We start from the raw sequence: 72,089 nt of genomic DNA on the forward strand, positions 1-72,089 counted from the left end.
ATCTGGAGTGTGTGTGTGTGTGTGTGTGTGAGTGTGTCCAGACGCAGGTCCTTCATCAGATCTGGATCCGGCGGATTGCGGTAAACCTCGGTTATAAACAGAGAGACTAATATTAGCGTAGACGCCATTCTTCTTATGATATAACGAATACATCAGGATTTAAGGGAAGTGTTCCCGGTTCCGGCTGACCTAATCTATGCAGCCTAACATTGAATTTTATAATGTATACGATGTTTAATAGGGAGCCAATGCAGTGTTGACAGAGCCGGGCTAATATGGTCATACTTCCTGGTTCTGGTAAGAACTCGAGCGGCTGCGTTTTGGACCAGCTGGAGTTTGTTTATTAAGCGTGCAGGGCAACCACCCAGTAGAGCATTACAGTAATCTAGCCTTAATGTCATGAACGCAAGAACTAATTCGCCTTTGGCTAAGCCACACCCTATAATGTAGATTGACCAATCACAGCGCAGCCAAGAACGAGCTCCCACAGAGGTCCGACACTTTTTCACAGCGCTCCATTGACTTTAACACAGTGTTTCTCCTTGATATTGTTAGTCCCAGCCTCCGTCTCGATTAGTAGGATATACGGTGGTTCATTTTTTGACTGTGACCGGTATAGGGACGTCCCGCGTGACGTCACGCCATTTGGAGCAGCCATCTTGACGGAAAAGAAAATGCTAAACCGCCGGTGATAAAACAGCTCGTCGCGAAATATTCCTATCATGCCCGAGCGATGCTGTGCATTTGGATGCGATCAGATACGTGATAATACAAAAGGAATATCTTTATACCGTATCCAGAGCCGTCGCAAGGGCTGTGCGAACTGTGCAACCGCACAGGGCCTCGCGCCACTAGGGGGCCTCGCAATCCTGCTGTGTTTTTTTTCTCCCCCCAACAAATTAAGGTTTTCTTTCATAGGGCTGTAATCTCCCAGTCGATTGGTCCATTTATTGGTCGATACGTTCTGGATTTTATTATTTTTTGACGTGTTAATTTCATCAGGTGGAAAGCACTAATTGCTAATGGGGTGTTTTCAGAACACACCTGATTCACAGGTAACAGCCTGTCTTCAGAACACCCCCCTTGTTTTCACTTTTTTGGATTAGCCCAAGCCACTGGAGACAGATTGAAGAAAGTACTAGAAGACATTGGTATGGAGGTTTGCTGAATATTAATTTAATTGCGAGCGTTGTAATTGTGCTGTATATGTTTTGAGCAAGTAAAAAAAAATTAAGTTAATGATCTCCATATGGGTGATTATCCGCTTATCATTATTTAATATACCCTGGAACTAAATTTACACTCTATTCAACAGATTTCAATGTAATACCTTTTAAACATTTGAAAAATATATTCGTGTCTCACTGAAATGATAGTGTCTGTCAGTTATTATAAAATTATGACAAAAACAATTGTCTAAATTATGTTGCATATTCCTCAACAGGTATGTGCTGATATCACTAATTGACATAGTATTTTCGGAAATCATAGGCTTTATTGCGCAGGTGCACGTGATGCAACGCCGACAGAGTGTGTAATTTCAGTACCAAATAATTAGGTCAAAACCGATTTAATATACTGCAAATAGCCTATTAGTTTTTTATGTTTATTTATAATTCATTTAAGTGGACAAGGCTAACAAGTAGCAGTAGGCTGCGCAGCCAATTCTTCTAGCGTTCAGAGCCTGGGAGGGGCCTCGCATTTCAAGTTCGCACAGGGCCTCGCACCCATAGACTGTAAAAAATATGGACAAAGCGTCTGTGACGTCACCCATAGACTTTCTGAAGAACGGTTTTGAGGCTGCTTATGGGGGGTATGGGCGGTGCCATCTTGGAAAATCGTACGATATTTCAAATACAAATGTTCAGAAAGGATACAGAGGTGGTATGATGTGTTGTGTCAGATCATGGCCGAGACGTCAAATTTCAGGAATTCCACTCGGCGCAGCCCGTTATCAGCTGTCAATCACGCGCTTATTTGTCATACATTATATATCTGAATACGATCTAAACTACCGAGTTAGAAAAAAATTCACCCCCCTCACAGTTGTCAGGCACTCGGAACCTATCGAAAAATACAATAAAAGTCCATGGGACCAACCTGTAAAAACATGAATTTATGCTGTGAAAACTGACATTTTAACATGCGGGTCTATGGAGATTTGCTCCCTTCTGGGACCTCCCTCTAGCGGATTTTCGATGTATTGCAGTTTCTCGCACTTCCGGGTAAGCTTCATTTTTCAGATTAGAATGTTGCCGCTTGCTCGCACCCCACCTGCGACGGCACTGACCGTATCCCAAAAGAAACAAAACGGAGAAAAGTGGTTGGCGGCAATAAACAGGCAAAACGCATTGGCCTACATGCATTCCTAGATCACTTAATTCGTTAGGCGTATTATCACATTACATTCTTTCGTTTTCAAATAGCAAAAGCTGATCTTGTATTTTATTTGACACTTCTTATAAATCGTTAGAAACACAGGTTGAGACAACAGTCGCAATGACAGTTTATCATAAAGTGACAGTCAGTGATAAGTCTAAAAAAGTATATAAGCGTAGGCTATTAATTCGTTTTTCTTGGATCAAACTAGATTAAACAAACTAATTAAAGATACACTTAATTAGGGTGACCAACAGTCCTGTTTTCACGTCCTGGCTGTTTTTTATAAAGTGATGAAAATGTCCTGGTTTTCAAAAAATTGCTTGGAAAGGATGAGGAAGAAAAACAGTATAAAGAGGAAGAAAACTAAAGATATAAATATATTTTGTTAGTTCGTTTTTGTAAATTTTTGAGAGCTATTTTTGTTCAATTTGGAGGTACTTCTTTTAGTTATTTATCATTTATATATTTATTTTTCTAATACAGAAGAGACATTATTTCTATCATTATTTCATTGATATTTTGAAAGCTGTCAAAATAAAACATGTTGAGTAACCTCTGAGAAGCCTATCTGAATTTGTGTCTTGTAATAGGCTATAACAATTTTCTATCCATACAGAGGAGGCCACTTTAAATGTATTAAGGCATCTTTGAGTAAATTACGAGTATCATTTGAGTATCTGTTTGCCGGGCCGATGTTTTGGTAATCAAAATATGGTCACCCTACACTTAATCTTGTTGGTGATTTTGTTTTGTGTTTTCCCCTGTAAACTCAGTTTAAAAATTATTACAGGTACTATAATTTGGTGATAAAAATACATTGACCAACCTTTGCGTGATGATTGAAAAATCATTTTCTTTTAATGAAGCTCCGGTGTAGCGTGATGGAAGTGAATGAGGCAGCTGTAATGCCACCGAACTCAATGTCAGGAAGTTCTTCTACACATTTAATGCCTGTAAAAAGAACTTGTAGAGCTTCATATGGATATATGATTCCTAATTCGTTTATCTTCCTCTTGTATATTTATTTTTATGATGCTAATAATAAATGCGATGACATGAAGTGGTGGGGGAAAAATCGATTCGGTTCAGTATCGAGATATTTTGCACCATGATTTTGCGCATGCAATTATATCAATACTGTAGCGCAAAGTATTGCAATATTTAGGCTAATTATAATATTAGTATAATATATATTACCCACGGCAATGGATCTACGAGTAGCCGACGGATGTATTCCGTCAAAATGGCTGACACGCGCGGCTAGGGGTCACGTGACTGGGAGATCCCTATATGCTTTTGTTTTGCCTCTTTGGATGCCTTGCTGTTGCTTGCGTTTCGCCTGTATGTCGTGAATATAGCCTTCGAAAGTACATCGCAGCCACTTTGCCTACTTCTATCAGACACTTTATTTGCTGCTGTATAAAAGTTTGATACAATTTCAGCAGGAAGAGCTGTCACAGCAGAAGCCATGTTGATACCAGAGCCCAGATGAAGTTTGTTTGTCGGACGTAGCAACAGTAACTAAGGGGAGCGGGGCTTAGCCAAAGGCGAATTGTTCCGCATTTTTCAATGAGAGCATTTGGGTAATTTAGATATACTATTAAGATGGAAGAATGGGGTTTTACAGATACTAGACACGTGACTTTCAAATGAAAGATTGCTATCAAAGAGCACACACACACACACACAGTTTCCTAACCGACGACAAAGACTTGACAAACAGCCATCAAGTGTTAGACAGTATTCTAGGTTATTATGTGTATCGCAAGTTACCATGGCGATGAACACCGCTAAAAACCAATCCACCTGGAGCCTGAAAGGGTTAGCTCAACCTAATCTCGAACTTACCTGGGTAGCAACAGGCCACAAGTCTATTAGCATTCATCAGTGGGAGACGAGCAGAACTCAAGGCTCAAAGGAATAGAGTTAATTCTCTTTCTCATCCGATTCTCAAACCACGAACACAACAGCGTCAGTCGTTCGAACGCATCCCACGGGTGATTGCAGAGCAAGACTGGGCGAGATTGATAGAACAATTCGAAATTAACTCAAGATTTGTTTATCAAAAACCAACAACACATACATTTGATTTCCATGAACTGTATGAGAACACACTCACTTTAAGTCAAATGCAAAATATATATATATATATATATATATATATATATATATATATATATATATATATATATATATATATATATATAAAAACCTTGCAGCAAAAATGGGCATCAGTTGAAACATTTTTAAAATCAACACACTATCAATAACATTTCGTAAAGTTAATGTCACGGATTATGACTGAACAATGAAATCAATTCAAGGAGACTCGAGGTTGATGGCGAAACCTTTATTAATCCACAAAGCACGAGTTTAGCGCTTGCCACCGACGCGAGGAGCGTTGACCTTCATGGGCTTGGCGATCTTCTGCTTCGGGGCGTTCTTAGCGGGGGCCTGGAAACAAGAGCGGCACGTTACTGACCGCATGCAGGACTTACAGGAGTGAGTCAGGGTTAGAGATAAAGTGTAGGACTATAAATGACACTGAGCACCCATTAAGAGAGTACTAGGTGTAGACACAGTCCCTCTGCTCTATGCCACCTTATGACACAGAAGCGACAGAATCAGTCACACTGCAACGCCTCAAGGGGCAAAAGATAATCCCACAGGAACAGGGTTATCCCAGTCTAACAGGAGAATAGCTGAAGAAAGCCAGATCTAACCTTGGTGCTCTGAGCCGACGGCTTCTTCGTCACTTGCTTCGCCTTCTTCGCCTCTTTAGCAGCCCTGAAACATCAGATCCAGATTACAGTTAGCAGACTAACACTCGGTTTCGGCCAGTCACAGCCCTGCGTGAGAAAGAGCTCGTTTTATAAACTCACGGGCGGCAGATCGCACTGTAAACACGCCATCTCTTCAATGTCCTGTGTACTTCCGTGTGACTGTGCTGCGCGACTCTTATCAATCGCTAGCGCATGCGAGTCAGTTCAGGACAATCATTAATAATCTGTTCACACTGGAATGTAATATTGGCAATGTGAATCAACAGCTGGATCCAAAATATCAGATCTGAGCCGTTAATCTGGATTGGCACTAAAGCTCGCAGTGTGAACGCCTTCGAGATCTGAAGTCTAGAGTCAAAAACAATAACAGTAACTTATAGAGTCATGCATAACCACACAATGAAACGATGTCTGAGTCCGTAACCACAAAATCAACTTGCAACAAATTATATTTAAAACATCTTTAGGGTAAATTTGAAGCATTTAGTTCATTGCAACAAAAAAGCTTAGCGGCGCGGCCGGTTCCATCCGGCCATCATCACACACACAGGGTTCCTGCACACTTTTGAAAGTCAAATTTAAGGCTTTTTAAGACCTTTTTAAGACCTTAAGAAATCAAAATTAATACCGTACATTAGGGCTGTGCAGTATTGACAAATATATCTTGATATTTTCAACGTTTTGTTGATAATAATTAGATGATATTTTACTGATTGTGTTTTTGTGCTGGTGCCATGGCTGGTTTAGGTCTGTTGTTGACAGCTGACTCACGAAGATATTCATATTTTTCATATTCTATGCAGTGGTCAGTTCACAGCAGTGACAGAAATTAATATTTTGATTAAGGGGCAATATTTGCCACCTTAAATTGATTTTTTCAGGGGCATTTTCACCTATATATGGACATTTTTTCTAAACTTATTTTAGAGTTATGCATCACCTTTAATGTCAAATACTATCATTCAAATTAAATTATACAGTAATTATACAATAATACTTAATTATATAATAATCATACAGTACCACTGTTACCAGTCAAATTAAATCATTCAATCAAAATCCATCTTTGCAGTGCAGAGGTGACAGAAGCGGCATCAGAAGTGGCATTAATTTATTTACACTCCATTTACAACTGCATAAATAAAGCTATGAGATATATATTTTTAAATCACTATTTAAATATGAAATGATTTCTAATTTTAACATTTTATTTAAAGGGTACTTTAAATATGAAACCGCAGCGGCAAATCACTGTCTTAATAAGTGAGTTGAGGGAGTCATTCATTCAACCGATTCGTTCAAACGGCTGATTCATTCGGGAAAGCAGCAAGTGATTCGTTCAAACGGCTGATTCATTCGGGAAAGCAGCAAGTGATTCGTTCAAACGCGGATTTCAGTCAAGAAATCATCGCTGTGTTGCATTGAGACTCTGCTACGGTTTCATTTTGAAATTATAGTCGGCGAAATAAAGGGAAAACAAACAATATTAACAATATTGTGTCTAAAAAGTAGTTTCAATGTTAACTTATTGTTAATTTAACTGTTGTATAACATAAATATCACACTTGGAATTGTGCACGGGAAAACGGCACTCTTTCTGTTGTGATATAAGAACATAATATGATATAAATATAAGACAAAAACTAACTTGGGGACATAACAGTTACACTGCACACATCACGCAGTGAAAGCACGAGAGACAAATGCGATGTCAGCTCGCAGTGCCTCGTACATTGTTAAAACAATGATTACAATATCATAATAGACAATACACATGATCGCACACCATACGCACATAAAGAATGAACTTACACCTGAACTGACATTTACGAGCTTTCTTCTCCTCTCCTCTCGCGTGCAGGAGACAGTTATGCTGCCGCGACTCGCGAGTGACGCGAAATGTCACGTGAACTAGCAAATCCACAAAGATAGAATAATAAATAAATAAAAATACGTACGCTAATTAGATGGTTTTAATTTGGAAAGCTTTTAGATATGTCTAAGTCAAAGTGTCATCTAAAATTTAAGACCTTTCATAAGTAAAAATAAGACTTAAGACTTTTTATGGTCTTAAATTTTAAAAATCTAATTTAAGACTTTAAGACTTTTTAAGGATCCACGGGAACCCTGTCCACACCTGTGGCTCCCTCGCATCGCTTCTCAATACTGATGCAAACCGTTCAGTTCTGTTAGAGAACACTGCGATTAGAGGAACCTCGTCTCCTGAACGAGCGAGTCGGATCTCGTTTATCACGAGCGTGACGAGCTGACTGACGACACGGAAGATTTTCACATCGAAATCTAAAAACCGCCTATTTGGCAATATTTTAGATTTAAACCCAATGCTTATGGTTATGGGGAACGTGTAAATCTGTCAAATTCGTCTGATGAAGGTGGCAGTATTCGGAGGATAACTCTCACACACACACACACACACACACACACACACACACACACACACACACACACACACACACACACACACACAAGACGCGTCTAAGTTTTGTTAATAAAAGTTCTAGTTGGGTGTGTTTTTCATCAAGAATAATAATGAACCCACCACTCAAGCAAATGACGTCCCCGAATTGCCACTAATTCAAAAGCAAAATGCGTCGTCACATCCTCACCGCACATCCCCATTCCCCACACCTCAAGCTAATCAAGGGCTTCTGGACCAAAGTGTTGGTTTGAAAATTAATTTTGACCTGTCAATCATACAGCACATGTTTGTACAATGAACTGCAAATCTGCAGTCAAACCAGTTTAGGTTAAACCATGACGAGTGTGAATGCAGCGCACGGGCCGGTCACCTGATCGCTTGCTCTCTCTGCGCTTTACGCACTTCCGGCTTCTGGTTCCTCTTGGCCAGGATCTCGGCCAGAGACGCACCGGTGATCGCCCGCTGGAACTTCACCGCGCGCCGCGTGCGCTTCTTAGACACCTCTTCCTGACGGGGCAAACACACACACACACACATTAGACACCTCTTCCTGACGGGGCAAACACACACACACACACATTAGACACCTCTTCCTGACGGGGCAAACACACACACACACACACATTAGACACCCGTTCCTGACGGGGCAAACCCACACACACACATTAGACACCTCTTCCTGACGGGGCAAACACACACACACACACACACATTAGACACCTCTTCCTGACGGGGCAAACACACACACACACACATTAGACACCTCTTCCTGACGGGGCAAACACACACACACACACACATTAGACACCTCTTCCTGACGGGGCAAACACACACACACACACATTAGACACCTCTTCCTGACGGGGCAAACACACACACACACACACATTAGACACCTCTTCCTGACGGGGCAAACACACACACACACATTAGACACCTCTTCCTGACGGGGCAAACACACACACACACACATTAGACACCTCTTCCTGACGGGGCAAACACACACACACACACATTAGACACCTCTTCCTGACGGGGCAAACACACACACACACACATTAGACACCTCTTCCTGACGGGGCAAACACACACACACACACATTAGACACCTCTTCCTGACGGGGCAAACACACACACGAACATTAGACACCTCTTCCTGACGGGGCAAACACACACACACACACATTAGACACCTCTTCCTGACGGGGCAAACACACACACACACACACACACATTAGACACCTCTTCCTGACGGGGCAAACACACACACACACACATTAGACACCCGTTCCTGACGGGGCAAACCCACACACACACACACACACATTAGACACCTCTTCCTGACGGGGCAAACAAACACACACACACACACACACACACATTAGACACCTCTTCCTCACGGGGCAAACAAACACACACACACACACACACACATTAGACACCTCTTCCTGACGGGGCAAACAAACACACACACACACACACATTAGACACCTCTTCCTCACGGGGCAAACAAACACACCCACACACACACACACATTAGACACCTCTTCCTCACGGGGCAAACAAACACACACACACACACACACATTAGACACCTCTTCCTGACGGGGCAAACACACACACACACACACACATTAGACACCTCTTCCTGACGGGGCAAACACACACACACACACACACACACATTAGACACCTCTTCCTGACGGGGCAAACACACACACACACACACATTAGACACCTCTTCCTGACGGGGCAAACACACACACACACACATGAACATTAGACACCCGTTCCTGACGGGGCAAACACACACACACACACATGAACATTAGACACCTCTTCCTCACGGGGCAAACACACACACACACATGAACATTAGACACCCTTTCCTGACGGGGCAAACACACACACACACACACACACATGAACATTAGACACCTCTTCCTCACGGGGCAAACACACACACACACATGAACATTAGACACCTCTTCCTGACGGGGCAAACACACACACACACACACACACATGAACATTAGACACCTCTTCCTCACGGGGCAAACACACACACACACATGAACATTAGACACCTCTTCCTGACGGGGCAAACACACACACATGAACATTAGACACCCGTTCCTGACGGGGCAAACACACACACACACACACACACACATGAACATTAGACACCTCTTCCTCACGGGGCAAACACACACACACACACGAACATTAGACACCCTTTCCTGACGGGGCAAACACACACACACACACACACACATGAACATTAGACACCTCTTCCTCACGGGGCAAACACACACACACACACACATGAACATTAGACACCTCTTCCTGACGGGGCAAACACACACACACACACGAACATTAGACACCCTTTCCTGACGGGGCAAACACACACACACACACACACACACATGAACATTAGACACCCTTTCCTGACGGGGCACACACACACACACACACACATGAACATTAGACACCTCTTCCTGACGGGGCAAACACACACACACACGAACATTAGACACCCTTTCCTGACGGGGCAAACACACACACACACACACACACATGAACATTAGACACCCTTTCCTGACGGGGCACACACACACACACACATGAACATTAGACACCTCTTCCTGACGGGGCAAACACACACACACACGAACATTAGACACCCTTTCCTGACGGGGCAAACACACACACACACGAACATTAGACACCCTTTCCTGACGGGGCAAACACACACACACACACACACACACATGAACATTAGACACCTCTTCCTCACGGGGCAAACACACACACACACACACACATGAACACTAGACACCCTTTCCTGACGGGGCAAACACACACACACACACACGAACATTAGACACCTCTTCCTCACGGGGCAAACACACACACACACATGAACATTAGACACCCTTTCCTGACGGGGCAAACACACACACACACACACATGAACATTAGACACCTCTTCCTGACGGGGCAAACACACACACACACGAACATTAGACACCCTTTCCTGACGGGGCAAACACACACACACACACACACACATGAACATTAGACACCTCTTCCTGACGGGGCAAACACACACACACACGAACATTAGACACCCTTTCCTGACGGGGCACACACACACACACACACACATGAACATTAGACACCTCTTCCTGACGGGGCAAACACACACACACACACACACACACACACACACACACACACACACACATGAACATTAGACACCTCTTCCTCACGGGGCAAACAAACACACACACACACATTAGACACCCTTTCCTGACGGGGCAAACACACACACACACACACGAACATTAGACACCTCTTCCTGACGGGGCAAACACACACACATGAACATTAGACACCCGTTCCTGACGGGGCAAACACACACACACATGAACATTAGACACCCTTTCCTGACGGGGCAAACACACACACACACACACACATGAACATTAGACACCTCTTCCTCACGGGGCACACACACACACACACACACACGAACATTAGACACCTCTTCCTGACGGGGCACACACACACACACACACACACATGAACATTAGACACCTCTTCCTCACGGGGCACACACACACACACACACACACGAACATTAGACACCTCTTCCTCACGGGGCACACACACACACACACACACACGAACATTAGACACCTCTTCCTGACGGGGCAAACAAACACACACACACACACACACACACACACACACGAACATTAGACACCTCTTCCTCACGGGGCAAACAAACACACACACACACACACACACACATGAACATTAGACACCTCTTCCTGACGGGGCAAACACACACACACACACACATGAACATTAGACACCTCTTCCTGACGGGGCAAACACACACACACACACACATGAACATTAGACACCTCTTCCTCACGGGGCAAACACACACACACACATGAACATTAGACACCTCTTCCTGACGGGGCACACATACACACACACACACATGAACATTAGACACCTCTTCCTGACGGGGCAAACACACACACACACACACATGAACATTAGACACCTCTTCCTCACGGGGCAAACACACACACACACATGAACATTAGACACCTCTTCCTGACGGGGCACACACACACACACACACACACACACACACACACATGAACATTAGACACCTCTTCCTGACGGGGCAAACAAACACACACACACACACACACACACACACACACACGAACATTAGACACCTCTTCCTCACGGGGCAAACAAACACACACACACACACACACACACACGAACATTAGACACCTCTTCCTGACGGGGAAAACACACACACACACATGAACATTAGACACCTCTTCCTCACGGGGCAAACAAACACACACACACACACACACACACACACACACACACACACACGAACATTAGACACCTCTTCCTGACGGGGAAAACACACACACACACATGAACATTAGACACCTCTTCCTGACGGGGAAAACACACACACACACACACACATGAACATTAGACACCTCTTCCTCACGGGGCAAACAAACACACACACACACACACACACACACACACACATACACATGAACATTAGACACCTCTTCCTGACGGGGCAAACACACACACACACACACATGAACATTAGACACCTCTTCCTGACGGGGAAAACACACACACACACACACATGAACATTAGACACCTCTTCCTCACGGGGCAAACACACACACACACACACACACACACACACATACACATGAACATTAGACACCTCTTCCTGACGGGGCAAACACACACACACACACACACATGAACATTAGACACCTCTTCCTCACGGGGCAAACAAACACACACACACACACACACACACATACACATGAACATTAGACACCTCTTCCTGACGGGGCAAACACACACACACACACACATGAACATTAGACACCTCTTCCTGACGGGGAAAACACACACACACACACACATGAACATTAGACACCTCTTCCTCACGGGGCAAACAAACACACACACACACACACACACACACACACATACACATGAACATTAGACACCTCTTCCTCACGGGGCAAACAAACACACACACACACACACACACATACACATGAACATTAGACACCTCTTCCTGACGGGGAAAACACACACACACATACACATGAACATTAGACACCTCTTCCTCACGGGGCAAACACACACACACACACACACACACATACACATGAACATTAGACACCTCTTCCTGACGGGGCAAACACACACACACACACACATGAACATTAGACACCTCTTCCTCACGGGGCAAACAAACACACACACACACACATACACATGAACATTAGACACCTCTTCCTGACGGGGCAAACACACACACACGAACATTACACACCCGTTCCTGACGGGGCAAACACACACACACACACACACACACACACACGAACATTAGACACCTCTTCCTGACGGGGGGGGGGGCACACACACAGGCTCACTATTGGCCGACGCTGGTCATGTGTGTGATGCTGGCCAATAGGGAGCCGACGTTCTGACGCAGAAGCGGCTCTACACGGCTCTACACTTTGGGTTCATTGCCACTGTTGCCTTGGCTTTTGGCTTGCTTAGTTGGGGACATTTAATATTCAATAATATTATTGATCTGCCTTAAGGTGGACGTAGACGCAATTTTCTTCTAGAAACAAACTTCTAGTATTATTTTCCTGTTATCACTGTGAAGCTGCTTTGATAAAATCTGTATTATAAAAAGCGCTGTATAAATAAAGGTGACTTGACTTGACAGCCACCCGTCAAAATAAAGCTTAGGTTTAACTTACTTAACTTAACTTACTTAAATTACCCTTGTACACAGGGCTTGACATTAACTTTTTTGCTCACTAGCCAATGTGGCTAGTGGTTTTCCAAAGTTACTAGCCACACAGCATTTTTACTAGCCACATTTTTGTTGTTGTGAAATTACCTGATTAAAGTTGACTATGGCGTGCTAAAATTTACTTGAACTAGATTTACAACCCTTTTAAATGTAAAACCACTGTACACACGCAAATCAAGACTAGGTATAACAATACAGGTCATTATCATTAGCTCTGATAAGGTTGTGTGTAAAGCTCCTTTAAAGCTCCTATAAAACCATGTATTAAGATGAAGACATAGCTTCTTATTGCATAATAAAAGTGGTGCATGGATGTAGAAGATTAATAAAAAAATATAAAAAACTAAACTGAAAAAACCTTTAGCATTAGAAACACTGTCTGTTTAAATATCAGAATCAGAATTACTTTATTGAGCCCCGATGGGAAATTCGTTGTTACAAGTTGCGTTTTCTGTGTCTTTGCACAGCAGAAACGTGTCTGACTGGTGTCTGACTGGTGTCTGCTGGTAACGTACATGGAGGGCTATCTCGGGATTCGGGCGTTGCAGCATAGACGGCAAAATAGGCTATAAGAATATTTCGTTCTGTATTGACAGGTGCAATATTTGATTTTTTAAAAATTATATCTGCATTTGCCAAAACCTATGGACTTTCAAACATAAAAATGCCATTTATTAATATGTGTTCGTGTCAACATGACATATTTTCCTATTCTATTTAGCCTGGAAACTTTTCCAACAGGCTTGCGTGTCGCGTGAGAAATAGGCGTCGGTTTTTTTTCTAGCATGCACGCGTTTTCGGCGCGGCTCGAGACGCGCGTCACGCAGGCAGTGTGCAAGTTCTAACCTGTTAACATGGGAGCCGAAATAAAAACGGACACACCACGCAGCGGAGACGCGCACGCCACGCAGCCAGTGCGCTTCAGATGCCTTTTGAAAAGACTACAATTATTCAACCCGCCAAAGTGGCTAGTTGAAGTGACTGTGTTACCCGCCACGAGCAAAATCCACCCGCATTTGGCGGGTTGGCGGGTGTTTATGTCAAGCCCTGCTTGTACAGTATAATCTACATCTTAATGTGACTACTAAATACTACTAATACATTAAAACTAATTTCCTCAATGTTATAATTTTAACAGTAAACCTCTGCTGTGGGCTTAAAGGGCTCGTTTAATTTTCATTTTAATAAAAGAAATTAATGTTTTATGCCTTCATTTGATTAAGAGAAAAATTTGAATAAACACAAAAAATTCATTCATAGGGCCCTATTATTGTACACAAATTAAAGTTCCTTTTATTAATTCAATTAAAATATTTCAAAAAAACATTAAGAATGTAATTTTTGTTAAACTGTTACTAAATTGCTGTTAAATTGAAAATGTTTCATGATATTAATTACACATGCTTTTTGATTAATACAATTTTAATTTAACCATCCAGAAAAAATCTAAAGAAAAAACGGAGTAACTCAGTTTAAACGAGTTATCTTGTGCCGTGTAACGGTTCAGCGCTCTTCATATTAATGTTCCAGCATCTGCTATAATAACATCTGCTCATATAATTGGCATCAACAGAAGTATCGTTCAGGAACCCGTGTCGAAGTCATGGTATCAGTATCATAATGATTTTAACGACAGTTACACAGACACAGGTTGGGGATATCGGGTTGGGCGACTCTACGGAGAGCTGGCGGGGTCAAACTCACAGACTGGCCCTTCTTGTGTTTGCGCCGGTACAGAACGGTCCAGTTGATCTGTCTGGGGTTCCTCTTGGACAGGAACGCAGACTCACATTTAGCATTCAGGAACTGGAAGACCTGCAGAAAAGAGGTTTACAGGAGCATGACCTCACTAATACTGAGACCTGACGTCACATGCATTCAGTTCAGGCACAGACCATAACTATTAATAACAGACGATATTTCCCACAGCATTAAGAACCTTCTCTTATTTAGGTTTTTAGTCCTGAAGCCTGTTCAATCCAACTCACACACACGGTTTCTCTCACTCACACTCACAGTTACTAACTTAAGTTACCCAATCATTACCTCTGGCTAGCACTTAAGCTAACTAACCGGCCAGTACTAATCTGAATAAACAAACTGCAGACTGCCGGACTTACATACATGTTCACATCACAAGATGCCAAAAGTCACTCATCGATCAACACTGAATAAAATCTAATTCTCGTAGTTTGTGCTTTTACCTTTCCATCGATCCTGGCGTAGCGCCGGCCATGACCGGGATAGATTTTGTATCCACTAAAACTGCACAGCTCGACCCTGCAGATCAGAAATAAAGAGTTATTACAGATTAAACATGTTAACTGTTAACCCATGAACCTTTTTAAATGCGATTTTACACGATAACCTTTAGGATGTTAAAGGATGAACACAGACTGTACTCACTTCATGGCGGCGTTTCAGATAGGGAAGAGGAAAAGGAATTGTGGGTAAGCGGTTTATAAAGGAGCTTATTTCACAAATGCAAACTATTTTTTTTAAGTAAACATACATTTGATATATAATTACAACCAGCTAGCTTATAAAATTACTTAAAATTATTATTATTTCCAGATTCGTTTATCCAATGAAATAGAGTATCGGTTGCCTGGCTGACTCAAGCGGGAAGTATGGCGGCGAGTGACGAGCAGATCCGCGATCCCGGGGAGCAAATGGATAATTACCAAGGTATACGAAATTAAAAAAGATTAATCGGTACTGTTGATTAGATAGATATTATATTGTATTTCCATTGTACATGCCGTACGTGTTTAACATGCAGCGTGTGGCGCTCGTGACGAATGGACGTCTGATCGGTTTCTGTCATAATGTGCAGAAATCTGAAATCTGCTGTTTTTACACTGACAGGATTTCATCCACATATCTGATGTTTATAACACATCTGATAGGATGGGGTTTATTTAAATTATTTGCACTGGATGTAGCGTTTTTTTGTCGATTATTTCTGTCGACATCAGCTTCAGATTTCAGTTATCTCTTTAATCAATAAACTTGATATTAATAACCCTCTGAAGATTTTATTTGACCTTTACATTGAAACTGTGTTGTTAGAACAGATGGAGTTTCACTGTTTTGTTCTGTGATTATTAAGGTCCGGGTTTATTAGACCTTTCTAAGCAGAATCTCCACAAACTGGATCCGAAGTTGTTCAGTGGAGAGTCTCACACTCTTATTCTGGACCAGAACCACATCATCAAGCTGGAGCACCTGGAGCGCACTGAGGCCCTTCAGCAGGTGTGTGTGTTTACACTAGCCCTCCAGCCCGTGGGTCAGGTGTGTGTGTGTGTGTTTGACCTCCTGTGTGTGTGTGTGTGTGTGTTCACAGCTGTCTGTGGCCTCCAACCGGCTGGTGCGCATGATGGGCGTCTCGAAGCTCAATAACTTACGCGTTCTCAACCTCCCAAACAACAGCATCGGATACATCGAGGGCCTGAAGGACCTGCCGCTCCTCCAGTGGCTCAATCTGGCCGGAAACAACATTAAGGTACTTTGTTAGTTAGATAGTTCGTTTTCAGACTACCAGTGATAGAAAATGAGGCTGAATCTTCGTGTCCTCGTCAGAATCAGAATGAGTGTGTTTGTGCAGGTCATCGAGCAGCTGCACAGCTGTGTTTCTCTTCAGCATCTGGATCTGTCAGACAATAACATCTCTCACATAGGAGACCTCACCAAGCTCTCAGCGCTGAAGGTATTAGCCATGTGTCGAGAGATGAGTCTCATGTAATGCGTGAAGAGAATGTTTCTGCTAAGACTGATGTGTCCCCGTCTCAGACTCTTCTTCTGCATGGAAACATCATCACGACTCTACGCTGCGTTCCTGCTCACCTTCCCTCGAGCCTCACGGTGCTGTCGCTGGCAGAGAACGAGATCCGAGACCTCGCTGAGGTATACACACACACACACACTGCTGTACACCACACACACTACTGTACACCACACACACTACTGTACACAACACACACTACTACACACCACACACACGCACGGTTGTGTGTGGATTGCAGGTGTTGTATAGCCTGGGTTAGTGTGTGTGTGTGTGGATTGCAGGTGTCGTATTTAGCGCCGCTACACACCCTGGAGCAGCTCTCCATCGCCAGTAACCCGTGTGTGATGCCCACGCCAGCTCTGCCCGCCTGTGACTACCGCCCGTACGTGGTCAGCTGGTGTCTGCAGCTCCGGGTGCTGGACGGGTTCAGCGTCTCACAGAAAGAAGGGCAAGTTTTCCACTAATAGAGTTACAGTCTGTGTTTGAATCTGGCTTTTACTGTTGCAATACACAGCATTTTGAACAGACGCTAGTGTCTGTCACACATCATTCTGCATTAAATCACAGATCATCAACAGCCAGTGTGAGGAGATTCAGGGGTGTCCAGTCCTGGGCCGGGCGCTCCATCGCCTCCATGTTCATTCTGTACGTCTCACTTATTAAACACACTTGATTCAGATCATCAGCTCAATGAGGAAAGAGCTCTGTGATCTGAACTGTGTCACATACGAAAGAGCGCTCGAGCATCAGGACCAGGACTTATAAACACTCATAAACACACACATGATCCAGCAGTTCCAGTAGTGTACATTATGCTGAATGTTTATATGTGAATAAAAGCCTAAATTAAGTCTGTTCATCATATAAAGCGATCGAGTCTCTTCAGAAAATGTGCTTAATTCATGTTGATTAGTTTTACGATCTCTTTATGAACAGTGGTAGTTGCGCAGACTGTCAATGGAGCGACAGAAAGCTCTCAGATTTCATTAAAAATATCTTTATTTGAGTCTGAAGATGAATGAAAGGGTTAGGGTTTGAAATAGGGATGCTTCGATCCACCTTTTTTGTTTACGATACCGATTCCGATACCTGAAATTCAGTATTGGCCGATACTGAGTACCGATCCGATACAAAGGTAAAATGTTAAAAGTACTGAATTACTTAATAAGCTGTATGCAACCACAGTATTATGTTGTTCAATATTCATATTTTTTTCAGTTCTATTAAAAGTAATTTTACATCATGGCATCTTATTACATTTAAATTTACAGTCACAGACTAGGCTTAAAAAAAAAATTTGTTTGGTTCCGGTTTCCGACCGACCCTGTCAATTTATGTGCGACCCAAATTTATTTTATGAGCTTGGGGAAGAAATAATAAAAATTAAATAAATACACAAATAAAAAACTTTGAGGCGAACTATAATTTACGTTTTTGTACAGCACGCGATGCAAGATGCCATCTGTTGTCCTCCAGCAAAACAAACGAGGCAGCTACATGGTCGTTCACACATCGTTCGTCAAACTGAACTATAATACATATAGGCTACAAGTTTTTTTTGTTTTTTTTTGTCATTAAGGACACTTTTATTCATATACGCACACATACAAATGCATGCATTCATAGGCACGCACACACCACATGATGAGTTACAGAGTAACCTCCATCCGCCTCCCAAGTTTCATTAAAAATCATCCCAAATCCCAATACCCTCTTCTGCTGTCTACCACTTCTTTCGCCATGTATTTGTTCGTTTCTTTTATTACTTTATGCAATCCAAAACACTCTAACCTGCCGCGCTTCGTATCTCCAGAGCCCGTCTAACTTGTCCGCTTGTCCGCGACAAATGGATTTTTGAAGGACAAGTAAAAGAGAATTTTACTTGCCCGAACGGACAAGTAGCCTGATTAGAACATCAATAACAAACAAACAAATAACTAGGGAATCACTAAACCGAGAGAATGATTTTATTACATTTATTGTAAGTTGTGATCGATTGTGGATAATAAATGCATTAGCCTGCTGACGGTGAGGTGCGCTGTTGACGCTCGCGCAGCCTCTCGAGGAGAAATCTACACACATGAGCGCAGCACACATACACACACTCAGTTAACAACATACTGCCTATAAACAAATCTAAATGTGGAGTTTCTATATTTTAACATATGTGTTAAGCAGCCTCAATTATTTTTCCTGAATACCATATCACAATTGAAAATGTGACATTGATTTCCTACAACAGTTCAATAAACAGTTACAATTAAGTCACTTACATTTTAGATGAAATATTGGCTGTTTTTGTTCTGTTTCTGCAGCGAAAATAGTTCCAAACAAAAATCACAGCAGAACCACGGCGCATCTCACAGGAACACTCAACCTGTTTTCATTACTGAATGATTCAGCATTTTGACCGAATCGGTTGAGTCAAAGATTCAATGACCCATTCATAAACATCCGTCTCATTCTTGAATGAATCAACCGTTTAAACGAATCGTTTGAATTAATGAATCAATGACTCACTCATTAATACGGCCGCCTGCCGCCACCTATTGGCAGTTTAGTGTTATGTTTATAAGTAGCCTAGTATACTTCTTTCCGATGTTTCTTATTTGTACATTTAAATCAATTTCATAACATTATTTTATGCAATTGTAATTTTTCAGTGTAAATTATTTAATTTGATCAGCCCTACTTAGGGTAACAGTATGCTTCATCTTTCATTTTAAATTCCTAAATTTGATCAATAAATTCAATTATTTAGAATAAGACGACACTATAGGGCATTTAATAAGATTGGGGGAGGGGATGCCCTTCAAAGGTGCAGATATTACAATATGCCAATTTAAATATCAAAGCTGATTGAACACTGATGAGAACATTGCTTCAGAATAAATAAATTAAAAAAATTTAAAAAATCCGGACAAGCAACTTTTTTACTCTGACAAGTGAATGACAGATTTACTTGTTCGGAGGGCAAGCACATGAAAAGGCTTAAGGTCGAGCCCTGAATAATTTCCTACCTATCCATTGCTGCTGCCACTAAAAAAAAAAAAAAAAAAAAAAAAAAAAAAAAAAAAAAAAAATCCCTACCGACCCATGACCTCAACTGCCAACAAACCGGAACCAAACTTTTTTTTTTTTTATGCCCTAGTATACATGTCACAGTGTGAGAAAGAACATGTAAAACAAAGAAAATAATAAATGCAGCTGAATAACTAAGTCTCAAAAATTACTTTAGTCATTTACTGCATACTTATCTTTCACGGAGGAGCGGAAGCATTAAAGGAGGAGCTACGACGCTGAAGGACGAGAGAGGAACAGCAGGCCTGATGTTATGTTGTGTTTTGTTTGTGGCCAGCAGTCGTCCGCGAGGGGCTGCTGGCTGGGTCACATATAGCGCTAGGGCGGTTGCGCTCCGGAGGCGTCTGTTGGTTCTTGTCACGTGACCTACGGTGCTCTTGCAGCATTCTGGAAAGTTGAGATGTTTTTATCTCGATGGGGCGCGGACGTGCTTGGAAAAGCGCATACATTTGAAATACCGAACTTGAGCGCGCAAAAGACGTGATATGCGAACAGGCCCTTATACTTTCATTTTTGAATGCGTTTTATTTATTAAAATGTTTGAATGTTCGCCGGTTCCCGCCTCCTTCCCATAACATCTGAACTGCGTTACAGCTACACATATGGCATCTGAAGATATATTTATTTATTACATGGCTTGGTTGAGTTCTAATGTAGAATGTGGTCTGTTATTTCTTGATAACAGACCGCATGGCGCTGCTAAGAAATCTCTGTAAATGCTTCATTAAATTTGTAGTATAATTCGAAGTTTTATCACCACCCCTCGGAACATTTACTTGGCAAATACTGCAAACCACGTTGGAACTTGTTGGCATAACTATTGTGAAATACCTTCAAATCACAGATGTTTTGGCTTGCTCCATGCTGTTGGCTGTTCACGTTGCTAGCGTATGATGTCACACACTGCGCACAGCACAGCGGCGGCGCGAAAGCTTTTAATCGCCGGCATCTCCATAAACTTTTATATCACCTAGCAGATCGGGGCAATTGTTGCCGATACCCGATCTAGAATTTTATTCAGTATCGACCCCGATACCAGATACAAATATCGGATCGGAGCATCCCTAGTTTGAAACGACATGAGGGAGAGTAATTAATGACAGAACTTTCATCTTCGGGTGAACTAACCTTTGAGACAGCGTTACTCATGACAACATTCCTCAATGTTTGCAGGCTGAAAGGAGAATGGCTGTACAGTCAGGGCAAAGGTCGAGTGTTTCGGCCCGGTCAGCACGGGCTGCTGGTCCAGTACCTGTCCAACACCTGTCCCGTAACAGCCACATCTGCATTACAGTCCGCGGAGGACGCCAAACTCGAGAAAATCCTCAACAAGCAAAGGTAGCATCCAAAACACTGCATGCAATCCACAGCAAACCTGATCTTCAGTGTGTGTGTGTGTGTGTGTGTGTCTGCAGACAGCATCAGAAACAGCTGCAGAAAACACATCTCTGCGGTTCCCAGAACCCCTCTCGGCCCACACATCTACCCGTGCATCAGTGTCGGGACCACAGGAGCCGAGATGAGGATGATGATGAGGATGATGATGAGGATGATGATGATGATGTCATTCCTCAGACAGGTAAGATCGGTCACAGACACAGGAATACACTAAACGGTTGTGCCACTTTTCACAGTGGTGTATCAGCGCAGATCTCTCTTCTTCACCAGCCCCATAGATATAAACACTAGATGTCGCCTTGGCTACGGCAGTTCATTGGAACGAATGCGTCAATAGAGCCGCCATCTTGAAACAGGGGAACCCCTCATCAGCGTCAATGTAGGAAAAGGTCTAACGGAAATAAAATCACCATAAATCGTCATGAATGTGATTTTCTAGTTGTTTTGGTTCGTTCCAACGGTCAGACATGTATTTATTATAGAGCCCAGAGAAATTTTAAAAAAAGTACAAAATTTCACAATCTTGTGAAATGTAATCCCTTGCTGTCTGGTTTTTAGATTTCGTTAGTGTAAACATCCATACGCAGCACAAAAGTCCGGCATCATCCATGAATTCAGCGTTACCTAGCTACTTCCAATGACAAGACCCCTGTTCCAAGATGGCGGCGGTTTTGACGCATGTTTAGAACCCCAAGGCGACGTCTAGTGTTTATATCTATGCACCAGCCCCTGCAATCCAGTTTAGCAGATCCGTTTCCACACAGCCATGTTAATCAGAATCAGAATCAGACTGAGCTTCATTTGCCAAGTTTGTTGTTTTCACACACAAGAAGTTGATCTTGGTGACAGCAGAAGAAAGTACAGACCTAGTGCAGACAAACATAGGAATTACACAGTAGAAATGAAATATAACAATAATATAAGAAACAAAAATAATGCGATATCATACAGTAGTAGAAATATATAGAAAAAAAAATAAATAAACATTTGTATAATAGTTTAAATGAATGTACAGATATGTTATTTACAAGTGTACAGTTATGGTAGATAAAGGGTTTCATCGCCCTGCGGTTTCATCTTCATTACACTTAATCACTACACGCGTTACACTTAATCACTACACGCGTTACACTTAATCACACTTAATCACTACACGCGTTACACTTAATCACTACACGCGTTACACTTAATCACTACACGCGTTACACTTAATCACTACACGCGTTACACTTAATCACTACACGCGTTACACTTAATCACACTTAATCACTACACGCGTTACACTTAATCACTACACGCGTTACACTTAATCACTACACGCGTTACACTTAATCACTACACGCGTTACACTTAATCACACTTAATCACTACACGCGTTACACTTAATCACACTTAATCACTACACGCGTTACACTTAATCACTACACGCGTTACACTTAATCACTACACGCGTTACACTTAATCACTACACGCGTTACACTTAATCACACTTAATCACTACACGCGTTACACTTAATCACTACACGCGTTACACTTAATCACTACACGCGTTACACTTAATCACTACACGCGTTACACTTAATCACACTTAATCACTACACGCGTTACACTTAATCACTACACGCGTTACACTTAATCACACTTAATCACTACACGCGTTACACTTAATCACTACACGCGTTACACTTAATCACTACACGCGTTACACTTAATCACTACACGCGTTACACTTAATCACACTTAATCACTACACGCGTTACACTTAATCACTACACGCGTTACACTTAATCACTACACGCGTTACACTTAATCACTACACGCGTTACACTTAATCACTACACGCGTTACACTTAATCACTACACGCGTTACACTTAATCACTACACGCGTTACACTTAATCACTACACGCGTTACACTTAATCACACTTAATCACTACACGCGTTACACTTAATCACTACACGCGTTACACTTAATCACACTTAATCACTACACGCGTTACACTTAATCACTACACGCGTTACACTTAATCACTACACGCGTTACACTTAATCACACTTAATCACTACACGCGTTACATTTAATCACACTTAATCACTACACGCGTTACACTTAATCACACTTAATCACTACACGCGTTACACTTAATCACACTTAATCACTACACGCGTTACATTTAATCACTACACGCGTTACACTTAATCACACTTAATCACTACACGCGTTACACTTAATCACACTTAATCACTACACGCGTTACACTTAATCACACTTAATCACTACACGCGTTACACTTAATCACTACACGCGTTACACTTAATCACACTTAATCACTACACGCGTTACACTTAATCACACTTAATCACTACACGCGTTACACTTAATCACTACACGCGTTACACTTAATCACTACACGCGTTACACTTAATCACTACACGCGTTACACTTAATCACACTTAATCACTACACGCGTTACACTTAATCACTACACGCGTTACACTTAATCACACTTAATCACTACACGCGTTACACTTAATCACTACACGCGTTACACTTAATCACTACACGCGTTACACTTAATCACACTTAATCACTACACGCGTTACATTTAATCACACTTAATCACTACACGCGTTACACTTAATCACACTTAATCACTACACGCGTTACACTTAATCACACTTAATCACTACACGCGTTACACTTAATCACACTTAATCACTACACGCGTTACATTTAATCACTACACGCGTTACACTTAATCACACTTAATCACTACACGCGTTACACTTAATCACACTTAATCACTACACGCGTTACACTTAATCACTACACGCGTTACACTTAATCACTACACACGTTACACTTAATCACTACACGCGTTACACTTAATCACAGTTAATCACTACACGCGTTACACTTAATCACACTTAATCACTACACGCGTTACACTTAATCACACTTAATCACTACACGCGTTACATTTAATCACACTTAATCACTACACGCGTTACACTTAATCACACGTAATCACTACACGCGTTACATTTAATCACTACACGCGTTACACTTAATCACACTTAATCACTACACGCGTTACACTTAATCACACTTAATCACTACACGCGTTACACTTAATCACTACACGCGTTACACTTAATCACTACACACGTTACACTTAATCACACTTAATCACTACACGCGTTACATTTAATCACTACACGCGTTACACTTAATCACACTTAATCACTACACGCGTTACACTTAATCACACTTAATCACTACACGCGTTACACTTAATCACTACACGCGTTACACTTAATCACTACACGCGTTACACTTAATCACACTTAATCACTACACGCGTTACACTTAATCACTACACGCGTTACACTTAATCACACTTAATCACTACACGCGTTACATTTAATCACACTTAATCACTACACGCGTTACACTTAATCACACTTAATCACTACACGCGTTACACTTAATCACTACACGCGTTACACTTAATCACTACACGCGTTACACTTAATCACACTTAATCACTACACGCGTTACACTTAATCACACTTAATCACTACACGCGTTACACTTAATCACTACACGCGTTACACTTAATCACTACACGCGTTACACTTAATCACACTTAATCACTACACGCGTTACAGTTAATCACTACACGCGTTACACTTAATCACACTTAATCACTACACGCGTTACAGTTAATCACTACACGCGTTACACTTAATCACACTTAATCACTACACGCGTTACACTTAATCACACTTAATCACTACACGCGTTACACTTAATCACTACACGCGTTACACTTAATCACACTTAATCACTACACGCGTTACACTTAATCACACTTAATCACTACACGCGTTACACTTAATCACTACACGCGTTACACTTAATCACTACACGCGTTACACTTAATCACTACACGCGTTACACTTAATCACTACACGCGTTACACTTAATCACACTTAATCACTACACGCGTTACACTTAATCACTACACGCGTTACACTTAATCACACTTAATCACTACACGCGTTACACTTAATCACTACACGCGTTACACTTAATCACTACACGCGTTACACTTAATCACTACACGCGTTACACTTAATCACACTTAATCACTACACGCGTTACACTTAATCACACTTAATCACTACACGCGTTACACTTAATCACTACACGCGTTACACTTAATCACTACACGCGTTACACTTAATCACTACACGCGTTACACTTAATCACACTTAATCACTACACGCGTTACACTTAATCACTACACGCGTTACACTTAATCACTACACGCGTTACACTTAATCACACTTAATCACTACACGCGTTACACTTAATCACTACACGCGTTACACTTAATCACTACACGCGTTACACTTAATCACTACACGCGTTACACTTAATCACTACACGCGTTACACTTAATCACACTTAATCACTACACGCGTTACACTTAATCACACTTAATCACTACACGCGTTACACTTAATCACTACACGCGTTACACTTAATCACACTTAATCACTACACGCGTTACAGTTAATCACACTTAATCACTACACGCGTTACAGTTAATAACTACACGCGTTACACTTAATCACACTTAATCACTACACGCGTTACAGTTAATCACATTTAATCACTACACGCGTTACAGTTAATCACACTTAATCACTACACGCGTTACAGTTAATCACACTTAATCACTACACGCGTTACAGTTAATCACTACACGCGTTACACTTAATCACACTTAATCACTACACGCGTTACAGTTAATCACATTTAATCACTACACGCGTTACAGTTAATCACACTTAATCACTACACGCGTTACACTTAATCACTACACGCGTTACACTTAATCACACTTAATCACTACACGCGTTACACTTAATCACTACACGCGTTACACTTAATCACTACACGCGTTACACTTAATCACACTTAATCACTACACGCGTTACACTTAATCACTACACGCGTTACACTTAATCACTACACGCGTTACACTTAATCACTACACGCGTTACACTTAATCACTACACGCGTTACACTTAATCACACTTAATCACTACACGCGTTACACTTAATCACACTTAATCACTACACGCGTTACACTTAATCACTACACGCGTTACACTTAATCACTACACGCGTTACACTTAATCACACTTAATCACTACACGCGTTACAGTTAATCACACTTAATCACTACACGCGTTACAGTTAATAACTACACGCGTTACACTTAATCACACTTAATCACTACACGCGTTACAGTTAATCACATTTAATCACTACACGCGTTACAGTTAATCACACTTAATCACTACACGCGTTACAGTTAATCACTACACGCGTTACACTTAATCACACTTAATCACTACACGCGTTACAGTTAATCACACTTAATCACTACACGCGTTACACTTAATCACTACACGCGTTACACTTAATCACTACACGCGTTACACTTAATCACACTTAATCACTACACGCGTTACAGTTAATCACTACACGCGTTACAGTTAATCACACTTAATCACTACACGCGTTACAGTTAATCACACTTAATCACTACACGCGTTACAGTTAATCACACTTAATCACTACACGCGTTACACTTAATCACTACACGCGTTACACTTAATCACTACACGCGTTACACTTAATCACACTTAATCACTACACGCGTTACAGTTAATCACTACACGCGTTACAGTTAATCACACTTAATCACTACACGCGTTACAGTTAATCACACTTAATCACTACACGCGTTACAGTTAATCACACTTAATCACTACACGCGTTACAGTTAATCACTACACGCGTTACACTTAATCACACTTAATCACTACACGCGTTACAGTTAATCACATTTAATCACTACACGCGTTACAGTTAATCACACTTAATCACTACACGCGTTACAGTTAATCACTACACGCGTTACACTTCAACACGGTAGAAACAAGCGGGCCAGACTCTCGTCAACATTACCTAACTGTGACAGGGAAACTGCTTGGCTAACTAACGATCACTCCTGACACTGCGCATCTAAAAGAGACACTTTTAAACAATCATGAATTTTTAAGTTAAATGAGACAAAATGATCTCTGTCATTTTCCCGGTGCCAGTTGACATCAGTGCTAGTTTCATGGGCATGCTTGCGTTATTGACTGATCTACATGATTCTTTTTGTGATCTAGGTGCTTAATATGCATGAAAACACTGGGCTTTCGGGACCACAGTTCATTCTCAGTGCATCTCTCTTCAGTGTCTTTTCTCCTGTCGTGATTCTTCCTCCATTATTATTGCAGATGTGGTTCCAGGTGTTCAGATGAACTCGTGGATGTGCGCCGAGTCTTCTACACCTGTCGTCTCTGCGGCCCGGCTTCCACTCGCTGATGAGGACCGGATGATTGTGGAGGACGTGATGGATGAAGAGATGCATCATGGGAGTCTGCTGTCCTCTGAATCTGCCTTCTTACCCTTTAACCCTGTGGTCCATCATCCAGAGTCAGCTCCTGATAGTGGGGAGGAGGAGTTTGAGGATTCCCTGGCTCCTCCCACATCTGCTCAGCTCCACCCACCGGGTGAGGAGTCAGGGGGCGGAGCTATCCTCGCCTCTCACACACATGGATCGGGTGGTTTGGAGCACCTCAGTCACACAGACGCACAGTTTAACGGGGATGCCGTGTTCCAGAACGGGCCTGTGGAGGATTGTGGGAAGACTGTGGAGGACTGTGGGAGGACTGGGACTGGGACTGGGATGCAGTGTAAAGCACATGACGCCGCTGTGAGGATCCAGGCCTGGTGGAGGGGTCACCACACACGCCACTGTCACACACAGGCCAGAGAAGTGCGAGCCGAGATACGCCTGCGCAGAATGCAGGACCACATCGTCCACCTGACCGCAGAACTGGACAGGTGAAACTCTTGCAATTGTTTGACATTTGTGTTTAATGGTGAAAAGTCATCAAGACTTTGTTAGAAAGATTCACTGAATAAAGACTAAAGGAAAGATTTGAAAAGTTTTATCTGTGTTTATCTGTATTTCTGTGATTCGCTGATTAGTTCAAACACTAAAACGGCTTCAACTATAACGTAAGCTTAAACAGTGTAAAGTATTTCCCAGTAACTATAATGCTTTGCAGGGTGCGCAAGCAACAAGAAGAAGACCGACTGCAGAGACGTGTGCAAGAAGAAGCGGTGAAGTTCCTGTGGAAGCAGGTCAGTGTCATGATGGAGACTCGCGTTATCTCAGTCATCTGGGGAATAAACGATGACCAAGAGAATCTGGCCAGAATATGTGAAGTATCGTCACCGATTTAGGTCACATTTGACCTGACAGGGTTAGAGATCAGAGAAACTACTGGACGTGTCAGAACTTGAAACGGAAGAGGACGCATAATGTTAAAGCTAAATATATTAGCTAGTCCATAGAAAATATACATTTATAAATAAATATTGTCAGAGTGTTTGTCTTGGCTGTTTTCTTTAAGGAAGCTTTAATCTGGTCTAAAAGGAAGGCAGTAACTATTTAAACTCAGAACAGTATGTCATGTTGTGTGATAAGTGGGATAATGTACAGTAATCTGTTCATTAGGGGTGTCCCCGACTAAGGATTTTCATATTCGAATCAGATTCGTCAAGTCCTGCCTATAGTCGACTAATAGTCGAATCATGTGTGTGGTGTTGGGGAGGGGGCGGGGCTTTAACATTTTAAAGCCGCGATCTACAGAACATCACACAAAGATATAGAAGAAAATGTATAAAAACATTTTGGATCAATAAAACTAAGAAATAACATAAATAACTGCAGAAAGGCCACACTGCATAGGATTTGCATTTCACATGCAAATCAAATTAAATCGGCTGAATTGCCTGTACGAGCATGCTCTAAGTAAGCCTACAGCGCAACATCGATGCACTGAAAAATAATCAACAATTAAGAACACAATATACATTTATAATAAATAAAAATACAAAACGAAATAAGTCAGAATCAAGTCACAAGAAGCAGAACAAATGTGTGCAAAATGCCTAAAGTGCAGGGGAACAAATATTCAAAACACAAGTCACAAATAGTTAAATTAGATCACCCTGAGTGATCAATTAATAAAATAAAAATAAAGAAATTATTAAAATAACGAAAGTATGGCCCAGGATTGTCAACTTTGTCTTTTTAACTGCTGAAACAACAATAAACGCTTGAATAAATAAAGGATTTTTAGCTAAACGTGTTCACAGTATCCAAAAATCAAATTAGAACCGGCTGAAATGTTTTGAAATCACTTGTAGCTACCCATACCTGATCGAAAAAACAAAATCCAGTCTTTCACTCGGCCTGTGTCCGTTTGAGTCTTTTCAAATTGTGTGCGCGGATAAAATACATTCTAACGCTTAACGTGAAAAACGTTTAACGGCTTTGTCCTAAAACTGTTATATTAAAAGATCAAATTCTGTACACACCTTATTAATAAAGCATAGTACTATATAGCCTACAGAAAAGCAGATGAGCCCAGAATATGAACGCAACGCGTTTTATTATAGGCTACGTTAAGCATTTTCCTCCCATAGAAAACCGTTAAAGAAAGAGCTTTACGTGACTTTCTATAGGAGAAACGCGTTGCGTTCATATTCTGGGTTCATCTGCTTATCTGCACATAGAATGGTTTCTTAAGGTGTGTAGCCTACTGTGTACACATTAAGCACGTAAAAGTGCCATTTAAGCGTTTTAAAAGCTTTTTTCACGTTAAGCGTTTTAGAATGTCCCGAGGAAAACCAACCTGTTAACGTTGGCCGGCAGAAGTGCGATCATGGTTTTCCTGATGCGAAATCCAGCCTTGGAGAATATCCTTTCTGATGGTGTGCATCTTTAGATTTTCTTATCCCAGACATTTTTAAAGATTTAAATCCCTGCCGACAAGACGCTCCTCTGTCGGTCACGGATCGAAAGTGAAACTTAAATCTGTCACGGGGTGTTTGGATTTATTCACGCTGCATGCACGTTACAAAATATTTATTAAAAGCTTCTTTCTTTGCACATTTTTATTGACAGCATTATCATAATAGGCTGTATATTAACGTATTGACAGAAAACCAGTAGTTCTATGTGAAATCAGACATTGAGCACACTCATATAGCCAAAATGACATAATCCTCATTAATAACACATCTGCGAAGATTCGACCGTGAGATTGGTAGTCGAATCAGGCTCCTCCTATCGAAGCATCGAATCTTCGACTATTCGGGGTCACCCCTACTGTTCATTATTGTAAAGTAAACCTTAAAGTCCTAATTACCCTGGGCTTATTTTGTGATCATCTGCCCTTTCAGGATCTTGAGAAAAGACTTGACTTAAAGGTGCAGTGTGTTATTTCTCAAAGTCGTTGCTGAACATTGTTGATATTTGAAATCGACCCAAAGAAACACACCCCTCTCTACATGGCTCCGCCTCCAAAGCTCAATCCTCCAATCATAACCTCTGCTCTGAGTCTCGAACCCCGATCACTGCCAGTGAGGCGGCTGCACTAACAAGGACCCTAAACAGTAAACACCTCGTTCTCCAGCACGACTCTCACTAGCTTACACACGAGTGGATGTCTGTTTATCTTAGCAGAAGCACAACAAAATAGTGCTTCACGAAAAATAAACCGAAGATGATAAACGAACGACAAGCACAAAAACAACATACATACACAAGAGTTGGTTGTTAGTTGCCAGCAACACAGCTGCACCAGACACACACTGACACTCAAACCCAGTGTTACTCAGTGTTCTTCAGTGTAACCCAGTGTTACCCAGTGTTCTTCAGTGTAGCCCAGTGTTACCCAGTGTTCTTCAGTGTAACCCAGTGTTACTCAGTGTTCTTCAGTGTAACCCAGTGTTACCCAGTGTTCTTCAGTGTAGCCCAGTGTTACTCAGTGTTCTTCAGTGTAACCCAGTGTTACCCAGTGTTCTTCAGTGTAGCCCAGTGTTACTCAGTGTTCTTCAGTGTAGCCCAGTGTTACCCAGTGTTCTTCAGTGTAGCCCAGTGTTACCCAGTGTTCTTCAGTGTTACCCAGTGTTACTCAGTGTTCTTCAGTGTACCCCAGTGTTACCCAGTGTTCTTCAGTGTAGCCCAGTGTTACTCAGTTAGGGCCCTATGATTTCCGCGATTACGGAATCGCGGACGGAATTACGGAATTGGCAAATTAACGCGGAATCTAGTGTTAACGCGGAATTTTGTGGAATTTTACATATTTGGATTGAAATTCTGTTTTTGTGTGGGAGAAGAACGTATGTCTGGTGAAAATGCAGACCGGGGGAAGCAAATCTGGGCGACACAACCCCTCCCGTCATTTCAGCTCCAATGACGGCATCAAAACAATGAAAGCATGGCGAAGCGGCTCTCCACGACTCTGCTTTCGTCGGCGAAAAAGTTAAGAAACTCGACGCTATAAGCCCTCAGTACCGAGCCGAGCAGTTTGCACGTGACTTTTATGCAGTGTTTCCCACACATAGACTAATTCGCGGCCACAAAATCAACTCCGGCCGCCACATATTCCGTTTCGTCTCTCTAACACTCACGCGTCTCTCTCACATACACACACGCGCACACACACACACACACACACACACACACACACCGCGTCTGTCTATGAGGCGCCGGACTGGACAAAAGCGAAGCGAACTCCGCGAGCGACACTGGGCGAGAGAGAGACAGAGTGTGACTTTTATTTAAACTAATATAATTTATTTTACTGGACAGTTTAAAGCTCATAACCATATTTTGTTGTTACTTGAAGAGTGCAGTGTCATGTTGCATCATGCAGTATTTGTCCTGAAAAGGCTACTGAGTAAATGTCTGTAATTTAAGGTCATTCCTATTTTATTTGTATACATTTTAATCATTAACTTTAAAAGCACACTCTTTTTATGACTAAAATAACAGTAAAGGGTAAAAAAAAATGAATTCCCAAAAATTTAAACGGAAAAAACGGAATTTGGGAAAAAATAAAACGGAATTTGGGAAAAAATAAAACGGATTTCATAGGGCCCTACTCAGTGTTCTTCAGTGTAGCCCAGTGTTACCCAGTGTTCTTCAGTGTTACCCAGTGTTACTCAGTGTTCTTCAGTGTAGCCCAGTGTTACCCAGTGTTCTTCAGTGTAGCCCAGTGTTACCCAGTGTTCTTCAGTGTAGCCCAGTGTTACCCAGTGTTCTTCAGTGTAACCCAGTGTTACTCAGTGTTCTTCAGTGTAGCCCAGTGTTACTCAGTGTTCTTCAGTGTAGCCCAGTGTTACTCAGTGTTCTTCAGTGTAGCCCAGTGTTACTCAGTGTTCTTCAGTGTAACCCAGTGTTACTCAGTGTTCTTCAGTGTAACCCAGTGTTACTCAGTGTTCTTCAGTGTAGCCCAGTGTTACTCAGTGTTCTTCAGTGTAACCCAGTGTTACTCAGTGTTCTTCAGTGTAGCCCAGTGTTACTCAGTGTTCTTCAGTGTAGCCCAGTGTTACCCAGTGTTCTTCAGTGTAGCCCAGTGTTACCCAGTGTTCTTCAGTGTAGCCCAGTGTTACCCAGTGTTCTTCAGTGTTACCCAGTGTTACTCAGTGTTCTTCAGTGTAGCCCAGTGTTACCCAGTGTTCTTCAGTGTAGCCCAGTGTTACTCAGTGTTCTTCAGTGTAGCCCAGTGTTACCCAGTGTTCTTCAGTGTAACCCAGTGTTACCCAGTGTTCTTCAGTGTAGCCCAGTGTTACCCAGTGTTCTTCAGTGTAGCCCAGTGTTACCCAGTGTTCTTCAGTGTTACCCAGTGTTACTCAGTGTTCTTCAGTGTACCCCAGTGTTACCCAGTGTTCTTCAGTGTAGCCCAGTGTTACCCAGTGTTACTCAGTGTAACCCAGTGTTACCCAGTGTTCTTCAGTGTTACCCAGTGTTACTCAGTGTTCTTCAGTGTAACCCAGTGTTACCCAGTGTTCTTCAGTGTAGCCCAGTGTTACTCAGTGTTCTTCAGTGTAACCCAGTGTTACTCAGTGTTCTTCAGTGTAACCCAGTGTTACCCAGTGTTACTCAGTGTTCTTCAGTGTAACCCAGTGTTACTCAGTGTTCTTCAGTGTAGCCCAGTGTTACCCAGTGTTACTCAGTGTTCTTCAGTGTAACCCAGTGTTACTCAGTGTTCTTCAGTGTAGCCCAGTGTTACTCAGTGTTACTCAGTGTTCTTCAGTGTAGCCCAGGGTTACTCAGTGTTCTTCAGTGTAGCCCAGTGTTACTCAGTGTTCTTCAGTGTAGCCCAGTGTTACTCAGTGTTCTTCAGTGTAGCCCAGTGTTACTCAGTGTTACTCAGTGTTCTTCAGTGTAGCCCAGTGTTACCCAGTGTTACTCAGTGTTCTTCAGTGTAACCCAGTGTTACTCAGTGTTCTTCAGTGTAGCCCAGTGTTACTCAGTGTTCTTCAGTGTAGCCCAGTGTTACTCAGTGTTCTTCAGTGTAGCCCAGTGTTACTCAGTGTTCTTCAGTGTAGCCCAGTGTTACTCAGTGTTCTTCAGTGTAGCCCAGTGTTACTCAGTGTTCTTCAGTGTAACCCAGTGTTACTCAGTGTTCTTCAGTGTAACCCAGTGTTACTCAGTGTTCTTCAGTGTAGCCCAGTGTTACTCAGTGTTCTTCAGTGTAGCCCAGTGTTACCCAGTGTTACTCAGTGTTCTTCAGTGTTACCCAGTGTTAATCAGTGTTCTTCAGTGTAGCCCAGTGTTACTCAGTGTTCTTCAGTGTAGCCCAGTGTTACCCAGTGTTCTTCAGTGTAGCCCAGTGTTACTCAGTGTTCTTCAGGGTAGCCCAGTGTTACTCAGTGTTCTTCAGTGTAACCCAGTGTTACTCAGTGTTCTTCAGTGTTACCCAGTGTTAATCAGTGTTCTTCAGTGTAGCCCAGTGTTACTCAGTGTTCTTCAGTGTAGCCCAGTGTTACCCAGTGTTACTCAGTGTTCTTCAGTGTTACCCAGTGTTAATCACTGTTCTTCAGTGTAGCCCAGTGTTACTCAGTGTTCTTCAGTGTAGCCCAGTGTTAATCAGTGTTCTTCAGTGTAGCCCAGTGTTACCCAGTGTTCTTCAGTGTAGCCCAGTGTTACTCAGTGTTCTTCAGTGTAACCCAGTGTTACTCAGTGTTCTTCAGTGTAACCCAGTGTTACCCAGTGTTCTTCAGTGTAACCCAGTGTTACTCAGTGTTCTTCAGTGTAACCCAGTGTTACCCAGTGTTCTTCAGTGTAACCCAGTGTTCTTCAGTGTAACCCAGTGTTACTCAGTGTTCTTCAGTGTAGCCCAGTGTTACCCAGTGTTCTTCAGTGTAACCCAGTGTTACTCAGTGTTCTTCAGTGTAGCCCAGTGTTACTCAGTGTTACTCAGTGTTCTTCAGTGTAGCCCAGTGTTACCCAGTGTTACTCAGTGTTCTTCAGTGTTACCCAGTGTTACTCAGTGTTCTTCAGTGTAGCCCAGTGTTACCCAGTGTTCTTCAGTGTAACCCAGTGTTACTCAGTGTTCTTCAGTGTAGCCCAGTGTTACTCAGTGTTCTTCAGTGTAGCCCAGGGTTACTCAGTGTTCTTCAGTGTAGCCCAGGGTTACTCAGTGTTCTTCAGTGTAGCCCAGTGTTACTCAGTGTTCTTCAGTGTAGCCCAGTGTTACTCAGTGTTCTTCAGTGTAGCCCAGTTTTACTCAGTGTTACTCAGTGTTCTTCAGTGTAGCCCAGTGTTACTCAGTGTTCTTCAGTGTAGCCCAGTGTTACCCAGTGTTACTCAGTGTTCTTCAGTGTAACCCAGTGTTACTCAGTGTTCTTCAGTGTAGCCCAGTGTTACTCAGTGTTCTTCAGTGTAGCCCAGTGTTACTCAGTGTTCTTCAGTGTAGCCCAGTGTTACCCAGTGTTCTTCAGTGTAGCCCAGTGTTACTCAGTGTTCTTCAGTGTAGCCCAGTGTTACTCAGTGTTCTTCAGTGTAACCCAGTGTTACTCAGTGTTCTTCAGTGTAGCCCAGTGTTACTCAGTGTTCTTCAGTGTAGCCCAGTGTTACCCAGTGTTACTCAGTGTTCTTCAGTGTAGCCCAGTGTTACCCAGTGTTACTCAGTGTTCTTCAGTGTTACCCAGTGTTACTCAGTGTTCTTCAGTGTAGCCCAGTGTTACCCAGTGTTCTTTAGTGTAACCCAGTGTTACTCAGTGTTCTTCAGTGTAGCCCAGTGTTACTCAGTGTTACCCAGTGTTCTTCAGTGTAGCCCAGTGTTACTCAGTGTTCTTCAGTGTAGCCCAGTGTTACTCAGTGTTCTTCAGTGTAGCCCAGTGTTACCCAGTGTTCTTCAGTGTAACCCAGTGTTACTCAGTGTTCTTCAGTGTAGCCCAGTGTTACCCAGTGTTCTTCAGTGTAACCCAGTGTTCTTCAGTGTAGCCCAGTGTAACCCAGTGTTACTCAGTGTTCTTCAGTGTAACCCAGTGTTACTCAGTGTTCTTCAGTGTAACCCAGTGTAACCCAGTGTTCTTCAGTGTAACCCAGTGTTACTCAGTGTTCTTCAGTGTAACCCAGTGTTCTTCAGTGTAACCCAGTGTTACTCAGTGTTTTTCAGTGTAGCCCAGTGTTACTCAGTGTTCTTCAGTGTAGCCCAGTGTTACCCAGTGTTCTTCAGTGTTCTTCAGTGTAGCCCAGTGTTACTCAGTGTTACTCAGTGTTCTTCAGTGTAGCCCAGTGTTCCCCAGTGTTCCCCAGTGTTCCCCAGTGTTCCCCAGTGTTACCCAGTGTTACCCAGTGTTACCCAGTGTTCTTCAGTGTTACCCAGTGTTACTCAGTGTTCTTCAGTGTTACCCAGTGTTACTCAGTGTTCTTCAGTGTTACCCAGTGTTACTCAGTGTTCTTCAGTGTAGCCCAGTGTTACCCAGTGTTACCCAGTGTTACTCAGTGTTCTTCAGTGTTACCCAGTGTTACTCAGTGTTCTTCAGTGTAGCCCAGTGTTACTCAGTGTTACTCAGTGTTCTTCAGTGTAGCCCAGTGTTACTCAGTGTTCTTCAGTGTAGCCCAGTGTTACCCAGTGTTACTCAGTGTTCTTCAGTGTAACCCAGTGTTACTCAGTGTTCTTCAGTGTAGCCCAGTGTTACTCAGTGTTCTTCAGTGTAGCCCAGTGTTACTCAGTGTTCTTCAGTGTAGCCCAGTGTTACCCAGTGTTCTTCAGTGTAGCCCAGTGTTACTCAGTGTTCTTCAGTGTAGCCCAGTGTTACTCAGTGTTCTTCAGTGTAACCCAGTGTTCTTCAGTGTAGCCCAGTGTTACTCAGTGTTCTTCAGTGTAGCCCAGTGTTACCCAGTGTTACTCAGTGTTCTTCAGTGTAGCCCAGTGTTACCCAGTGTTACTCAGTGTTCTTCAGTGTTACCCAGTGTTACTCAGTGTTCTTCAGTGTAGCCCAGTGTTACCCAGTGTTCTTTAGTGTAACCCAGTGTTACTCAGTGTTCTTCAGTGTAGCCCAGTGTTACTCAGTGTTACCCAGTGTTCTTCAGTGTAGCCCAGTGTTACTCAGTGTTCTTCAGTGTAGCCCAGTGTTACTCAGTGTTCTTCAGTGTAGCCCAGTGTTACCCAGTGTTCTTCAGTGTAACCCAGTGTTACTCAGTGTTCTTCAGTGTAGCCCAGTGTTACCCAGTGTTCTTCAGTGTAACCCAGTGTTCTTCAGTGTAGCCCAGTGTAACCCAGTGTTACTCAGTGTTCTTCAGTGTAACCCAGTGTTCTTCAGTGTAACCCAGTGTAACCCAGTGTTCTTCAGTGTAACCCAGTGTTACTCAGTGTTCTTCAGTGTAACCCAGTGTTCTTCAGTGTAACCCAGTGTTACTCAGTGTTCTTCAGTGTAGCCCAGTGTTACTCAGTGTTCTTCAGTGTAGCCCAGTGTTACCCAGTGTTACTCAGTGTTCTTCAGTGTAGCCCAGTGTTACTCAGTGTTACTCAGTGTTCTTCAGTGTAGCCCAGTGTTACCCAGTGTTACTCAGTGTTCTTCAGTGTAGCCCAGTGTTCCCCAGTGTTCCCCAGTGTTCCCCAGTGTTCCCCAGTGTTACCCAGTGTTACCCAGTGTTCTTCAGTGTAGCCCAGTGTTACTCAGTGTTCTTCAGTGTTACCCAGTGTTACTCAGTGTTCTTCAGTGTAGCCCAGTGTTACTCAGTGTTCTTCAGTGTAGCCCAGTGTTACTCAGTGTTCTTCAGTGTAACCCAGTGTTACCCAGTGTTCTTCAGTGTAGCCCAGTGTTACCCAGTGTTCTTCAGTGTAGCCCAGTGTTACTCAGTGTTCTTCAGTGTAGCCCAGTGTTACTCAGTGTTCTTCAGTGTAGCCCAGTGTTACTCAGTGTTCTTCAGTGTAGCCCAGTGTTACTCAGTGTTCTTCAGTGTAGCCCAGTGTAACTCAGTGTTCTTCAGTGTAGCCCAGTGTTACTCAGTGTTACTCAGTGTTCTTCAGTGTAGCCCAGTGTAACTCAGTGTTCTTCAGTGTAGCCCAGTGTAACTCAGTGTTCTTCAGTGTAGCCCAGTGTTACCCAGTGTTACTCAGTGTTCTTCAGTGTAGCCCAGTGTTACTCAGTGTTCTTCAGTGTAGCCCAGTGTTACTCAGTGTTCTTCAGTGTAGCCCAGTGTTACTCAGTGTTCTTCAGTGTAGCCCAGTGTTACCCAGTGTTCTTCAGTGTAGCCCAGTGTTACTCAGTGTTCTTCAGTGTAGCCCAGTGTTACTCAGTGTTCTTCAGTGTAGCCCAGTGTTACTCAGTGTTCTTCAGTGTAGCCCAGTGTTACCCAGTGTTACTCAGTGTTTTTCAGTGTTACCCAGTGTTACTCAGTGTTCTTCAGTGTAGCCCAGTGTTACTCAGTGTTCTTCAGTGTAGCCCAGTGTTACTCAGTGTTCTTCAGTGTAGCCCAGTGTTACTCAGTGTTCTTCAGTGTAGCCCAGTGTTACCCAGTGTTACTCAGTGTTACCCAGTGTTACTCAGTGTTCTTCAGGGTAGCCCAGTGTTACTCAGTGTTCCCCAGTGTTACCCAGTGTTACTCAGTGTTCTTCAGTGTAGCCCAGTGTTACCCAGTGTTACTCAGTGTTCTTCAGTGTTACCCAGTGTTACTCAGTGTTCTTCAGTGTAGCCCAGTGTTACTCAGTGTTCTTCAGTGTAGCCCAGTGTTACTCAGTGTTCTTCAGTGTAGCCCAGTGTTACCCAGTGTTACTCAGTGTTACCCAGTGTTACTCAGTGTTCTTCAGGGTAGCCCAGTGTTACTCAGTGTTCCCCAGTGTTACTCAGTGTTACCCAGTGTTCTTCAGTGTAGCCCAGTGTTACTCAGTGTTCTTCAGTGTAGCCCAGTGTTACTCAGTGTTCTTCAGTGTAGCCCAGTGTTACCCAGTGTTCTTCAGTGTAACCCAGTGTTACTCAGTGTTCTTCAGTGTAGCCCAGTGTTACCCAGTGTTCTTCAGTGTAACCCAGTGTTCTTCAGTGTAGCCCAGTGTAACCCAGTGTTACTCAGTGTTCTTCAGTGTAACCCAGTGTTACTCAGTGTTCTTCAGTGTAACCCAGTGTAACCCAGTGTTCTTCAGTGTAACCCAGTGTTACTCAGTGTTCTTCAGTGTAACCCAGTGTTCTTCAGTGTAACCCAGTGTTACTCAGTGTTCTTCAGTGTAGCCCAGTGTTACTCAGTGTTCTTCAGTGTAGCCCAGTGTTACCCAGTGTTACTCAGTGTTCTTCAGTGTAGCCCAGTGTTACTCAGTGTTACTCAGTGTTCTTCAGTGTAGCCCAGTGTTACCCAGTGTTACTCAGTGTTCTTCAGTGTAGCCCAGTGTTCCCCAGTGTTCCCCAGTGTTCCCCAGTGTTCCCCAGTGTTACCCAGTGTTACCCAGTGTTACCCAGTGTTACCCAGTGTTCTTCAGTGTAGCCCAGTGTTACTCAGTGTTCTTCAGTGTTACCCAGTGTTACTCAGTGTTCTTCAGTGTAGCCCAGTGTTACTCAGTGTTCTTCAGTGTAACCCAGTGTTACCCAGTGTTCTTCAGTGTAGCCCAGTGTTACCCAGTGTTCTTCAGTGTAGCCCAGTGTTACTCAGTGTTCTTCAGTGTAGCCCAGTGTTACTCAGTGTTCTTCAGTGTAGCCCAGTGTTACTCAGTGTTCTTCAGTGTAGCCCAGTGTTACTCAGTGTTCTTCAGTGTAGCCCAGTGTAACTCAGTGTTCTTCAGTGTAGCCCAGTGTTACTCAGTGTTCTTCAGTGTAGCCCAGTGTTACCCAGTGTTACTCAGTGTTCTTCAGTGTAGCCCAGTGTTACTCAGTGTTCTTCAGTGTAGCCCAGTGTTACTCAGTGTTCTTCAGTGTAGCCCAGTGTTACTCAGTGTTCTTCAGTGTAGCCCAGTGTTACCCAGTGTTCTTCAGTGTAGCCCAGTGTTACTCAGTGTTCTTCAGTGTAGCCCAGTGTTACTCAGTGTTCTTCAGTGTAGCCAGTGTTACTCAGTGTTCTTCAGTGTAGCCCAGTGTTACCCAGTGTTACTCAGTGTTTTTCAGTGTTACCCAGTGTTACTCAGTGTTCTTCAGTGTAGCCCAGTGTTACTCAGTGTTCTTCAGTGTAGCCCAGTGTTACTCAGTGTTCTTCAGTGTAGCCCAGTGTTACTCAGTGTTCTTCAGTGTAGCCCAGTGTTACCCAGTGTTACTCAGTGTTACCCAGTGTTACTCAGTGTTCTTCAGGGTAGCCCAGTGTTACTCAGTGTTCCCCAGTGTTACCCAGTGTTACTCAGTGTTCTTCAGTGTAGCCCAGTGTTACCCAGTGTTACTCAGTGTTCTTCAGTGTTACCCAGTGTTACTCAGTGTTCTTCAGTGTAGCCCAGTGTTACTCAGTGTTCTTCAGTGTAGCCCAGTGTTACTCAGTGTTCTTCAGTGTAGCCCAGTGTTACCCAGTGTTACTCAGTGTTACCCAGTGTTACTCAGTGTTCTTCAGGGTAGCCCAGTGTTACTCAGTGTTCCCCAGTGTTACCCAGTGTTACTCAGTGTTCTTCAGTGTAGCCCAGTGTTACTCTGAGTAACACTGAGTAACACTGAAGAACACTGAGTAACACTGGGCTACACTGAAGAACACTGAGTAACACTGGGTAACACTGGGGAACACTGAGTAACACTGGGCTACACTGAAGAACACTGAGTAACACTGGGTAACACTGGGCTACACTGAAGAACACTGAGTAACACTGAGTAACACTGAAGAACACTGTGTTCTTCAGTGTAGCCCAGTGTTACTCAGTGTTCCCCAGTGTTACTCAGTGTTACTCACGTGTAAAGCGAATCAAAGAAACCTCTCGTCTGTTTTCAGGCCTTCCCGCTTTGCTTTCTTCAGCGCTGCAAAGCTGTTCCAATATTAATCCGTGTCCTAAAGCTCTTTCCTGATTAATCTGAGAATCGCATCCATTTCGAACCGAGGTTGCTGGTCCGTACGGATCAACTATGATCCCTGTCCTTGACATCGCGATATCAAATATATTGTGCAGCCCTCGAGACGAAACTAACAAATCTCTACCGATGGACAAATTTCTACCGTGTATATATATCGACCCACCCTTAGTCGTAGGGATAATAAGGGGTTTTGTTTTCATTTTTTGCAAAATACACTTTATGGCAGATAATGAATATTTCTGACTGTGTTTATCTAACAGCTTCAGGTTGTGCTGGAGTGGCAGTCGTCTTTGAACGAGAGCTCTGCATTCAATCCCAGCATTCCTGCTGTCGGTCCCGTCAGCACTGAGATCTCCATCCCGGAGTCCGGTTTCCATTCCCTCAGAGAGAGACAGGGAGCGCCAGACACCAGCCGGATCAGGGCCGGATCCCTTGCGCCTGTTCTCAGCCGGATCTCAGCCGGACCCCCAGCGCCAGACACCAGCCGGATCTCACCCGGATCCCCAGCGCCAGACACCAGCCGAATCCATGCTGGATCCCCAGCACCGGACACCAGCCGGAACTCAGCCGGACCCCCAGCGCCAGACACCAGCCGGATCTCACCCGGATCCCCAGCGCCAGACACCAGCCGAATCCATGCTGGATCCCCAGCACCGGACACCAGCCGGAACTCAGTCGGATCCCCAGCACCGGACACCAGCCGGAACTCAGCCGGATCCCCAGCGCCAGACACCAGCCGGAACTCAGCCGGATCCCCAGCGCCAGACACCAGCCGGAACTCAGCCGGATCCCCAGCACCGGACACCAGCCGGAACTCAGCCGGATCCCCAGCACCGGACACCAGCCGGAACTCAGCCGGATCCCCAGCACCGGACACCAGCCGGAACTCAGCCGGATCCCCAGCACCGGACACCAGCCGGAACTCAGCCGGATCCCCAGCACCGGACACCAGCCGGAACTCAGCCGGATCCCCAGCGCCAGACACCAGCCGGAACTCAGCCGGATCCCCAGCACCGGACACCAGCCGGAACTCAGCCGGATCCCCAGCACCGGACACCAGCTGGAACTCAGCCGGATCCCCAGCACCGGACACCAGCCGGAACTCAGCCGGATCCCCAGCACCGGACACCAGCCGGAACTCAGCCGGATCCCCAGCACCGGACACCAGCCGGAACTCAGCCGGATCCCCAGCACCGGACACCAGCCGGAACTCAGCCGGATCCCCGTATCTCTCGCTCAGGTCGGGGACTCTGGCCGCTGGAGACAGTCTGTTACAGCAGTATCTCTCATCCGTACAGCGACTGCAGGAGGAGGAGGAGGGAGACACAACATCTGATCTCTCCCCTCAGGGAAAACAGGAGCGCTTGTCCTGACCAGAGCTGGACGTTTGGGCATCACAGGACACCAGACTGATGAGACCCCATGCCTTCGTGGATGAAGCTTTAGCTTTTCTTGACGATCATCACTTGACTTCAATAGACATGTCTTTTATTTCCATATTACATTATTGTCATCCGTCAAACACTCCGATTGAACGAGGTTGTGTGTTTAACTCAACAATGACTTTATTATGACTGGCCACTGCTGCCTTTCTTCTCTCTAACAGTGAGAACATGCATTTACACAGTTGGAATATCAGTATAAAGCTTTCTGTCAGAAGTCATTGACATACTTCACATATTCACTTACCCAGAGTGCCGAGCTCTTTCAGTCCACTTACCAGTCGACTGGTTTCCTTATTAAACGTAAAGTCTGGACGACACAACCAGAAATAGCCTTGAACTGTAGAGGAGCATGTGGCTGTGTGGAATAAATGTGAATTTATTTGATAGTTTGAACCTGTTGAGAGTTTAATAGCCTTTATCATAAATATTAGTATGTGTGCTTCTGGATATTTACCGTATGTGCTGCAACAGCTGTTCTGTGTGGCATATGCAACAAGTGTTAATTTATTTCACATTTTTATTCTTTTTTTCTATGTCATATATTAAACAAAACCTTTTTGAAAATAAAGTTTTACTTTCCTTCACCATTGTGGTCATTGTCCTGCACCAAAAAGTTCAACAATCACCTAATTGATTAATAACATCACAGACGTTACAGTGAATAAACCCGCTGTGAACACTGCTGCCTCTACAAGACCAGCTCTATGATTCTACACTTTTCTCCCGTGGCTGATGCAGAGGTCAGAGGTCACACACTCTCCATCTCTAACCTGATCCTGATCCTTCTGGCGGGTGAATATCTGACAGGCTGCGGGTCCTATGGGCCACTAGCACTAACACCAATAGCACTAGCACTAACACCACTAGCGCAAGCACTAACACCACTAGCACTAACACTACTAACACTATCACCACTAGCGCAAGCACTAACACCACTAGCACTAACCCCACTAGCACTAACACTACTAACACTATCACCACTAGCGCAAGCACTAACACTACTAGCACTAACACTACTAACACTATCACCACTAGCACTAACACTACTAACACTATCACCACTAGCGCAAGCACTAACACCACTAGCACTAACACCACTAGCGCAAGCACTAACACTACTAGCACTAACACTACTAACACTAACACTACTAGCACTAACACTACTAACACTAACACCACTAGCACTAACACTACTAACACTATCACCACTAGCGCAAGCACTAACACCACTAGCACTAACACCACTAGCACTAACACTACTAACACTATCACCACTAGCGCAAGCACTAACACTACTAGCACTAACACTAACACTACTAGCACTAACACTACTAACACTATCACCACTAGCACTAACACTACTAGCACTAACACTACTAACACTATCACCACTAGCACTAACACTACTAACACTATCACCACTAGCACTAACACTACTAACACTAACACCACTAGCACTAACACTACTAACACTAACACCACTAGCACAAGCACTAACACCACTAGCACTAACACTAACACCACTAGCACTAACACTACTAACACTAACACCACTAGCACTAGCACTAACACTACTAGCACAAGCCCTAACACCACTAGCACTAACACCACTAGGTGGAGCTCTTTAACTACAGGGATCATATGAGTTTGTTCTTGTGCTTCATTTGACATGAATAACCTGTTCTTCCTTTTGTGCTGTTTCTTTATATTTTATGTCATATAGACTAACCTCATTCATTCGCTCGTTCATTCATTTACATTGTCTTGAATTGTAGATGTGGATTATCTGGTTCAGTACACTTCTAAACGGTGTTGTTGGATTGATTTGGATCAGTCAATAACAGTAACCAAACTGTTCAGTTTATGAAGATCCTGATGATCTGTTCCCTACGGTGACGCATTGCTGCCACAAATTATTTTTCCACTCAATTATGTTGTTAAAACTACATATTTTTCTCGTAATAACGAGATGTAATGTCATTAACATAACGTAGTCATGTACAAAATACAAAAATGTACAAAAACCCTAACCTAACCCTTTATCCACATAAAATGTATATAGCCTATCATGCCTTTATCATACTTCTACATTCAAAAAGCTGAAGCAATAGCAGCCCCCAATGGACATTCATGTTAAAAGATCAAATTCTGCACACACCTTATTAATAAAGCATGTGTAGCCTACAGAATAGCAGATGAGCCCAGAATACGAGCATTGCGTTTAATTACACATTAAGCGTTTTCCTCCCATAGAAACCCTTATTACAAAGAAAAGTCTTAAAGGGATACTCCACCCAAAAATGAAAATCCTGTCATCATTTACTCACCCTCAAGTTGTTGCAAACCTGTATGAGTTTTATTCTTCTGCTGAACACAAAGGAAGATATTTTGAAGAACGACTGGAACTTTGGCAGTATTTTTTTTCTACTATGGAAGTCAATGGTGCCAAAGTTCCAATCGTGTGGAGCGCGCTCTGCCTGACGCGAGTGTGGAGCGCGCACTGCCTGACGCGCTGACGCGAGTGTGGAGCGCGCACTGCCTGACGCGCTGACGCGAGTGTGGAGCGCGCACTGCCTGACGCGAGTGTGGAGCGCGCTCTGCCTGACGCGAGTGTGGAGCGCGCACTGCCTGACGCGAGTGTGGAGCGCGCACTGCCTGACGCGAGTGTGGAGCGCGCTCTGCCTGACGCGAGTGTGGAGCGCGCTCTGCCTGACGCGAGTGTGGAGCGCGCACTGCCTGACGCCAGTGTGGAGCGCGCTCTGCCTGACGCGAGTGTGGAGCGCGCACTGCCTGACGCCAGTGTGGAGCGCGCACTGCCTGACGCGAGCGTAGAGCGCGCGCTGCCTGACGCGAGCGCGGAGCCCGCGCTGCCTGACGCGAGTGTGGAGCGCGCTCTGCCTGACGCGAGTGTGGAGCGCGCACTGCCTGACGCGAGTGTGGAGCCCGCACTGCCTGACGCCAGTGTGGAGCGCGCACTGCCTGACGCGAGTGTGGAGCCCGCACTGCCTGACGCGAGTGTGGAGCGCGCTCTGCCTGACGCGAGTGTGGAGCGCGCTCTGCCTGACGCGAGTGTGGAGCGCGCTCTGCCTGACGCGAGCGTGGAGCGCGTACTGCCTGACGCGAGCGTGGAGCGCGCTCTGCCTGACGCGAGCGTGGAGCGCGCTCTGCCTGACGCGAGCGTGGAGCGCGCTCTGCCTGACGCGAGCGTGGAGCCCGCACTGCCTGACGCGAGCGTGGAGCGCGCTCTGCCTGACGCGAGTGTGGGGCGCGCTCTGCCTGACGCGATTGTGGAGCGCGCTCTGCCTGACGCGAGTGTGGAGCGCGCTCTGCCTGACGCGAGTGTGGAGCGCGCTCTGCCTGACGCAATTGTGGAGCCCGCACTGCCTGACGCGAGTGTGGAGCGCGCTCTGCCTGACGCGAGTGTGGAGCGCGCTCTGCCTGACGCGATTGTGGAGCCCGCACTGCCTGACGCGAGCGTGGAGCGCGCACTGCCTGACGCGAGCGTGGAGCGCGCACTGCCTGACGCGAGCGTGGAGCGCGCACTGCCTGACGCGAGCGTGGAGCGCGCGCTGCCTGACGCGAGCGTGGAGCGCGCGCTGCCTGACGCGAGCGTGGAGCGCGCGCTGCCTGACGCGAGCGTGGAGCGCGCGCTGCCTGACGCGAGCGTAGAGCGCGCGCTGCCTGACGCGAGCGCGGAGCCCGCGCTGCCTGACGCGAGCGCGGAGCCCGCGCTGCCTGACGCGAGTGTGGAGCGCGCTCTGCCTGACGGGAGTGTGGAGCGCGCTCTGCCTGACGCGAGTGTGGAGCGCGCACTGCCTGACGCGTGTGTGGAGCGCGCACTGCCTGACGCGAGTGTGGAGCGCGCTCTGCCTGACGGGAGTGTGGAGCGCGTACTGCCTGACGCGAGTGTGGAGCGCGCACTGCCTGACGCGAGTGTGGAGCGTTCCTCAAGTTTAGCGCTATGGGCGTGGTTTTGAGCCAGCGGCCAGTCTAGAACAGAGGACCTGCGAGAGACTTCCCCCCGTCTCCATATGCTCTACTTCTATTGGATAGTCGCGTCGGGTTCAACGGAATTAATTTGCATAAAGATGGGCATCGGCCAGCTTTTTGACGCGCAGCATTTTTCCAAATGAAGGGCGCGTTAAAGTCACGTGACGTCACCCATAGGAATAAAGCGGAGCGCGGCGCGACAGAAGTATCGCACGGACAAGTGGATCCGCACCCTGACGCGGAGGCGCCGGCGCGATCACTCGCAGTTTCCTATCAACTGTGGAAACAACTTAACTTAATCAACATCATTTCTGGTCAAACAAAAAACAATAATACATCGTTCGTAAACTCACAATAACAAGAAAACATTGTGCTTTAGTAAAAGAAAAGAAAACGAACAGGACGCGCTTCATGGTCTCTGTGAACTGGAGCGCGTCTCAAAGATGAACTGAACAGCAGCGTTAGACTCTCAGACATGAGAAATAGAGCTATAAAGCTGGAAATGCCCACCAATGGAAAAAGTCGCATCGAAAGCAAGTACGGTTCCGTCTGATTATGTAACCCTGTCCGTGTGAAGGTGCGTTTCTCTCTCACGGAGATTCTGCAGCCGACACTGATTCAGAAAACACTAGTTTATCTTTACTCAAAAATCTTTAGTCTATATATGGCAACTCTAATCAATAGCCTCCATTTAATACTTGACATTATTAAATTAGGAATTAGTATCCAGCTCTTTACATTAAATTAGTTGAGTTAGCATAATTAGTTAATGAACTAATAAAATAATAAAATAGAGTTTGAATTAAGATGCTAACCATATATTTCTATATAGCATTGCTTATTCCGCCACAGGTGACAATCCGTTATACATGTGAAGATTGTAGGCTGTATCTTGAAGATTTGTGTATTATATTGTATCTTCTGTTATAAAGATGAAGATTGACATTTCGTTAATAAAAAAAAAAATAAGAACACAATGTTTTAAAAAAAATAAACAACTTAGGATTTGTTCTGTTAGATGTATTTTGACTAATTTTTTGTTTAATTAAATCTCTAGGTAATGAAGATGTAGCCTATTAACAAAAATAAATCTTATATATTAATATTTTATATATTAAAAAACGTATAGGCCTATGTAACATATATTTTAGAAAAGGGCCTCACTGATTAATTTTGCCTGGGCCAGTCAGTGTTCGCCTCGGATCGGGGGCTGCTATTGCTTCAGCTTTTTGAACGTAGAAGTATGATAAAGGCATGATAGGCTAGATACATTTTATGTGGATAAAGGCATATTTTGTACATGACTACGTCATTTTAAGGCCAAGAAAATATGTAATTTTAACGGCATAATATGTGGTAATAATGAGATGTTATTTCGTTAAAACGACATAGCCCAATCATCTCTCATAATGTTGTTTTAATTATATTTTAATTACATAAATGATTTTGAATGCTGGTGCGTGTGATCCAGAGCCGTTGTGTAATCCTGAAGTATTAATTAAGGCGTGTCCTGACGTCACGGCGCACGTCACGAGCTAATAAGTTCTCCAGTCAGTGTCGCGTCGCATCATTCAGATCAAACGCTCAGACGCGCGTCACAGCAAGAGAACATGATAATTGACAGAGTTTCTGAGGAATTCTCGTGTCTTCTGGACCGGGACACCGATGTTATGACCAGCCCGGTCCACCTGTGGTCGTTCTACGGTTGTTCTTCTCCCACAGAACCGAACCTGTCTGCCGGGTCCCCGAACTCGGACTCGGACCCGGACCCGGACCAGAGCTGGAGCGATGCGGGAAGCCCGCGGAACTCCGCCAACGGTAGGAAATAACAAATCACTATGTAATACTTATAATTAAAACGAAAAATTTAATTTAATTTAATTTAGCGAACCGAATGGGAGTCAAGAAAACAATGTGTTGGTGAATAAAACTATTGCGTAAACTGCTTAGACAAGTCAAACAAGTTAGTCATTTAATGTGTTTTTCCCACAAGACTGATCATAACTTTTTTTTTAAATCCATATACATAAAAAGGTCGATTTTTCTCATTTAAATCTGAAAAGTATAACTGATTACCACTTGACTAACTGCTTGTTGGTCAAACTATTATTTAAGTTTGTGCAACTAGACTGTCAAAAGTATGTTATTCAGTGTTTCAGAGGACAGTAATTAAAGGGATTAAAGTAAATGATGTTTAATTGTAGAAGAGCGTAAACGGAGTCACTATCAAGGTGTTCGAGTGAAGAACACAGTCAAAGAGCTGATCCTGCAGAAGCGCCATCACGACATCCAGGTGCTTATTACAACACATTATTTCATGTTTTATGACGGGGTTTATAAATCCACAGTGCTGTATTTCGTATTGTATTATTAATGGACATAATTATTTGCTTATTCACAGACTCAGCAATATCAATATGAAAGTGAATATCCAGGTAACTACATCACTGTATGCAGTTATGAGTTCTAATAGTACAAGGAAGTTGTTTGTCAAAAATGGCTGGAAAATTAATTTCCTGTTTTTTGTAGCCGTGACTCATTTGCTGCAGGGAACGAAGAGGCGAGCGGAGAGTCCGGCGCACTATCTGGCGAAACGAGTCGCAGACGGAAACATTCGGGTGCGTCTAATATTCAGTGTCTCATCTTTCTGTGATTCTAATGGAAAAAGATCTGTGTGTGTTTTGTTCTTCTGTCTTATACAGTTTAATAAGAATCTTAGCGTAGAGTATAGGTAATTCGAAATCAATTTTATTTAAATTAGTTTTGAAACTTCTCAAATCCGAAGCAAGAGACGATCTAGTGACGATTGGTCTTGTGTGGTGATGAACCCTTACAGGCCTACAATCAGCCCTCAGTGTGTGTGTGTGTGTGTGTGTGTGTGTGTTAGTGCTGATGTAGTTCCCTGTTCACATCCACATGATCCTGTAACTGTTGAACTCTTGCTGTGTGTTTCTCTCAGTCTGCATGTGTTCGCGGTGAGAACCCGCTCTTCGACGCTGAGATGCTGCAGGACATCGGCGAGGTGCTGTCCATCGAGTCCGTGAGCGTGAGCGGATGCCCAGTGCGTGTGTGTCGTGAGTCTCTCTCTGGAGCTGAGAGTGTGTGTCGTGAGTCTCTCTCTGGAGCTGAGAGTGTGTGTGCTCCAGCTCGGGGTCCGGAGTCTCTTCTGGGCCTGTTCACTGAAGCTGAGAGTGTGTGTCGTGAGTCTCTTCTGCCCCTGTACACTAGCTGCTCTTACACACACTCCATCCCAGCGCACACACACCATGTGACCCCAGCCGTCCCAGTGTCCTTCTTCCAGTGGCAGATCGAGCAGGAGGAGCAGAAACTGGCGGCTCTCAGTCCGGTGGAGCTCAGCACTCGAGACGGAGACGGAGACACGTGAGTCTTCAGATCATTACTGATATTGGAGTTGGAGAATCACAGGCTGAGAATCATAGAGAATCGTGATCTGTGATCATAGAATCAGTGATTGTGTCTGATTCGCAGGTTCTTGCACATCGCAGTGGCTCAGGGCAGGAGAGCTCTGGCTTACGTCCTCGCCAGGAAAATGGCCGCCATTGACATGCTGGACATGAAGGAACACAACCAGCAGGTACAGCCCCGAGAAATCACTCCCTTAACCGATGGGATTACCTGTGAATACACACCTGTGGACACACCCTGTTGTTACTGTTACTCATCTGATCTCATGCTTCCTCCAATCAGAGCGCGTTCCAGGTCAGTGTTGCTGCAGATCAGCACCTGATCGCACAAGACCTGCTTTCTCTCGGCGCTGAGATCAACACCCTGGACTCCTGGGGCCGGTCCCCGTTACACGTGTGTGCTGAGAAGGGCCACGCCCCCACACTGCAGGTACTCCTTTAACTCCGCCCCCACACTGCAGGTACTCCTGTTACTCCGCCCCCACACTGCAGGTACTCCTGTAACTCCGCCCCCACACTGCAGGTACTCCTGTTACTCCGCCCCCACACTGCAGGTACTCCTGTTACTCCGCCCCCACACTGCAGGTACTCCTGTTACTCCGCCCCCACACTGCAGGTACTCCTGTTACTCCGTCCCCACACTGCAGGTACTCCTGTTACTCCGCCCCCACACTGCAGGTACTCCTGTAACTCCGCCCCCACACTGCAGGTACTCCTGTTACTCCGCCCCCACACTGCAGGTACTCCTGTTACTCCGCCCCCACACCGCAGGTACTCCTGTTACTCCGCCCCCACACCGCAGGTACTCCTGTTACTCCGCCCCCACACTGCAGGTACTCCTGTTACTCCGCCCCCACACTGCAGGTACTCCTGTTACTCCGCCCCCACACTGCAGGTACTCCTGTTACTCCGCCCCCACACTGCAGGTACTCCTGTTACTCCGTCCCCACACTGCAGGTACTCCTGTTACTCCGCCCCCACACTGCAGGTACTCCTGTTACTCCGCCCCCACACCGCAGGTACTCCTGTTACTCCGCCCCCACACCGCAGGTACTCCTGTTACTCCGCCCCCACACTGCAGGTACTCCTGTTACTCCGCCCCCACACTGCAGGTACTCCTGTTACTCCGCCCCCACACTGCAGGTACTCCTGTTACTCCGCCCCCACACTGCAGGTACTCCTGTTACTCCGCCCCCACACTGCAGGTACTCCTGTTACTCCGCCCCCACACCGCAGGTACTCCTGTTACTCCGCCCCCACACCGCAGGTACTCCTGTTACTCCGCCCCCACACTGCAGGTACTCCTGTTACTCCGCCCCCACACTGCAGGTACTCCTGTTACTCCGCCCCCACACTGCAGGTACTCCTGTTACTCCGCCCCCACACTGCAGGTACTCCTGTTACTCCGCCCCCACACTGCAGGTACTCCTGTTACTCCGCCCCCACACTGCAGGTACTCCTGTTACTCCGCCCCCACACTGCAGGTACTCCTGTTACTCCGCCCCCACACCGCAGGTACTCCTGTTACTCCGCCCCCACACTGCAGGTACTCCTGTTACTCCGCCCCCACACTGCAGGTACTCCTGTTACTCCGCCCCCACACTGCAGGTACTCCTGTTACTCCGCCCCCACACTGCAGGTACTCCTGTTACTCCGCCCCCACACTGCAGGTACTCCTGTTACTCCGCCCCCACACTGCAGGTACTCCTGTTACTCCGCCCCCACACCGCAGGTACTCCTGTTACTCCGCCCCCACACTGCAGGTACTCCTGTCACTCCGCCCCCACACTGCAGGTACTCCTGTTACTCCGCCCCCACACTGCAGGTACTCCTGTTACTCCGCCCCCACACCGCAGGTACTCCTGTAACTCAAAAAAAATTTTATTAGTAAATAATCAGCAGGTCAGTACACTTAAATCAAATCTCGACATATATATGGTTTCATTTCCCACACACACTGAAGGACACATGACGCCCGCTGTATTTTTATTTTCATCCCGATATGAATGCATGAACTTCATCTCCAAAGCAACTCGAAGTCGCATTTTACCATTTCACTTGAGAAAAACTATCGTCATCTCATAAACACACTGGAACTCAAAGGTCTTCATGGCAACCCATCAAAATAAATGTTCTGTTTAACTTGAAATTGTGACAGAAATATATTACTGTTTTAGAATTTATCTAATCTCAATGTGCTAATAATACTCACACTGATAATAACAAATTATAATTTAAACTTATTTTTGTGCAGCACTTTGTTTGACAAAAGGGTTAGTTTAATTTCATGATTAAAAGAAAAATTAAATGTATATTTTATGCCTTAATTTGATTGGCATAAAAAATTAAATTAAATACACAAAAAAAACTTTTCTTAGAAATTACATTTTATTTTTAAATTAATAAATTGTTGTTATGAATTCAATTGATAAGACATGCTTTTTGCAATATTTGTGACAAGATCATTGCTGTCAAGTCCGGTAACACAACAAATCTGATGAAGCACTTGACAGCGCAGAATAAACTTACGAGCAGAAAGTTGTTCCGTCTTCGACTGCAGGAGGAACTGGAGCACGCGCTCCAACAGTAAACAGTACTGCTAAAACAGTAATATGTTTCTGTCACAATTTCAAGTTAAACAGAACATTCATTTTGATGGGTTGCCATGAAGACCTTTGAGTTCCAGTGTGTTTATGAGATGACGATAGTTTTTCTCAAGTGAAATGGTAAAATCGCATTATGATTCATTAAATAAATAGATCAGAATGTCAGGGCTTTACTGAGTCACATGTGAACACAACAACAATAGGCAGCATATTTCCCCGAACCTGTAGCTCCTGTCCATAACAACAATCAGACCGTCTTCCTGTTTCCGGCGTGACGATCGAGTCTGTCCCAAAAATACCTCTCAATGCGCCCTCGCGGACTCGCGCTAAGGGCCCTATAGGTCTGCACTACATGACGTCACCGAAGTGTCCACAAGTCCGGAGTGTGCCATTTGGGACAGGGCCTATCTAATCCAAATGAAAAGTGATTTGCTTTCACTATACTGCGGAAATGAGATCGTCAACTTCATCTCTGCAGCCGACACCGACTCAGAAAACACTAGTTTATTAATAAACAATTAAAATGTCTTCTTGCTTTTTTTACTTTCATAATCATTAGGCTACTTTTGCCAGTGGTTTGCAAAGCTGTATGTGCGTTATATCCCTCCTAAACATTAAAATTGAGTCCAAAAAAAAAGCCGAAAAAATAATAAAATGGATTTCTTAGGGCTCTACAACACTTAATAATAAACCTGTGGATTCAGCAGGACTGAATCTGTTCAAAAGCGAAGCTTCACATCAGATGAATTAAAACTAAACTTCTCATAGTTTTACCATGCTAACTGTTAGCCCACTATTAGCACGCTTATGGTCTAATAAATTTAAATAGATAAATGCTCCTTTACGAATTGACCTCACTAGTCGAACTCGTTAATTGACAAGTCAGTTGTTGAATTCACTCATCCTGGCCCAACCTAACCTACACTCGTGAAGAATGACAGTGTTTCCTTGTTAGCCTGCGCATGCGTCAGTTAGCTGGTGTCATTATCTCATCTATCAACAGTCCTGGTCTATCATTCAATCTTGATGCTCTGTGTTTATTTAACCAGGCGCTCGCTAACTTCCTCATAACATGCTTGAATAATATGCATTTCCTCAAAAAAGCGCCATGCAGTCCAGTGGAAAATTCCCCTCGAGCGGCAGCACAACAATGCCTTTGATAAGAGCCCAAACCAACATGCCTGTGTTTCTGCCAGCCAAGAAGTGTTGACGGGTCGTGACACGCAACCGTCTCTGCAGTCGTTACCCGTCACGCTACTGTAGCATTCATGCAGAACGCCTCCCTTCTCCCAGAATGCAGTGCATGTTCAGACCTGTTTACTCTGTTGTCTTGTGAGTTGTGACTAGCGTGAGTAAGAAACTCGCTGTTTCCCTCAGGCCATCCAGAGAAGCGTGCAGACTAGCGGGAGAGCGCTCGATGTGGAGGTGGTCAACTACGACGGTCAGTGAACTCTTCATCTGTCCTGGTTAACAGTGTTTACTCCCCAGCACATAAAACGGGCTCTAACCTCGTGTGTGTGTGTGTCTGTAGGCCTCACTCCTCTGCACGTGGCGGTGCTGTCCCACAATGCAGCAGTGCAGGAGCAGTGTGTGTCTCAGAGTCCGGCTCTGCAGCAGAAGAGGAAGATGCTCAGCGAGTGCATCGGCACACTGATGCTCATGGGCGCCTCGCTGGAGGCCAAGGTAAACACGCTACAGTCACGCCTCCGTCACGCCTCTGTCACACTACAGTCACGCCTCCGTCACGCTTCTGTCACGCCTCCGTCACACTACAGTCACGCCTCCGTCACGCTTCTGTCACGCCTCCGTCACACTACAGTCATGCCTCTGTCACGCTACAGTCATGCCTCCGTCACACTACAGTCACGCCTCCGTCACGCTTCTGTCACGCCTCCGTCACACTACAGTCACGCCTCCGTCACGCTTCTGTCACGCCTCCGTCACACTACAGTCATGCCTCTGTCACGCTACAGTCATGCCTCCGTCACACTACAGTCACGCCTCCGTCACGCTTCTGTCACGCCTCCGTCACACTACAGTCACGCCTCCGTCACGCTTCTGTCACGCCTCCGTCACACTACAGTCATGCCTCTGTCACGCTACAGTCATGCCTCCGTCACACTACAGTCACGCCTCCGTCACGCTTCTGTCACGCCTCCGTCACACTACAGTCACGCCTCCGTCACGCTTCTGTCACGCCTCCGTCACACTACAGTCATGCCTCTGTCACGCTACAGTCATGCCTCCGTCACGCTACAGTCACACTACAGTCACGCTACAGTCACGCCTCTGTCACGCTACAGTCACGCCTCTGTCACGCCTCTGTCACACTACAGTCACGCCTCCGTCACACTACAGTCACGCCTCCGTCACGCTTCTGTCACGCCTCCGTCACACTACAGTCACGCCTCCGTCACGCTTCTGTCACGCCTCCGTCACACTACAGTCATGCCTCTGTCACGCTACAGTCACGCTACAGTCACGCTACAGTCACGCCTCCGTCACGCTACAGTCACGCCTCCGTCACGCTACAGTCATGCTTCTGTAATGCTACAGTCACGCCTCCGTCACGCTACAGTCACGCCTCCGTCACGCTTCTGTCATGCACTAGTCACACCTCCGTCACACTACAGTCACGCCTCCGTCACGCTTCTGTCACGCCTCCGTCACACTACAGTCACGCCTCTGTCACACTACAGTCACGCCTCCGTCACGCCTCTGTCACACTACAGTCACGCCTCCGTCACGCCTCTGTCACACTACAGACGCCTCCGTCACGCTTCTGTCACGCCTGCGTCACACTACAGTCACGCCTCCGTCACGCTTCTGTCACGCCTCTGTCACACTACAGTCACGCCTCCGTCACGCTTCTGTCACGCCTCCGTCACGCTTCTGTCACGCCTCCGTCACACTACAGTCACGCTACAGTTATGACTCCGTCACGCCTCCGTCACACTACAGTCACGCCTCCGTCACACTACAGTCACGCCTCCGTCACGCTTCTGTCACGCCTCCGTCACGCTTCTGTCACGCCTCCGTCACACTACAGTCACGCCTCCGTCACGCTTCTGTCACGCCTCCGTCACACTACAGTCACGCCTCCGTCACCTTCTGTCACGCCTCCGTCACACTAAAGTCATGCCTCGTCACACTACAGTCACGCTACAGTCACGCCTCCGTCATGCTACAGTCACGCTTCTGTCACGCCTCCGTCACACTACAGTCACGCCTCGTCACACTACAGTCACGCCTCAGTCACGCTACAGTCACGCCTCCGTCACGCTACAGTCACGCCTCAGTCACGCTACAGTCACGCTACAGTCATGCTACAGTCACGCCTCCGTCACGCTACAGTCACGCTTCTGTCACGCCTCCGTCACACTACAGTCACGCCTCGTCACACTACAGTCACGCTACAGTCACGCCTCCGTCACGCTACAGTCACGCCTCAGTCACGCTACAGTCACGCCTCAGTCACGCTACAGTCACGCCTCCGTCACGCTACAGTCACGCTACAGTCACGCCTCCGTCACGCTACAGTCATGCTTCTGTAATGCTACAGTCACGCCTCCGTCACGCTACAGTCACGCCTCCGTCACGCTTCTGTCATGCACTAGTCACACCTCCGTCACGCTACAGTCACGCCTCCGTCACGCGACAGTCACGCCTCCGTCACGCTACAGTCATGCTTCTGTCACGCTACAGTCACACTACAGTCACGCTACAGTCACGCTACAGTCATTCTTCTGTCACGCTACAGTCACGCCTCCGTCACGCTACAGTCACGCCTCCGTCACGCTACAGTCACGCCTCCGTCACGCTACAGTCATGCTTCTGTAATGCTACAGTCACGCCTCCGTCACGCTACAGTCACGCCTCCGTCACGCTTCTGTCATGCACTAGTCACACCTCCGTCACGCTACAGTCACGCCTCCGTCACGCGACAGTCACGCCTCCGTCACGCTACAGTCATGCTTCTGTCACGCTACAGTCACACTACAGTCACGCTACAGTCACGCTACAGTCATTCTTCTGTCACGCTACAGTCACGCCTCCGTCACGCTACAGTCACGCCTCCGTCACGCTACAGTCCTGCTTCTGTCACGCTTCTGTCACACACTAGTCACGCCTCCGTCACGCATCTGTCACGCTACAGTCACGCCTCCGTCACGCATCTGTCACGCTACAGTCACGCCTCCGTCACACTTCTGTCACACACTAGTCACCAGTGCCGTCTGTCCCCGACTCACGCTGTCCCATGTTTCCCACAGGACCGTAAGAGTGGGCGCTCCGCTGTACATATGGCTGCTGAAGAGGCTAACGTCGAGCTCCTGCGCCTGTTCCTGGATCAGCCCAGCTACTTCTCCGTCATAAACGCAAAGGTTAGTGAGAGTGTTGTGTGGTGCTGGGCATCATGTGACCGCTCGCTGGGCATCATGTGACCGCTGTGTGATGTCATCGACAGGCGTTCAGCGGGAACACGGCACTCCACATGGCTAGCGCTCTGCAGGGTCGCCAGGCTCAGGTGGAGGCGGTCCAGTTACTGATGAGACGAGGAGCCGATCCCAGCGCCAAGAACCTGGAGAACGAGCAGCCGGCCCAACTGGTGCCCGAGGGTCCACTGGGAGAACAGGTGAGAGAGCTGGGATCAGGGTTATTTAACTCGATATATCACTCAGATCGGATCAGACCCGGGATCAGACTCAGTGTTATATAACTCTATATCACTCCCTGAGGCTCTTCTGCTGAACAGCCCAGTCTGGCGTCATTCTAGTTTCCACTCACCCTGTTCCTCCTCTCTCCACAGTTTCCACTCACCCTGTTCCTCCTCTTCTCCACAGTTTCCACTCACCCTGTTCCTCCTCTCTCCAGTTTCCACTCACCCTGTTCCTCCTCTTCTCCACAGTTTCCACTCACCCTGTTCCTCCTCTTCTCCACAGTTTCCACTCACCCTGTTCCTCCTCTTCTCCACAGTTTCCACTCACCCTGTTCCTCCTCTTCTCCACAGTTTCCACTCACCCTGTTCCTCCTCTTCTCCACAGTTTCCACTCACCCTGTTCCTCCTCTTCTCCACAGTTTCCACTCACCCTGTTCCTCCTCTTCTCCACAGTTTCCACTCACCCTGTTCCTCCTCTTCTCCACAGTTTCCACTCACCCTGTTCCTCCTCTTCTCCACAGTTTCCACTCACCCTGTTCCTCCTCTTCTCCACAGTTTCCACTCACCCTGTTCCTCCTCTTCTCCACAGTTTCCACTCACCCTGTTCCTCCTCTCTCCACAGTTTCCACTCACCCTGTTCCTCCTCTTCTCCACAGTTTCCACTCACCCTGTTCCTCCTCTTCTCCACAGTTTCCACTCACCCTGTTCCTCCTCTTCTCCACAGTTTCCACTCACCCTGTTCCTCCTCTCTCCACAGTTTCCACTCACCCTGTTCCTCCTCTCTCCACAGTTTCCACTCACCCTGTTCCTCCTCTTCTCCACAGTTTCCACTCACCCTGTTCCTCCTCTCTCCACAGTTTCCACTCACCCTGTTCCTCCTCTTCTCCACAGTTTCCACTCACCCTGTTCCTCCTCTCTCCACAGTTTCCACTCACCCTGTTCCTCCTCTTCTCCACAGTTTCCACTCACCCTGTTCCTCCTCTCTCCACAGGTGCGTCGGATCCTGAAAGGTAAAGGAGTGCAGTCCCGCTCCTGAACACCGAACACCCTTCGTCCCACAGGAATCGCTGTCAGTCAGGCAGTCCGGATCATGTACAGAACCATTTGCCACCTTCAGGCAGATGTCGGTTGTTTCAATGAAACAGTTTTATCATTGTTCACTACTGAGTAGTAGACGGCACAGGAAAGTGAGAGCAACGGTTCAGAGAATCTGCCTGGCAATAGAAGAGGGATCAGTGTTTGGGAAGGTTAGGGTGGATTATTCCACAAGTAATAATAAAGAGGAAGAGAGTGAAGTCGTCAGATTCAGTGACTGGGTTAAACAGTGAATCTCCTTCTCTTGTTCAGTGCAGATCTGAAGTCACGTTGCGTTTAGTGTGTAAAGGGTTGTAAACCATAATCTCCAAACAATATAACTATATGCGTATTGTTGTTATTTTTACTTTCAAGGTTTGCATGTTAAACATTATCAACAGTCTCTATCGGAGATGGTAATCAGTAACTTTAAACCAGTTGGACCAGAACGTCCTTGATTGTTGACTCAAGGCGTGTTTCAGCATGTCACTTTGGGACTTTCTTCCATTGATTATTAACTTTTTTGTGAGGTCATGTGATTCTCTAGAAGTCCTCTAATTATTATCCTGGATCAATATTCAGATTATTTAGTTTGAACTGTTATTCTCAGAATCAATAGTAAAACCTGCATTAAAATATGGTTAAAGGTGTTTCTTTATGAAAGCAGAGAGATGGCGTCAGTGCATTATAACCGCTCGTATTAAAGAATCTGCATGATGCTTGTGTTTGTGTGGTGATGGGTTCGTGTTCTGTGTGTATTATAGCAGGAGTGGGCTAGTGTTTCCCTGCAGGTCACTCGATATTCTGTAAGTTAGATTTTTGTCAACTGTAACCCAACCTTAAATAAAGTTTTGTTTTCCTCTGTTCTCACGAGTGTTTCAGCTTTCAACACATTTCAGAACAAAAGCACAGAAAACTGATCCCGACCAGGAAATAATCACACTGAATATGTGGAAAACAAGCACACACCTCAACATGACTTACAGGAACTCATGAAAAAGGCAGTAATAGTGCTAATATTCACCGTATCAATGACGTTTACTGGCACAGTACCTGTTGAAGTGTTTACCTGGGAAAGTCTCTGTCACAGCCGTGTTCATCTGCAAACAAACTTTGACCTTAAAATCACAATGACAAAATTTCACATTCATATACATACAATAGGCACACGGAAGACACTGAAAATAGATTTGAAAAGTATATCCCAGAGAATCCCCTCACTTATGCAAGTTTTATTTTTACTATAGGGAAGCAGAAGGTTTCCTCTTACTCCGAGTCTGGTGAAACTCGAGAGGACATTTGGGGACGCTCTAGTCAAATGAAGCATCCTCAGCTTTAACCTCGACTTCTGCATTTCCTTCTTCTGTCACGTTTACAAAAACATGAATCCACAATATTCTCAGCGTTCAGTGAACCGCAGTGATTCTCGTCATACTCAACATTCAGTGTCAGTTACTCTGGGTGTTTGTTTCAGAAGTAATATCTTGTATGAGGTTACAACAAAACCTGATACAAGCAGGACAAATATTATTCAAATGAAGATCATCTGAATGTGAAGATAATAAACAGTTTCATTGGTCTGGGGGTTTCAAAGTCTGTTCAACCACAGATTAAGTTTCAACCACTGAACGAACGACTGCTCTTTCACTTTTCTGAATCTTCCCCTCGACTGGATCATAACAAGGAACTTGCTTCTCAAGCTCGAGTGTCTGAATGTACTTTCGGTGTGATCCTGATAAACTGGTAATTCGAGTCGGATCGAGGATTTCAAGCAGTCGGATCTTAAACCATAGATTAAATTAAATATTAACAACTTAATATTTTCACATTATTTTTTTAGGGGTTTGGATAAAGGGGTTTGAGTGACTAATAATCAACATTTATACTGATAAAAAATATTTATGTAATGTTATCCGTGTTATATTTCAGCTGCAACAACAACGTGATCTTTTATAAAGATCTGTTTGGCCATTAACTTTTGAATAGATTGCTATGCATGAATATGAGGAGCGTCGCATGAAAGACCCGCGGCTGCAGATCAACGCTTCATTTCTCTCCCATACAGTAGAAAATTACATTCAATTAATTGACCCTTCGCTAAGCCACGCCCGAAAACCGCCACTGGCCAATCGCGTCTTAGCAACCGTAACTAGGGAGGGCGGGGCTTAGCGAAGGGTCAATTGTGGAGGATTTTATCTTTGACAGGATGATTGACAGGTCAGTTTAAGTGACAGGATGATTGACAGGTCAGTTTAAGTGACTGGACGATTGACAGGTCAGTTTAAGTGACAGGATGATTGACAGGTCAGTTTAAGTGACAGGATAAGTATAACTAAGAGAGAGAGCAACCGCTAGACGCTATTTTATGATGTGATGAAAGTGTGTCCCACAGCTTATCTACTCTTCTGCTACACACTCAAAAGTATCTACTTTTTCTTCACAAACAGAGTAGGCTACATACTTTAGGGCGTTAGGGTTAGTAGGCGATCGGAACGCAGCATCAGTGCTGACAGTCGAGCTCCACTTCCTCCTGCAGGTGCTTCTACTTCCTGTCACATTCCCAGCACTGATGTGTCATCACACACACACACACACACTGTCTTTTTATAGATGATTTGACTAGAATATTCATTGACACACACAGTCTTTTTATAGATGATTTGACTAGAATATTACACACACACACACACACACATCCGCTTTACAGACTATCACACAGTTTTCCTCAGAGTCTTCCTCAATCGGCCGTGGAAACTCTGATTTATTTACAACATGTTCCTGGATCAACATCACATCAGATCTGAGAGACATGGTTAGGGTTTATGTCCCGTTCAGGCTTTAAACCCGTGTGTGTGTGTGTGTGTGTGTGTGTGTGTGTGTGTGTGTGTGTGTGTGTGTGTTCGTCAGTCACAGCAGAAGCCAATGAAGACACAGATTCAGGATCGTAAATACTCACATAAAATAAAGCATCAGGATTAACAATGAAGACAAACAACACGACTGATCTAACATCACTGATGATCATCTGATTCTGTCAGTCTGAATCATGATCACAATCACTCCATTATACTTCAATATAATCAACACACACATAATGATGAAGACGACGGTCTAGTTTACACATTTGAGACTGTAGTTTATTTTATACCTGAACCTAAGTCACATCAAAAAAAAAAAAAAAAAAAAGAGTGTCACTGTGTGTGAACTATTATCGCACTTAAGCCATGAAAACTTTGCATTAAACTTTATTGTTAAACTCTTGCTGTGGTCGAAATCGCCCCCTATCCCCCATTCCCTGATCCCTACATTACTCCACTACATAGTGCACTTGAGGAGTGAATGGCAGACACTGCTGGTTGCTGTTTAACAATATTAATCATTTGAAACGTAGGGAACTAGCAGCTTCAGTAGTAATGAAAAGATTTTTCTTGAACTCTGACATGGAAACTAGCATATAAACTTTGATTAAACAATTTAATAATAAATTTAAAAGGAATGTATACCTGTATGATAGTACGCTGGTGCAGCGCGGCTTGGAAACTGGATGATTCAGCGGCGCCATCTTCTGGTCAGACGCGGGAGTTCATTCACAGTGCATTATGGGTATTCTACAGCCGTTGTGCGGTGCAGTGTGGGATTGAATGAGTGCACTAAATAACTATGGTTTCAGACACCACTACAAATGGCTGTCCTCTCGAATAGTGCCCCGTATAAAGGTATAGAGGGCGATTTCGGATTCAGCTTCTGTTTTCTGTGGTGTTCCCTCTAGTTCTGTCTCCCTCTGCTGGCGCTCAGTGTTACTGCAGCTGTCGTGCTGTTTCGCGGCTTTCCGGCAGTGTGGCACGAGCCCGCGCGAGTCGCTTTCCGGCAGTGTGGCATTGCTGGAAGAAGATGAGGAGGAAGATGTCTGAATCTCATGCCGAGGCGGGAAACGAGATGCCGAATAACAAAAAACAGAAATTAAGCAGCGACGAAAACAGCAACCCCGATCTGTCCGGAGACGATAATGTAGGTTTATTGAAAGTGTGTGTTTGTGAGTGAAGAGAAGGTTCTCTTTGTCTGTTATCGTGTGTTCATCATTAGCGCAAGATAATCACTTTCGTTTATTAGCTTGATTTAGTTAGTGTGTTCAGTATTGTCAAGAATAACATCAGTCAGTTATTCGTGTTATATATTATATGTGTTTATATCGATGAATGATGAAGCCAGTCAGTCTTACTATTAATGCCCATAATAATACTAATTAATAACAACATTAAGCCTGATCGGTCTCTGTGAAGTGTGTTTGTGTGAACAGCTTTGCTTCTATATTACAGGTTTATGACGTTCTGCTCAGATTCGCTTCCATGTTTTACCAATGTGTCTCCATCTTTCCTTTCCCGACCCGCTGTGTGATTCCCCATCTCTGTGTGTTTGTGTGTTTCCCAGGATGATGCGATCAGTGTGGAGAGCGGACCCAACACGGAGCGGCCGGACACTCCGACCAACACTGCTAATGCCCCGGGCAGGAAGAGCTGGGGCAAGGGCAAGTGGAAGTCCAAGAAATGCAAATACTCCTTCAAGTGTGTCAACAGTCTGAGGGTAAGCGAGCCTGTGGTGTTTCTGTAGTGTGTGGCACCTGTAGTGTGCACTTGTGAGGCACCTTGACAGTGTATTGTGACGCGTGCAGGAGGATCACGGGCAGCCGCTGTTCGGGGTTCAGTTTAACTGGCATAGTAAAGAAGGAGATCCACTGGTGTTCGCTACTGTCGGGAGCAACCGGGTGAGTGAAGACTCACTCCTTATTCATTAAACACACACACTCTCTCTCACACACACACACACACACACACACACACACACACACACACACACACACACACACACACACACACACGTGTGTCTCTGCTGATTCTCTGTCTTGTTCCTGCAGGTGACTCTATACGAGTGTCATTCTCAAGGAGAGATTCGTCTCCTGCAGTCGTATGTGGATGCTGATGTATCCTTCTCAGAGCTCGGGTTCTGTGTCTGACTATCTGGCTGTGTGTCTGACTATCTGGCTGTGTGTCTGACTATGTGGCTGTGTGTCTGACTATCTGGCTGTGTGTCTGACTGTGTGTCTGACTGTGTGTCTGACTGTGTGTCTGACTGTGTGTCTGACTGTGTGTCTGACTGTGTGTCTGACTGTGTGTGTCTGGCTGTGTGTGTGTGTCTGGCTGTGTGTCTGACTATCTGACTGTGTGTCTGACTATCTGACTGTGTGTCTGACCATCTGACTGTGTGTCTGACCATCTGACTGTGTGTCTGACCATCTGACTGTGTGTCTGACCATCTGACTGTGTGTCTGACCATCTGACTGTGTGTCTGACCATCTGACTGTGTGTCTGACTGTGTGTCTGACTGTGTGTCTGACTGTGTCTGACTGTGTGTCTGACTGTGTGTCTGACTGTGTGTCTGACTGTGTGTCTGACTGTGTGTCTGACTGTGTGTCTGACTGTGTGTCTGACTGTGTGTCTGACTGTGTGTCTGACTGTGTGTCTGACTGTGTGTCTGACTCTGTGTGTCTGACTGACTGTGTGTCTGACTGACTGTGTGTCTGACTGACTGTGTGTCTGACTGACTGTGTGTCTGACTGACTGTGTGTCTGACTGTGTGTCTGACTGTGTGTCTGACTGTGTGTCTGACTGTGTGTCTGACTGTGTGTCTGACTGTGTGTCTGACTGATTGTCTGACTGTGTGTCTGACTGTGTGTCTGACTCTGTGTCTGACTCTGTGTCTGACTGACTATCTGACTGTGTGTCTGACTGTGTGTGTGTGTCTGACTGTGTGTGTGTCTGACTGTGTGTGTGTCTGACTGTGTGTGTGTCTGACTGTGTGTGTGTCTGACTGTGTGTGTGTCTGACTGTGTGTGTGTCTGACTGTGTGTGTGTCTGACTGTGTGTGTGTCTGACTGTGTGTGTGTCTGACTGTGTGTGTGTCTGACTGTGTGTGTGTCTGTGTCTGTCTGACTGTGTGTGTGTGTGTGTGTCTGTCTGACTGTGTGTCTGTCTGACTGGTGTGTGTCTGACTGGTGTGTGTCTGACTGGTGTGTGTCTGACTGGTGTGTGTCTGACTGGTGTGTGTCTGACTGTGTGTGTGTGTGTGTGTCTGTCTGACTGTGTGTGTGTGTGTGTCTGTCTGACTGTGTGTGTGTCTGACTTGTGTGTGTCTGACTGGTGTGTGTCTGACTGGTGTGTGTCTGACTGGTGTGTGTCTGACTGGTGTGTGTCTGACTGGTGTGTGTCTGACTGGTGTGTGTCTGACTGGTGTGTGTCTGACTGGTGTGTGTCTGACTGGTGTGTGTCTGACTGGTGTGTGTCTGACTGGTGTGTGTGTGTCTGACTGTGTGTGTGTCTGACTGTGTGTGTGTCTGACTGGTGTGTGTGTGTCTGACTGTGTGTGTGTCTGACTGGTGTGTGTGTGTCTGACTGGTGTGTGTGTGTCTGACTGGTGTGTGTCTGACTGGTGTGTGTCTGACTGTGTGTGTGTCTGACTGGTGTGTGTCTGACTGGTGTGTGTGTGTCTGACTGCGTGTCTGTCTGATTGTGTGCGTGTGTGACTGACTGTGCGAGTGACTGTGTGTCTGTCTGACTGTGTGTGTGTGTCTGATTGTAACTGTCTGACTGACTTTGTCTGTCTGTGTGTGTTTGTGCCGTGGGCGTGTGTTATTCCTTCACTCTCGCTCTGTCAGGCTGATGAGAACTTCTACACCTGCGCCTGGACGTTCGACTCGAGCACCAGTCACCCGTTACTAGCCGTCGCCGGGTCACGCGGGATCATCCGCATCATCAACCACATCACCATGCAGTGCGTCAAGGTGAGAGCCAGTGACTGTGCTGAACTCTCTCGTGTGTTTCTGCTCCTCCGTCACACTCACACACACACACACCTCTCGCCCGCAGCATTACGTCGGACACGGGAACGCTATCAACGAACTCAAGTTTCACCCGCGGGACCCGAACCTGCTGCTGTCCGTCAGTAAAGGTAATGAGGCGTGTGCAGACGGACACGCGTGTTCAGCGCTCAGTGTTTCATTGTGTGTGTGTGTGTGTGTGTGTGTGTGTGTGTGTGTGTGTGTGTGTAGATCACGCGCTGCGCCTGTGGAACGTTCAGACAGACACACTGGTGGCCATCTTTGGTGGAGTCGAAGGCCATCGGGACGAGGTGTTGAGTGCGGTGAGTCTCAGAGGATTCCCTGTGTGTATATGTGTGTGTGCGTCTCATTATGATAAACACGCTGATGATGATGTTTGTGAGGTGATGAAAAACTAACAGAAAGGTAGTATAGATGAACGTGTGTGTGTGTGTTTGTAGGATTTTGACCTGCTCGGGGAGAAGATCATGTCGTGTGGGATGGACCACTCGCTGAAGCTGTGGAGGATCGACTCGGAGCGGATGCTGAAAGCCATTCGCGGCTCGTACGAGTACAACCCCAGCAAAACCAACCGGTCAGTGCTCACTATCTAGTGCACTTCCCTGCCCTGATGCCGACTCATTTATCCTGTCGTTTCTACATGCGGTTTCAGGCCTTTTGTGTCTCAGAAGATCCACTTCCCAGACTTCTCGACGCGGGACATCCACAGGAACTACGTGGACTGTGTGCGCTGGCTCGGAGACCTGATCCTCTCCAAGGTGCTTCACCCGAAACACACAAGCTCATACACACACTTATGTTCGTTCACTCATCTTTATTATTTCTCTTGTTTGATCATGTTTCGCAGTCATGTGAGAACGCAATTGTGTGTTGGAAACCTGGGAAAATGGAAGACGATATTGACCATATCAAACCGAACGAGTCTAATGTGACGATTCTCGGCCGCTTTGATTACAGTCAGTGTGACATTTGGTACATGCGCTTCTCTATGGACTTCTGGCAGAAGGTATACAGTGGAGTTCAGTCTCGTTCTGCTATCAAGTGAACTGTAGGCTACTGACAACAGAGCAAGCTAATGACACATAGTGTCAATAACTAGTGTTTGTAAGAAGATGGTTGAGTGTGTGTGTGTGTGTCTTCACCCTCTCAGATGCTTGCTCTGGGAAATCAAGTCGGGAAGCTGTACGTTTGGGACCTGGAAGTGGAAGATCCTCATAAAGCAAAGTAAGACTCCTCATCTGACAGCTGTCCTCACCTGTGTGTGTGTGTGTGTGTGTCAAGTCACCTTTATTTATACAGCGCTTTTTACAATACAGATTGTATCAAAGCAGCTTCACAGTGATAACATGAAAATAATACTAGAAGTTTGTTTCTAGAAGAAAATTGCATCATTGTCCACCTTCAGGCAGATCAATAATATTGTTGAATATTAAATGTCCCCAACTAAGCAAGCCAAAAGCCAAGGCAACAGTGTGTGTGTGTCTGTCCTCACCTATGTGTCTGTGTGTGTGTCTCCTCACCTGTGTGTGTGTGTGTGTGTGTGTTTGTGTGTGTGTCTGTCCTCACCTATGTGTCCGTGTGTGTGTGTCTCCTCACCTGTTTGTGTGTGTGTCTGTCCTCACCTGTGTGTGTGTGTTTGTGTGTGTGTCTGTCCTCACCTATGTGTCCGTGTGTGTGTGTCTCCTCACCTGTGTGTGTGTGTGTGTGTTTGTGTGTGTGTGTCTGTCCTCACCTGTGTGTGTGTGTGTCTGTCTGTCTTTCCTCACCTATGTGTCCGTGTGTGTGTGTCTCCTCACCTGTGTGTGTGTGTGTGTGTGTGTGTGTGTGTGTTTGTGTGTGTGTGTGTGTGTCTGTCCTCACCTATGTGTCCGTGTGTGTCTCCTCACCTGTGTGTGTTTGTGTGTGTGTCTGTCCTCACCTATGTGTCCGTGTGTGTGTGTCTCCTCACCTGTGTGTGTGTTTGTGTGTGTCTGTCCTCACCTATGTGTCCGTGTGTGTGTCTGTCTGTCTGTCTTTCTTTCCTCACCTATGTGTCCGTGTGTTTGTGTGTGTGTGTGTCTGTCCTTACCTGTGTGTATGTGTGTGTCTGTCTGTCTTTCCTCACCTATGTGTCCGTGTGTGTGTGTTTGTGTGTGTGTGTCTGTCCTCACCTATGTGTCCGTGTGTGTCTCCTCACCTGTGTGTGTGTTTGTGTGTGTGTCTGTCCTCACCTATGTGTCCGTGTGTGTGTGTCTCCTCACCTGTGTGTGTGTTTGTGTGTGTGTCTGTCCTCACCTGTGTGTCCGTGTGTGTGTGTGTCTCCTCACCTGTGTGTGTGTTTGTGTGTGTGTCTGTCCTCACCTATGTGTCCGTGTGTGTGTGTCTCCTCACCTGTGTGTGTGTTTGTGTGTGTGTCTGTCCTCACCTGTGTGTCCGTGTGTGTGTGTCTGTCCTTACCTGTGTGTATGTGTGTGTCTGTCTGTCTTTCCTCACCTATGTGTCCGTGTGTGTGTGTTTGTGTGTGTGTGTCTGTCCTCACCTATGTGTCCGTGTGTGTCTCCTCACCTGTGTGTGTGTTTGTGTGTGTGTCTGTCCTCACCTATGTGTCCGTGTGTGTGTGTCTCCTCACCTGTGTGTGTGTTTGTGTGTGTGTCTGTCCTCACCTGTGTGTCCGTGTGTGTGTGTGTCTCCTCACCTGTGTGTGTGTTTGTGTGTGTGTCTGTCCTCACCTATGTGTCCGTGTGTGTGTGTCTCCTCACCTGTGTGTGTGTTTGTGTGTGTCTGTCCTCACCTGTGTGTCCGTGTGTGTGTGTCTCCTCACCTGTGTGTCCGTGTGTGTGTGTGTCTCCTCACCTGTGTGTGTGTGTGTGTTTGTGTGTGTGTCTGTCCTCACCTGTGTGTGTGTGTGTGTGTCTGTCTGTCTTTCCTCACCTATGTGTCCGTGTGTGTGTGTGTGTGTCTCCTCACCTGTGTGTGTGTGTGTGTGTGTGTCCTCAGGTGTACGACGCTCACCCTCCCCAAGTGCACCTCTGCGATCCGGCAGACGAGCTTCAGTCGGGACAGTGGGATCCTGATCGCTGTGTGTGACGACGCCTCCATCTGGCGCTGGGACCGTCTGCGCTGACACACTCCTCACGCATCACATGATGATCTACTTCTTATCTCATTGCTTTTGTTTTTATCTTGACGTTGCTTTCGTCTTTTGTTTCCTTGTCTGACTTTAATAAAATCTATTTTTCTAATCTATTTCTTTCTCCGTTCTTCAATCTCACTTAAATTGTTGTGAAATTGTTTAATTTAAGCCAACGCTTTTTGATGGTGAACAAAGATTCACCATGGGGCGGCAGTGGCTCAGTGGTTCATGTAGGTTGTCTGCGAACCGAAAGGTTGGTGGTTCAATCCCCGGTTCCACCTGACCAAGTGTCGAGGTGTCCATGAGCAAGACCCCTAACCCCGGCTGCTCCCGACGAGCTGGATGGCGCCTTGCATGGCTGACCCCGCCGTCGGTGTATGAGTGAGTGAGTGAATGGGTGAATGTGAGGCAAATTGTAAAGCGCTTTGGTGGCCATTGGGTCTGTGAAAGCGCTATATAAATGCAGTCCATTTACCAAAGATTCACTAATTTTGAGATTTGTGCTGGCTACTGTATACAGGCCACCATACAGACTTTATCAAAGAATTTGCTGACTTTCTACCAGAGTTAGTATTGGCTGCAGATAAAGTCCTAATTGTTGGTGATTTTAATATACATGTAGATTACGAAAAAGGTGCATTGGGATTGCCATTTAAAAATATTCTTAACTCTATTGGAGTTAGACAACACGTGTCAGGACCTACTCATTGTCGTAATCATACTCTAGATCTAATATTATCTCATGGAATAGATGTTGATGCCGTTGAAATTCTGCAGCAGAGCGATGACATCTCAGATCATTATCTAGTGGGTGTAAACTTAATTTAGCCAAGGCTGCAAAGCCGACTCCGTGTTACAAATATGTTAGACCTATAACTTCTGCCATTAAAGATTGCTTTATCAATAATCTTCCTGATCAGTTTCATCATCTCAGCATCCCAGATAGCTTAGAAGAACTCGATATTGCAACAGAAACTTTTAACTCTCTCTTTTCCAGCACTTTACACGCAGTTGCTCCATTGCGCTTAACCCTCTGGGGTCTGAGGTGTTTTCGGGGTCCTTGAGATGTTTTGGCATGCTCTGACATTTGTGCTTTTTTCAGTTGCTTATAAACATATTAATGGCACAGGTGAAATTACACTCTATATAGCACACACAGGGCTACCATAATATGTGAACAACATGTTAATACATGTTTGTATTTTTGAGAGAATATTGTTTATGCGTGGTTATTGAAAAAACTAAAAACTAAAGTTTCTAATATAAGGCCACAAATAACATACTAAATATTTGTCCACAAGACTTTTGACTAGTGGATGTTGTTGCCTAGAGTTTTTGCTTTGAATTGATCTGAAAATCATTCTGCCTAATCATTCACATAAAATAATAGATTGTTTTAAATTGTGAAAAACATTTTTTTGTTTGCAAAGGCAATATGCGGATGGGCGGAACGGCCCAACCCCCTCATGAATAATTAGGCAGTTCTCACCTGAGCAGACTGCATACTAATGAGCCTTTCATTCAGGGGTGTCACACAAGAAAGAATGCAAGGACAATATATATATATAAATAAATAAATATTTATACACACACACACACACACACACACACACACATATATATATATACACACTACCGTTCAAAAGTTTGGGGTCAGTGAGAATTTTATTTTTATTTTTTGGAGGAAAGAAATCAATACTTTTATTTATCAAGGAATAATTCATTTGATCGAAAGTGACAGTAAAGACATTTATAATGTTACAAAAGATTCTAACCCTAACCCTATTCATCAAAGAATCCTAAAAAAAAAAAAAAAAAAAAAGTACAACTGACAGACCAACAACTGTTTCAACATTGATAATAATAATAAATGTTTCTTGAGCATCAAATCCTCATATTGTACTGATTTGTGAAGGATCATTTGACACTGAAGACACTGACACTGGTGATGCTGAAATTCAGCTTTGATCACAGGAATAAATTACACTTTACTATATATTCACACAGAAAACAGCTGATTTACACTGGAGATAATATTTAATACTATAACTGATTTTTGTTGTATTTTTAATCAAATAAGCGCAGCCATGGTTAGCAGAAGAGAATTCTTTTAAAAGTATTTAAAATCGTACCGACCCCAAACTTTTGAACGGTAGTGTGTATATATATATACAAACAATCAAAATATAAATGAAAGCCAAAAGCACATTTTTAGTCACACCTTTTAGCCATCCACATACCATTTTTAGCCATCCACCGCGGTCAAAATAAACCAGTCGCATTTCAAAGTCGTTCGCGAAACGACCGCCAGGTGGCGCAAAGGGACATTTAGCAAAACGTAAGTGGGGCTAATGTCTGTAGCCTATAAGGATGAAATACTACAAGTTATGGTAATTTCCAAATAAGCCTACAACAAACATTTATAGCCTAATCCATAATTGTTGGTCATACAGATAAGATATAATCTTTTAAAACTGTAAAAGGCTCAAGTATAGGCCTACACTCACAGGCTAAATGAAAAAATCGCTCATGTGAGAAACAGACGTTCGGGTATTTCTCAGTGAGTAAATTCATAGCCGAGCGGTAGAACTTACGGTTCATCATCAAGATGACGCGGGTTCAAATCCCGCACAAACATGGTCTGCTGTATATTTTAGATTTATTTAGATTTGTCTAGCTCTAAAACTCTGTTACACCATACAGTTTTTTTTGCTTATATTTATAAAATACAATTATCATGCATTTCCATTTTACACTATAAGGAACAAAATAGTAGCTATCCAACAGAACGACTTTGCATCTGTATAATAATAGGCTACCAATCGTAATTTCAAAAGCAGTTCTGTAAAAAAATTAATTATATATAGCCTATATATATATATATATATATATATATTTTTTTTTTTTTTCCAGGGCTGCCAACTCTCACGCATTGAGCGTGAGCGTAGGCTACTCACGCAATTTACCCAAATCTCACGCTCTCACGCCACACCCCCGATTTCTCACGCTGAAGTGTCAACCCGGTCGGTCAAATTCCTAAAAGATATAGTTTATCTATAGATCTACCTGTTGAGATCACGAGTGGCTCAGCCACTCGTGATCGACTAGTTATACCGCAAATTAGTTAAAATATCCCGTAATCTATCTAGAGCGAGCGTGCATGCGAGGCAGACCATGCGCGTGCATGGCAGAGAGGTCTGTACAACCTAGAGTTTTTTAAAAACATGGTTTTAAGTAAAGTGTGATTTGCCAGGGGGGACTAGGATTTCCTTCTGGTCTAAACATCCCTGCTTCTGCTGAATTATTTTAACCCCCCCCCCCGTAATTTTTTGGTCATACAGATAAGAGTAGAGTAGGCTTACATCGTTCAAAACTGTAAACTTGTATTCATATAGGCTAACGAGAGGTACAGAGGATCTACTCAAACATGCAATGTAAGCGCTTCCCAATGAGAAAATGACAAGACAAGGGTGAAAATCTCGCTCTATGTAGGCTAAATCGCCCTGAATTAAAATGTAAAAACAGATCAAATAATGTATTTGTCGAAATGTTGTGATATTGTTTCATTTAAGTTCATAATTATTCTATAAATGTTATTTAATTTAGCAGCATTACCACGAAGCACCGTGTTTCGATATTTATTTGAATAATACAAAATAAAATAAAAACTTAATTCACA

General features: G+C 44.9%; 4 protein-coding genes and 1 non-coding gene across 6 annotated transcripts; 3 read left to right on the top strand and 2 right to left on the bottom strand.

Annotated features, from left to right (window-relative positions):
- Positions 1-4,717: 4,717 nt before the first annotated feature.
- On the bottom strand, positions 4,718-16,013 carry rpl24 (ribosomal protein L24). The gene is made up of 6 exons (XM_056264815.1): positions 15,930-16,013; positions 15,728-15,803; positions 15,228-15,338; positions 7,976-8,112; positions 5,106-5,169; positions 4,718-4,836 (listed from the first exon to the last, which is right to left on the bottom strand). Exons 1-6 carry the CDS (start codon positions 15,932-15,934, stop codon positions 4,756-4,758), a joined length of 474 nt encoding a protein of 157 aa, XP_056120790.1. The 5' UTR covers positions 15,935-16,013; the 3' UTR covers positions 4,718-4,755.
- Positions 4,906-5,037, bottom strand: LOC130099219 (small nucleolar RNA SNORA17). The gene has a single exon (XR_008808363.1). It is a non-coding gene; the product is annotated as a small nucleolar RNA SNORA17 (small nucleolar RNA).
- Positions 16,014-16,139: 126 nt separating the features above from the next.
- Positions 16,140-43,238, top strand: cep97 (centrosomal protein 97). Its single transcript, XM_056264813.1, has 11 exons — positions 16,140-16,211; positions 16,636-16,778; positions 16,870-17,028; positions 17,131-17,232; positions 17,316-17,429; positions 17,592-17,758; positions 21,565-21,729; positions 21,807-21,970; positions 28,159-28,768; positions 28,996-29,071; positions 41,470-43,238. Exons 1-11 carry the CDS (start codon positions 16,154-16,156, stop codon positions 42,580-42,582), a joined length of 2,871 nt encoding a protein of 956 aa, XP_056120788.1. The 5' UTR covers positions 16,140-16,153; the 3' UTR covers positions 42,583-43,238.
- Positions 43,239-48,184: 4,946 nt separating this feature from the next.
- On the top strand, positions 48,185-59,273 carry nfkbiz (nuclear factor of kappa light polypeptide gene enhancer in B-cells inhibitor, zeta). Of its 2 annotated transcripts, XM_056264817.1 has the most exons (13): positions 48,185-48,462; positions 48,849-48,937; positions 49,046-49,079; positions 49,174-49,262; positions 49,604-49,718; positions 49,830-50,025; positions 50,134-50,239; positions 50,353-50,499; positions 54,053-54,116; positions 54,207-54,358; positions 56,947-57,057; positions 57,141-57,308; positions 58,324-59,273. In XM_056264817.1, the coding sequence occupies exons 1-13, from the start codon at positions 48,255-48,257 to the stop codon at positions 58,366-58,368; spliced, it is 1,524 nt and encodes a 507-aa protein (XP_056120792.1). In that variant the 5' UTR covers positions 48,185-48,254; the 3' UTR covers positions 58,369-59,273. The 2 variants fall into 2 exon arrangements, with proteins under 2 accessions (XP_056120792.1, XP_056120791.1); XM_056264816.1 differs by having other exon boundaries at positions 49,604-50,025.
- A 2,984-nt stretch (positions 59,274-62,257) lies between these two features.
- Positions 62,258-68,523, top strand: eed (embryonic ectoderm development). Its single transcript, XM_056264818.1, has 12 exons — positions 62,258-62,414; positions 62,835-62,987; positions 63,076-63,168; positions 63,319-63,384; positions 65,116-65,241; positions 65,327-65,408; positions 65,509-65,600; positions 65,739-65,872; positions 65,951-66,056; positions 66,146-66,304; positions 66,449-66,522; positions 68,275-68,523. The coding sequence occupies exons 1-12, from the start codon at positions 62,298-62,300 to the stop codon at positions 68,399-68,401; spliced, it is 1,329 nt and encodes a 442-aa protein (XP_056120793.1). The 5' UTR covers positions 62,258-62,297; the 3' UTR covers positions 68,402-68,523.
- Positions 68,524-72,089: the final 3,566 nt, after the last annotated feature.

The sequence above is a fragment of the Rhinichthys klamathensis genome, unplaced genomic scaffold, assembly GCF_029890125.1.
Source record: "Rhinichthys klamathensis goyatoka isolate OS25496 unplaced genomic scaffold, OSU_Roscu_1.1 h1tg000224l_1, whole genome shotgun sequence".
NCBI classification, from domain to species: domain Eukaryota; kingdom Metazoa; phylum Chordata; class Actinopteri; order Cypriniformes; family Leuciscidae; genus Rhinichthys; species Rhinichthys klamathensis.

Bases quoted from the DNA above. Each gene is read 5' to 3' on its own strand.
- rpl24 (XM_056264815.1), bottom strand. The intron at 15,339-15,727 runs GTAAAAGCACAA...TCTTTTCTGCAG, and splicing joins ACGCCAGGATCGATGGAAAG to GTCTTCCAGTTCCTGAATGC. The intron at 5,170-7,975 runs GTGACCGGCCCG...CTGATGTTTCAG, and splicing joins CAGAGAGAGCAAGCGATCAG to GGCTGCTAAAGAGGCGAAGA.
- cep97 (XM_056264813.1), top strand. From the start codon at position 16,154: ATGGCGGCGAGTGACGAGCAGATCCGCGATCCCGGGGAGCAAATGGAT. The intron at 16,212-16,635 runs GTATACGAAATT...GTGATTATTAAG, and splicing joins GCAAATGGATAATTACCAAG to GTCCGGGTTTATTAGACCTT. The intron at 17,430-17,591 runs GTATACACACAC...TGTGGATTGCAG, and splicing joins AGATCCGAGACCTCGCTGAG to GTGTCGTATTTAGCGCCGCT.
- nfkbiz (XM_056264816.1), top strand. From the start codon at position 48,255: ATGATAATTGACAGAGTTTCTGAGGAATTCTCGTGTCTTCTGGACCGG. The intron at 50,026-50,133 runs GTGAGTCTTCAG...TCTGATTCGCAG, and splicing joins CGAGACGGAGACGGAGACAC to GTTCTTGCACATCGCAGTGG. The intron at 57,309-58,323 runs GTGAGAGAGCTG...CTCTCTCCACAG, and splicing joins AGGGTCCACTGGGAGAACAG to GTGCGTCGGATCCTGAAAGG.
- eed (XM_056264818.1), top strand. From the start codon at position 62,298: ATGAGGAGGAAGATGTCTGAATCTCATGCCGAGGCGGGAAACGAGATG. The intron at 62,988-63,075 runs GTAAGCGAGCCT...TGACGCGTGCAG, and splicing joins AGTGTGTCAACAGTCTGAGG to GAGGATCACGGGCAGCCGCT. The intron at 63,385-65,115 runs GTATCCTTCTCA...TCGCTCTGTCAG, and splicing joins AGTCGTATGTGGATGCTGAT to GCTGATGAGAACTTCTACAC.